The following is a 72,089-nucleotide window of genomic DNA, read 5'->3' as shown; positions in this document are numbered from 1 at the left end:
ACCACACTGATCTCATTGCTGTCTAGGAGCAAAAAAGGGGAACTTCAAGAGATCTCATTTTGATTTTCCTTTCCTATGGGAAGGACACTCAATGTAAGTTTGAGCCCCCGAGGAGCAGGCGTTTGGAAGGCGTTGCTAGATGAAGTTCTCAGTAATGGTGAGTTGGATCATTTTCGTTGGGGCTTTCTTTCTTTTATCTCGCGGGATGACAGGTCACCAAAACTCTGTCCAATAAACAAGCTACCTGTGAGTCGTGTGACTTTTGTGTGCAAGCCCTGGTTCGCTTGCATTTGCACAGTGTGAACTCAAACAAACCAAATACAAAAATGTTACAAAGAAAACTTTTCAACTATGATTCGAACCAAAGGAAACAAACTGTAGGTGCAATCTGACTATATTTAATCTGCATGTCATCATAATATATGTCACAGTGTAATTGTTCCTTCTTTTGGCTTTGACATACTGCTTTGAGCTGTACACAGTTCTGCCAATCTGAGCTCTTCTGAATGTTTTTACCACATTACTCTGTGAGCTGTGACCAACACATTTTTCAAAGGCAGACAGATCATCTGCTCCAAGAGACAGATCACTGGATGCACCAATCACTGTCACTTTGGTGACAACATCACCTGCTAGACCACAACTGTTGTTACTGGTCATTCTGGCAAACAATTTAGCAGCTACATTATCTGGGTTTATGGTTTGAGCAATACTTGGGAGACACTGTATGAGCTTTACAGCATTAACCATTTGCATTGGTATATTCTGGGTCCCATGAATAAGATGAAGTAAATGTCCATTTTTGTCTTCAAAATGAAAGCAAGAGTGAGTCCACAAAGGTCCAAGAGCCCTAACGCTATCTGCTAAATGCACGAGCAAGTGTACATTGGCTGTTAGGTATCGCTCACCATAAAGGCTACCCATCTGGGAACAAAAATTCCACAGAAGTCTCTCAGCATGATCTATTTGTGCAGGCGTTACTGACTCCATCAAAAGAATGAATATTGCCTCACTAAGAAGCAGGAAGTGATTGTAGTACAGACCTCCAAGAATTCCCCAGAACACAACAGGCCCAAAGAAGAACAAAATGGACCGGTACTCAGAAGCTTTAAAGTACATTCAGTGAGAAAAGACAGAGCGAGGATATCGTGTCAAAGAGGGTGGCTGAATTTCATTCATGCGTCTGTCTATTTCACGTACTGACTTGGCCATGCTAAAAGGATGTCTGGAGAATTCAGAGGAAAACCACAGAAACATCAAAAGACGCATGACCCCCAGTAGTACAGAGTGCATGTAATCAATGCTGGTGCCAGAGATCAAATCATAGCTGCCAAGTCTGCCAAGCCAAGTAGGACCTTTTACCCCATGCACATTGCTTTTTGTGTCATAGGCCAACTTGGCATCATCCATGTACCTCTTGTGGGTACGAGGAGGACCTTTTGGATCTGCTTCTTGAAAAGGAGAGGCATGTACGTGCCCCCTTTCCCCAGTTTTTACTGTCTGACCAGGCTGTTCACACTTTAAACACCCAAAGTGCCCATTGAATTGTACAGCATTCAGTACTATTGCTTTAGCTGGTAAATCACAAGTCCCTGCAATGGTCAGGACTTTGCATATAAAAGGCTCAGGGGCTTCAGCATACTGGACAAGAACGCCATCTCTTTCAATTTTGTTGAGAGTGTCACACAGCGGTTTAAGAAATGTTAGCATAGATGGCTTTGAATCCCCAAACCAAAGGACTGCAAATATCATGTTTTCACGTTTTGTACGTTCAGCAAAACTAAGTTCATTTATGATGCAATAAAACGACCAAACAGAGAATTTAGAGGACTTGAAAATAGGTATTCCATCTGTGTTCCACATCAAAGAGATGTTTCTCGAATCACTTAGTGGTCCACTGTGAGTTGTGAAACTCTGGTATATTTCTCTGTCATATATTTCCTCTATGTTGTCGCAACTTTTCTTTTGACGTCTGAACCTGAAATTCAATTTTTCCTCAAAACCTGTCTTAGCAAACAAGGACTTCAACTGTGCTTCAATTGGAACCTCGATGAAATATGAAGCTGACCCCTCTGACAACACACTAGCTTCACAAGCTCGACACTGGGTGTCATTACTCTCGACAGACATAAAGCAATTGTTGCAATGTTTGTGCAAAAGTAAGGAGGATGCAAATTCTTAAGACACTCTGTCTGCAGTTCAGCCGGACAGTGAACGGTAATCAATGTTAGTAAGTCACTTAAAGCCTTTCCCGTAATTCTATGTCTGTTCGCAAATGTCATTATACCATACCATATAAGGAGAAGACTCTCAGCAACTGAAATTGGTGCATTTCTGTAGAGTGGACAATCTCCAATGTTCACTGAGTTTTTGACTCCAGTTCCCTCATCTGCTAAGGCCTGTTTAAGACTGTCATGAAATGGAAGGCCATCATCAAAAGCCCATGCCTCAACAAATTCAGGGAGTTGGTGATCAAGAGTGGAGTCTGTGGGATCTAATTGTTCAAAATCTGAATCTGCATCAAGGTCCCAATGATGAATCTCCCTTGTGCAGTCTTGTGATATTAGAAATGTTTCATTGATGGTAATGAGGTCAGGTCCATTCTGCTCTGAAGGTCCTTCAGTGTAAGGAGAAGTGCTGGTCTCTGGACTGGAAGAGCTGGGGGCATCTTGTTCACTACAGCAGGGATCTGGTCTCTGGTTTGTTGGTCCTGTTTAGAACATAGGGGAAGTCAAAATCTTAAGAAGTTCCAGCAGTTAGCTGTCACAAATATATAGGCTGCATAAACATATGTCCAAAATATATAGGTTTGTCATGCAAATTTCTGGCAGTGTATTAGTGTACTGATTTTTTTTTAATATATATATATATGTTGAGACATGTCACCATATAGTGAGGTGAGACGTTTAACATTTTTAAATAAGACAAGCATTAGGTACCTGCTCTTCAGATGAGTCCTGATGAAAGGTAAGAGAGAAATGACCTATGGGAGTAGCTGCTAAATTCAATATCACATGCTCAAAACCAAGTCCTGGATACACATTAACAATATAGCCAATAGCTAGCAGTCACTGAAACTTAGCTTAAAGCAAAAAACTACTTTGGTTAAACATAGCCTATCATATAGACTTTGACAGCTTATCATATTATAATACCAACCTGTGAACATTTTTAACACTCACCAATACACTTTGTCTTCTACAGTATATCGTTTGCAGGTTTTGTGTTGGCTTTTCACTTTTCTCCTCTAGCGTGGCTTGGGTCTTTGTGTCATATTCCAACTTGAGGCAAAGCAGTACCATTAATCCTATAGATGTTTTAGAAAGGCAAAAGTAGTCTGCATGAATGATTCAGCTTGTGAGTGAGTTGGCAAACTACACCCTATAACAGACAATTACAACATATTACTACTGTGCTATTTACAGTGTCTGAGCCATGATTATGGAAGGGGTCAAATTGGCCTTGACTTCTTTTCTAGGGTGCTAATGCTTTGTCTGTGATTGTTAATTAAAAACACAACAACATAAAAATCAGTATAATTGCATGAAATTATTAAGAAATATCTATCAGAAGCCCTCACTTGGCATCTCTGACTACCTACTTGACAGCAAACAGCAAGTGACAGGACACAATAGACCTGGGCCCCACATTTTTTTTCCACTGGTGGCACCAGTTTCATTAATATAGTAGTGGCACCATTGTTTTGGTCCAGAGACTGCTTCACACAATCCTGAATATGGCCTGCTAATACATATATTTCCCGTTGATATGAATATTGCGTGATTATTCAATGGCTTTTTATTACATTTGACTTAATGGGGCCTTCGAGGATTGGGGAATTTTGGGGATATACCCATGCTGTCGGCCCCGACAGCATCCTAGTTAACATATGATCTTGTCTGCCAGACCACAAACCTGTACTTCTGATGTGATGCTGCAGAGCTTTCAGTGATAGCTGTGTGCCAACCAGTGCTGTCGCTGTGTGTGGGGGCAGCCACAGCCAACATGTTGTGCCAATGCTAATGTCTGAGATGTGCTGGCCTAATAGCAGGGAATAGAAATACTTAATGTAACCGATTATCTCAAATATTTTTTTAGGATCTTGCATCATGAGTAATACCTACACCTTACAATATGCTGCAATCCAATACTACATTACCACAAACTACAGCCTCAATAATTACTATGTAGGCTAGTTGATTCTAAATGTCTCCAACACAAAAATAGGACATTATAACCTCCAGAAAGGTAGTATTTATTGTAGTCTCGGTGTTCAGGTCTTCTAGTTATTTTTTGCCAAAACCCCAGCTGATTACAAGACAAGAGTTACCAGGCTAGGTGCAAAGACAGTGAAATGTTAAATCTCATCAGTCAATAACTCCCTTCCATTCATTTGGCGTTAGAAGTGAAATGTTCATGGTGACAAGAGTCCCCAATAGACACAGTACCTTTCAAGTTTTGCCACGTTACAGGTGCGGTTGCTCATTTAAGGAGATGTCCACAAAGTGAGCCAGAGGAGCTAACCATAGCTAATGCCATACCCGGCGCTATGGGCGGGCCTTAGGGGGCCGGGTCCGCCTACAGAGCTTCTGTGCCCCCTCAGAGAGTTTGCATAATACATTATATAGCTCTCTCTGATGGCGCATCCCTTATGTCAGGGGAAAATGGAGGAGTGCAGAAACTACTTGAGTATAAACTTGGCCGTGATATACCATACGTGCACTGCTTCAATCACCAACTTCATTTAGTTATTATTCATGCCATGTCAGTTGAGTTGAGGAAGTTTTCCATATCTGCAATTTACTCTACAAATTCTTTAGAAAATCCACAATATCAATTCACTACAAAGGCCAAACTTTAAAACGCCTGTTGGATCAGCGGTGGACAGGTCATTTGGTGACAGTAAAGATCATCATTGACAATTATGATGATATTTCAACTGTACGTGCACATCGAAGCCGTGGGTCTCCTTCGCGCAATTACGCAGCTGAGCTTCAAGTTCATAGCTCACCTGATCCAGAGGATTTTATCTCTGTTACAGCCCCCAAATTGCATGCTACAAGCCGAGAATATGGACTTGTATACTGCTGTAACACTCGTTAACAGTGCATCGGAATGCATTGGGCAACTTTGCAATGAGACAGAATTCTCTGCATTATGGAACACATCTGTACCAGCGGCCAATAACGATGCCACGACAACTGGGCCAAGTAAGAGAAAACGTGTTTCCCCTAACTAACCAGAATCTACGGGACTATGTAGTGGAGAAAAGTGTTGGACAAAACAAAACAAATTAAAAATCTGAGCTGGAGAGGTTGTTTTATAGTGTTGTGGATGCAGTGCATGGAGAGCTGTGTGCGCGTTTTGGTGAGCGCAACAGCCATCTCATTGGTGCACTGGCTGCCTTGGACCCGGAGGCCCACAGAGAGACATGGATATAGTTAAAGTAAAACCTCTACTGGAGCTATTGGAGTATATCGTGGGCCGCCAGTTCCTTGTCAATAAAGTGAGTGAAAGTGAACTTCCTATATGATTGGGCAATATTGTTAATCGTAGGCTATTGAAATCACAGTGGAATTGTTGTAGCAAAAGTAGGTTGTCTTATAGAAAATGTGATTTAAAAAAGCAGTGAAAATATTTTTTGATGTCATAATTAGGCCCCCCCATGAAAATGAAATGCCCGTCCACTGATTTGCTTCTGCCGCCGGGTCTGGCTAATGCTAACGCTAAATTAGCAAGATACTACAAGGTACTAGCCCCTAACCTTGATCATAGTAGGTTTGTCCTATCGGCACCAGGTTAACGAGACAAGGTTTGTTTTGGCCGGCTGAGGTACAACCGACTTGCTGCACATGTTTTGCCCCAATTGCTAACTGTTGTCGTTGTGGCCAACAGGCTTCCTTGTATTCACAGGCCCGCAACAAACTCCGTCTCATCAGGACTGGAGCTAAATCGCTACCTGATGCTAATCGGACTGACATACCATAAACTACCATATCCATTTCTCATTCTCAAGTTACGTTAGCGGACACATCTCTCCATACAAGGCAACTGATTTAAGCACCATAGACTGTATTAAAAAATAAACTAGAAAACAGTGCCGCAAACAAGAAAATGGAACAATTTACACAATCTTGATTGATTTTAAATGTCACACAAAAATTACTTTTTGTGGTGCTTTTGGAAAATACTAACTCTGAAATCCTTATTGTAATTATTACAGCCTAGCAAAACTCACAATTAATCAAGCAAAGTTTTTGAAAGATGTACTCTTGAGGGGCAACACTAATTAAAATCCCACCTCAAAGGCTGTTTTAAACAATTAATTTGTTGTAGGCTTTTGTACTTTGCATATGACTGTATACAGCTGTAGCCTACAGTCATGCTGTTCTTACACAAAAAAACTACAGTCTATGCCTTATATAAACACACACAATTGAAATATTCAATTAACAGTGCAAAATACTGATATTAGATTAACAATGGGTAAATTGCCAGTAAAAGGCATCAAACAAAAGATCTTTTTCATGTTTTCCTTTAACACAAACAACAACAAAAACAGTTCAATGGGTTTATTTATTTATTTCTGGTTATTGTGGGATGATGTGCCGGGAAAGCCACTGGACAATCCCGACTTCTTTTTCTGTGAGAAAAAATAACAAAAAACAGAAACAACATTTTACAACCATAGAATAGAAAGTCATTAGTGAATATACAGTACACCACAAAGCACAGAAAACAAGCCAACCAAAAAGGAATCATCCACCAATCAATGCTATAAATACTGAGTGTCATTTTTGGTTTGACATATAAATGTCAATTGTAGTGACAATTTATTTTAAAATAATCCTGAGGCTGGATATTAGCACGTGTCGGCCAACACGTGCTAAAAACTGAATGCAAACTTAGGTAACTGCAAATGTGACAGATAACAGATATTACTGTGTAAGCAAGTTACAGCTTTAAATTTTTTTTACATATATTTATTAGCGAATGTTACAACACTGAATTCCCAAATTGATATTGAATAATGCTGCTCTTTGTATTTTAAACTCCATCTCCATAAGTGACATTGCTTACTGTCCGCTTCGATGCCATTTTCACTTCTGTCTGAATCCAATATCTAAAGCTGCCAAGGTTCTCTGGTTCTCCACTGCTGCAGCTCGTGCGCATGCGTCGTCTAAAACTGCAGGTCTAGAACTGCTGGTCTAAAATTGCGGTTGGTCTCCGCGGCTGCAGCTGGTTGCTTCTACAGAGCAAGAAGCAGAGGGGAGTGGGAGTGGTTATCCACCTTGGAGGTCGGTGTAAGCCAAATCAAAACAGCTCGTAGAAGCACGTTTTCCCAGGAAGGAGGCATACAGCAACAATGCAGAGTCATTCACTTTTCACATTCTCTGGGTTGTTAGGTTGAAGGATGACTAAAGTATATGTGTATGGGCAAGGAAAAACGTGTTTTTCACAATATGGGACCTTTAAAATATGTTTTTTATGAAAGGTCAAGGTTGGGGAATTTTACCAATTAACTAAGACTAAAGCAGGGGCTTTATTAGTAAATTTGTCCTATACGCTGCGGTGAAATCACTTCAGGCTGATTATGCACGTTTGAGACGTACTGAAGAACAATGCTGAATTTCAGGACTATTTATGGGTGGACAGGCTATTGTAGATATCCTCTCTCTGTATATATCAAATATGCAAATTGAGCTTTCAGCTGATTTTAAGTTGCAATTTATTCAAAATGACACAGTAAAATGTGTTCATAATTGACATGGGCACAGAAATGGATGTACAGAATAGGATTCCACTGGATCTCTCTCATTTTCTTAAGAAAGGTCAAATTTGGGAATTTTTTCCAAGTGACAGAGTAATACAAGGGCATTATAAGATAAGATAAGATAGCACTTTATTAATCCCCTTGGGGAAATTCACGTGCCACAGCAGCAACTGGCAGAACAGTACCAAGGAAAACAAGTACAGGAAGATAATAAAAAAGAAGAGGTAATAAGATAAATAAAGTACATACTATAAAACTATAGAGACAGTGCAAATAATGCAAATGAATGCAAATAATACTAATAATAATAATAATAATAAATGTGTATACATATATATACTGTACATATTCACATAGTGGAATTATTAGTATGTTTCTCCTCAAAGCTGCAGTGAAATCACTTCAGATTGATGATGCACGTAGTTTGAGACTTATTGAAGAAGAATCTGCTGGATTTCAGGACTAATTATGGGTGAACGGGCTGTTATAACAGTTCTCTTGTGTATTTCAAATGTGCAAATTGAGCTTTCAGCTGATTTTAAGTTGCAATTTCTTCAAAATGACACTGTAAAATGTGTTCATGTGTCATGTGGGAACAGAAATTGATGTAAAAAACTCTATTAAAACAAAGAAAGAGGTTTTAGTCCAGTCCCGTCAGCTTTAATGTCCTTTTCATCCACCAGCATCCCAATTGGCAGGTGCAGACAGGCAGTTGGCACCCAGCAGTGTGGTCAGGACAAGCACACCCTTTTCAGTCAGCCATTTAGTTCAATGGGGCTCAATCCCCCACGTTAGCTCCAGTCTGATTAGGCCCTTCAGGCGTTTCTAACTTTTCCCCCTAACTCACCCCTGACCTCTTCCCCCTGATCCTTCCGGCCTATCGCCGGTGTTCGGGCAGACGGTTCCTCCGGCTTGTGGGTTCACCTCTATGGTGCGGAGGGCATGCGTGGAGGGCGTCCTCCATGTTCCGCCGTCGCCGACCTGCCAGTAGCGAGATCGAGACGCCCCGTCTGCCCCAGTAGTCCTACCACGGAGCCCGTCGCGGGGTCCCTCACCCTCCCCAGTGCTGGACGCCTCCCCCCCGTATAGCTGCGGCGGGCTTTCCCGGCAAACACGTTGTTTCTCTTACCCTCTACCGAGCCTGCCCCTGGGCTCACCGTGGCCGTTTCTTCGGGGAAAACCCAAGCGACGCGTCGGATCCCCCTATCACTAAAGCCGCTTTTCCACCGCATGGTACCAGCTCAACTCGCCTCGACTCGACTCGCTTTTGGTAGTACCACTTGGTTTTCCAGTGCAGATAGTACCCCCTCAATGTGCCCCCCCCCCAACTGGTCGTCATAGTGATGCCGCATGAAACTGCCGTGACGTCATCTTCAACGCGACACACACAGCCACAATGGAGGATATCGAAGGGATGGTGTTCTTGATTCTTGGTATGTGGCTGTTAGTCACAGCAAGGAGACAGATTTTATTTCAGAAGAGGCTGAAGGCAGCAAGACAAAAGACTGCTGTCTGGTTGCTCAAAGGCGACGCAAGAGGGTAAGCTAACCTGGTAGCTAACGTTAGCATATATGTCCCGTGTCGCGCAAGATGACGATTCTCTCTGACCAATCAGTAGTCTGCAGTGTTTTCACGTCACCTTTTGGTATCGCCTCAGCTTGCTTGGAACCTCGACAGAGGTGCTACCAAAAAAAGTACCAGGTACCAGGTAATATGGTACCTGGTACCTGCCCAATGGAAAACCAAAAAAGGTGAGTAGAGTCGAGTCAAGTTGAGCCGGTACCATGCGGTGGAAAAGCAGCATAAGCCTCGCTCCGCCGCCCCCGGTAGCCATTGGCCCAGGTCCATGGCGGGGCCCAGATGCGTGGTCCATGCGGGTGTCAGAGCGCTCCATCCCGGCGGCCAAAGGGAAGAGGCTACCTGGTTGATCCTGCCAGTAGCATATGCTTGTCTCAAAGATTAAGCCATGCAAGTCTAAGTACACACGGCCGGTACAGTGAAACTGCGAATGGCTCATTAAATCAGTTATGGTTCCTTTGATCGCTCTAACGTTACTTGGATAACTGTGGCAATTCTAGAGCTCCCTCTCCCTCCCTCCATCCACTCACACACAACGTTGCTAGCTAACTTGTGTGTAAATGTTAGGCTACGTTAGCAAGGTGAAAACATTATGTTCTTACATTTAAATTTTGTCCCGGTTGGGGTTCAGAATTCTTACCTGACTCGTCTGGAGTTTCGCTAGCTCGAGCCAATTTCTTGCGCTTGGCCTCGCGATTTGAGAGTGATGGTCGCTTCTTTTTGGGCATTTTAGGACTTTGTCCTGGCTCGCGCTGACATTCATACATTTGATCTTCAGTCATGTAAACCAATAGGAGCAGAGCTGTCCTATGGGACGGACCGTCATTGGTGCTGCTTCGGCAGCAGGGTAAACCAATAGGAGCAGAGCTCCCCTATGGGGGGGCGGACCTCCACGAAATAGAACTACGGTACAGTATAGTCAGTGCCTAGGTTAGAAATCTGCAACATTTTTTTTTTTTTGGTGTGACCAAACTTATGCCAGACCCCTGAACAGTGTTTTGGCAAATTTTGGAGGCGATCAGAGCAGTAGTGTGCCTTGCAACTCCGGACAGACAGACAGACAGACGCGCCGCCAATTATAGTAGTAGGATATTTTAAAATGGTAGGTAGGTTTGGACGGAAAGGATAACCAAAAATAAATCCACTGCACACTAGGAGTTCAAACAAATGAACAATAAACTAAGAAGGTGAAACTGCAACCAATTAACTCAACACAAAAACAAATCCACAGCAACCCAAATAACCAAAAGCAATAATAAAATCCAATCCAAACCCACTGGCGCTGTCCATGTTTAAATAGGATAAAAAAAAAAAGGCTAAAACCCAAGACTGCTATGCTATGGCGCCGCCTCTAGAAGTCTGAGGAACACAATACAAGATGTAGGTACAGATGAACGGGAGAGGTGGAATGCGTCCCCACCCTTCCACTATCCTCCAAGGCACGGTGACCAGACGTCCCGGTTTGTCCGGGATTGTCCCGGTTTGTCCGGGATTGTCCCGGTTTCAAGATGGCTGTCCCGAGTCCCGACAAATATCTGTAAAACACTAAAAGACGGCCAAACATAAGCGGTGGCTACAAGCTAGTAGTAGCACCGTTGCGACCTACTTCAGCGGGGCAAACGCTGGTGACAGTGAGCTTTCGATCCATGGACTGTACAGCTGGTCTAATTAGAAAATTCTATGACGAGCGTTTTACATGCACTATGGTGCGTGCATAAGCGCATACATGTGCGCATGCATGAGCGCATGCATGAACGTGCGGTACACTTAAGGGTCCCGGTTTGGAGGTTTGAAAATGTGGTCACCCTACTCCAAGGCCTCCTCTCCCTCATACACTAGATAACAAGAACTTGCATCGGCTTGTCTGTGGCCTCTATCCCCAGTGTTGTTTTTTAAAGGTCCCGTATCGTGTATAACAGGATTTCCCTTGCCTCTTTGATTATAAAGGAGTTGGATGTGCTATCTAAACATTGTGAAAGTATCAAAACGCACAGTAGCCAACTAAATCCACACAATCCATATTAGAAAATGGAGCCTCTAAACGAGCTGTTTTGACTTCTGTAACTTTGTGGCGTCACAAAGGTTCACTCATCATTTTTGTAAGAAATAATAGACTAAGCATTTTTTCAAAGCGGTTGAGCAGTTGTCATTATTTATTACTGGAGAATTTTCCCTACCTTCGCTGTCTGTACCTGCCATGTCTGTGGTGTCTCATGTTTCACTCTTGAAACGGTTAGCCAAACAGAACAGAGGGTCATTAATATTAATGAGCCTTAAAGACACAGCAACAGAAACAGCATGTTCTTGGCAAGGCCAGTTCAGGCCACAGGTCCCAGGTGGTGTTGTAATTAACAGTGCAAATTGGATCTTGTTTGTAAGCCTCAGGATGTTTTAACAAAATCCCACTTCTACCCGATGTAGAAAGACAGCTGCGGTGTCCAGAGTTGCCATGCCAATTTTTCAGTGCAGTCTGTGGAAGCAGAATTTCACCCTGCCTTGTTGATGATGACGTGTCCCCGCCTATGTTATTTAAAGGTCCTTTCCACTAAATAGATGCACTGCTTCACAAAATGACCTTGGATTGGGTGGTCATCGTTCTGGTTGCAGGGTGTAGTGTAGTGCTGGGAAGAACCCAGGCCTTGAATGTGTCTGAGAGATGTATGCAGGATACCGAGGCCTTCCTCTGGGAGATTAACCAGGACAAGCCAAAGCAATACGCTGTTCTAAGTAAGTGATGAGTAAGCTGAATTTTCAAGGGGCCTTTCCTTATGCTTAGTGATAGAGTAACACTTGTGTAGATTGCACTGTGAATTCAGGTTTGGGGTTTTTAAGTTTGTTATATTGAGGGCTTGGAGCCAAAGGGGCTTAAGTGAGTTATAGTAGATTTTACAGGAGAGCCAAAACAAATTTTGATCAAACTTGGATCACTTGGATCTTTGTGTTATCAGATTGAGTATTACTATAAAAACAATACTGCTACAGTTTAAGTTGAATTATATTTGTTAACGTTTTTAAAAATGGCAAAAGAGTGAAATACGCCTTTTTGGCACAAACATTGTCGCAATACAGCCATGCAGAATATGGGCGTATGTAAGTGAACAATTGTAAAACACATTCATTTTAATACAAATCTAGCAATTACACTTCAATCAACACTGAAATATAAAACAAGATCAGAATGAATATCTTTATCTTGAAGTAATGCTCAGCAACTTTCACCAAGGCCTTTAAAATTGTAGGCTACATGGAGCATATCAAATTGATTGATACATTTTTTCTGTTAAAAACTTTTAATAAACCTTTTTAATAAACCTCTATAGACATTAGAAACTACTTTTGATTCTAAACTACTACTTTTTTTTTCTTTTGCTAGTATAATACATTTTTGTAGGTCCTTCATCACTTGATGTGTCCTGGGACACATTCAAAGACCTGTAAAACTCCTCACACTCATAACACTGAGGGATAACTTCAACTACCAGCAGTCTTACTATCAGAGCTCATCTTGACCAGTTCACACTCCTAACATTATAAAATAACATTTTGAATCTATAGGCCTAAGTATTTCATGGGAATATTAACATATTTACATTCATCTAATATTGACCTAGAATATTAATTAGGATATGAAGGATACTAAAAATTATGTGATCATGCTGCCATGCTAGCATTACTTAAGGTCAGCATGCATTTTGAGTTGACCTAAGTGCTGTTAGAATCCTCTATCCACAATGCCTGTTCAGTGTCAAAAGTGGGGTTTTGCTTGGTGTCAAAAGGGCGTAAGTGCAGTTACGCCCTTTTGGCAGCAAACAAAACCCTACTTTTACTGTTATGGCTTTAATTTTTTTTTTAATTAAAATGTATGGGTCATGATTTCAGTTGTGTCCTTTTGGCACTGAAATCTCACTGAGACCTTTCAATTGATATATAATACTCATATTCGCCCAAAATCGCACTTATGCCCCTTTGGCTCCAAGCCCTTGATATGTTATTTTTGGCTTTAAAGTGTTGTAAACTAAATGATAGAATGTAGCAGCATGTGCAATCTGTGAAATTTTCAAATGGGTTTATGAGGAGGCTCACCAAAATATACTTGTAATTCTTGAATCATTTGAATCATAGAATAAGATATTGCATACTTATTGTGCAATTACAGTCATCATACTACATATTGCAGGTATTTTTATTTAGCTGTTCCTCTTATCCAGAGAGACTTAGATCCCTTAGTTGTTATTTGTGGAGGGTGTTTGAATAATGTTTTTTATTTTGCACTGAGTTGCAGTTATCATTCACTGACCCAAGTCTGATTTGTGTGTGTGTGTGTGTGTCTTTTGTCTATATTCTCAGTGTACGATGCATTTGGGAAGATAGGCAGCAATGTTGATGGGGGTAATGTCAACAGGCCTGGCTCGCTGCAGGAGTGTCAGTCTGCCCGAGGTCCCACCTTCTCTGGACAGTACTGCCGGGTTTCCCTCAAGCAGGTGAAGAAACAGTTAATAAGATAAGATGAAACATTAATGCTCCCTGTGGGGAAATTGGGCCATTGAAGTCCTAAACAAAGCAAAGAAAATGGAATAGAAATAAGAATAGAACAAGAGCAACAGAGATGTTATATAAATATACACAAACAATATCACCAGTAGAATGTATTAACTAGAAATGCATGGATGAAAGTATGAAAAAAGTATTGATTACAGGTTTAAGAGGATGTGAATATATATACTGCCCGTCAAAAGTTTGGGGACATGTAGCTTTTGAAATTGTTTAACAAAAAAGCATGTTTTCTTTGTCGGTTTGCAATAACTTAACCCCATTAAAGACTAACTAGGTTTAGTTTGAGAAAAAAAAATCATACCTGCAAATATTTTTGATGATAACACTTAAAACAATAAAAAAGAACTCCAGCTGAATTGCTGCTCACACTTTCTTCATGTGAACAGTCAGTTTTTTCCAGGCGTTCCTCAGAGACGCTCTGCCTGCCTCTTGCAGGACTTCCCAGAGGTTTGTGAAGCTGGTTGGTAGGCAAAACGTTCTCTTCATACCAAAGAAGACACTTTGATGAACATGAAGCTGAGTGTTGAATAAATATGTCCAAAGTATTAGTAAATAGCTATTTTACATTAACAAAAGCTTTGCAGGCATTTTTTTCCATACTTCTTCATTGAAAAATAACACAGAAAATCAAATAGTACTAGTAAAATTTAGAAAAGGTAAGGTGTCCCCAAACTTTTCACGGGCAGTGTATATACTGTATATATATATACTGTATGTGTATGTATGTATGTATGTGTGTATATATATATGTGTATGTATTTATGTATGTATGTATGTGTGTGTGTGTGTGTGTGTGTATATATATATACACACACACACACGTATATATATATATATATATATACTGTATATGTGTGTGTGTGTGTGTGTATATGTATGTATATATACAGTATATATATATGTAATATATCAAACAAGAGTGATATGAGAATTCTATATATATACTGTATACGTCATGTGCATGGTAGAAAACTATACACCTTCATTTTACAGATGTAGATGTACTGAAAGTGCAGATTTGGATATGTGCATTACTAGCTGCCCACCTTATCAAAAACTCCAGTCGGAGGTACCATATTAACGAAAAAAGTGACAATATGAAGGTGCATGTGTATTCATGTCTGTTCTCAATATGAGGTAGCATATTTACAGAAAGTATCCAGAGACTCAAATGCAGAGAATGTACCAACATGCACTCACTTTATTAGGTTCACCTGAGGTGAATCACCTCCCAGTTTATGCAAACAGCTCAATATAAAAAGGATGCAGACAGGGTTGAGAGGTTCAGTTATATGCAACAACATTAATTCTCATGCATACCTTCCTTCGGTCACACTTTATTTGGATAGTCCAATGTTGATACTCAAACTTTCCATCAAGTGACTACAATTTGTCACAAAAACGTCTAATGAGTGATACTCATCATTTTTTGAAAAGTAATCTATAGATGTTCAATGTCTGTCAGAAAGGCACAAAATATTACACATTATTGTACATTTGCAATGCCCCTGGGACTTACCAGACTTGTACTACTGGGACCTGTGCCCACAGCACTCAATTCACACTCTTAATTTGCAAATCATGCTGCACTTAACTCGTAAGCTTTATTTATCCTCTTTGGTGGTCTTACCAGCTAAAAATACCATGCACATGGGAGAAGTTTGTTGCCTGGGTCCAGACCTTTGAATCCGCCCACTCCACCGAGTTGACTGATTCTGGTCTGGCATCGTGACATGAAACAGCGGTTTCTCAGTTGAAAAATGATCAGACTTGCCAAAAAGGCGCATAAACAGCGTAAATTTGGGAAAATGGAAAAATCAGCTCCGTCAGTCCCTGCCTATGCCAATGCTCAATGCCCATGTGCAGTTTGAGATTGATTGGCCAACCGTTGAGGAGCAAAATGGATGCGGACAGACGGACGGAGTATTCTTCATTCTATAGTAGGATATCAGGCAAAGAAGTTTGCCCCGAGGGCTTTCTCCAAGAAAGGCTTTCTGACAGAAATCCAGCCCCTTTCTTCTGGCAGCCAATGGAATCAAACCAAGCTTCAGCCAATGACATGCTTTCCTCTGCGCCAAACATCCCGCTCCGCTCCACTCCCGACCGGATTCCAGGCTCATTCATTCGTAAGTTGTCTTAATGTTATTAAAGTTGTTTTATTAAATACAAAATCGACGTGGCTAAGAGAAGCCAAGATGTTAAAGTACATTCATTATTTTATGCTAGCTCGCGTGTTAACGTTAGGGCGCTAGCTAGATTCTTATAGTAGATGCTTGGTTAACATAGCAATTTTCTACAGAAAGCTAGCCACGAAGCTAAATGAAAAGCCTGTTTCAAAGACATTTAGCTGTTCTTGCCAAAATTCCTTGTGTGCACAAACATTAGACAAAATATTCTCTTTGAGCCACAACCATAGCTGAAATCATAAATTGTCTCTATGCCAGACAGGCTTTTCTGTTTTACTCTTTTAGTTAATTATCTATTTTTCTGTCAGACTGGTTAGTGCTGTTATCACTGGTCGCTAATAGGATCAATATCTTTCTATCAGACTGGTTAGTGCTGTTATCTGCTGTTATCACTGTTGCTAATAGGGCCAAAGATCTTTCTGTCAGACTGCTTAGTGCTGTTATCATTGGTAGCTAATAGGATCAACTATATTTCTGTCAGACTGGTTAGTGCTTGTTATCCCTGTTAGCTAATAGGATCGACTATCTTTCTGCCTGACTGGTTAGTGCTGTTATCACTGGTATTTAATAGGATCAACTATCTTTTTCAGACTGGTTGGTGTTGCTATCATTGGTAGCTAATGGGATCAACTATCTTTCTGTCAGACTGGTTAGTGCTGTTATCTCTGATAAGTTAGCTAATAGGAACAACTATGTTACAAAAACCACATAAGAGCTTGAGTAGTCACATAGCATAGTGTTTTCAATGTGTGTTGTTCCCAACAATGTGTGTTGTTTCATTGTGAAGTACGTAGCTATTAGTTTAACTAGTTTTAAAGTAGTTTCCCCAACACTGGTTGTTGCACCTGCCCATCAAAGAGCATCTGTTTTCTGCTTACTTGTGCAGTAGTTCAGATCTAAGTAGCACTTATATTTTTCTTTTCTTAGTCACTTCCCAGTTTGCTTTGGAACGTGATACCAATAAAAACTTGTATCTTTTCCAAATTAAACCTTGTTGCTTCCATCTGTTCACTTATTCCTTCCCTTCGTCTTTGGCACCTACACACCAATAATGATGATGAAATCCAGCAATTGGTTTAGCACTTTTCAAGTTACAAAGAGCTATAACAATAGAAAACCAATCAGTTTTGATAGAAGAAATCAATGCTCTCAACCAATGGGCTACAGTACTTGAACTTGAAGTTATTCATTATCCATAAGATAATCAGCAGAACCATGAGGATTGGAAGCTGTTTTTATAACTCAGACCCTTGTGTGCTTCTTCTCATTTAGCCAACCATCTACTCCAAACTGCTTTGGGGAAATTTAGAACCAAGACACCACTGAATTGTTCCTGCAATCTAGAACAATCTGTAAATAAGTACTAGTGTCTTTCACACAGACAAAGCACCACGTTCAAAGGAGTCATTTGTATATTTTTAATTGTAACATCAAGTTCTTAAATTGAATTTTTCCAGCGCTGTCCCACCCTATTTACACATTTTCTACATAAGTATATTTACATGCATTCATCATAAACCTATTTAGTCGCACCATATTTACAGATTTTCTACATTACATACAGTACATGCTTCTATGTGCTTGATTTCTGTTACACGTGGCTCTTGGTATTGGGTTTTAGTATTGGGGAAATCCACTGATACTGATGCCCTTTTTAAGGCTGGTAGTGGCCCTATATCCGATTCTTGTATCTGCATCCCTATTGCATTATGCTTATACTGTTTTACATTGATGAGAATTTTCCAATCAAATTATTTTCTAATTCCACCAAGTGTCTTGACATTGACTCGTCCCGTGACTCATTGTGGGGTATGATGTGTACTGTCCTCTTGACATCTGGATTGGTTTCTTTGCGTGGATAACTTTCCAATGACTGCAGCCAGTGAGACTCCATTTCACTGCAATATAAAAGAAAATAATCAGTCAAATAATCATTTAAAAGCCATAACTATTAAAAGGGAACACTACATGAAAAGGCTTAGGTCTTTAATGTAGTATTGGACAGTACAGTGTGGAATGTCATGGTGAGAGAAAGAAAGCATATGCCATTTGACAAAAGTTGTGAGTTAGATTGGAAACTACAATGGTCTGTCTGGCAGATGGAGTATGTATTTAGCATTTAAACTAAAATATCATGTTTGACATAATAACTATCATTATTAATTAAGTGAAATCTACAATTTGCTATATCAAAAAGACAATGTGTGTTACCCGCCAGTGATAACCAAAATAACCTGACAAAAAGATAGCCTAATTGATATTATTAGCTATCAGTGCAGCTTTAACAGCATAGATAGTTGATCGTATTAGCTACCAGTGATAACAGCGCTAACCAGTCTGACAGAAAGATGATCTTATTAGCTACCAGTGATAACAACACTAACCAGCCTGAAAGAAAGATAGTTGATCCTATTACCAGTGATAACGGCACTACTCAGTCTTACAGAAAGATAGTCGATCCTATTAGCACGGTTTGAATTACGGGGGGGATTGGGGGGGTCTGACCCCCCTAATTAAGACTTGGACCCCCCCCAAAAGAGGTAAAAACAACAGGTCGGGGGGGTCGAAATATTTATATATCCTTCTTACTTGTAATCGTAAATATTACAATATATTTCCCATATTCATGCCTAGAAGAATCTTGTAATACGATTTCAGACACCCCTAAAGTGGACCATACCATTTCTTAACCTTGACGTTAGTTGAACGTCTCGTCTGCCTGCCTCACTCAAACAAGGCTTTAAAGTCTATGCTCGCGTGCGTTGCGCAAGCCAATGGAGACTCCAGGGCTGCCAACTCTCACACATTGACCGTGAGACTCACGCAATTGACACTTCCACACGCTCTCACGCCACAAGTCCATTTTCTCACGCAGTGAAAAACAAATTCATCACTGATAACGTCGCGGCGCGAAAAGAGACACTGACAGCGCACGGACAGACGAGACAGAGCAGCACCGTGCAGCAGAGAGTTATTCAGACCATCGGGGGAAAGCGAGAAGAAATATACACAAATCTATTATATTGTAGGCCTAATTTATTCCCATGCATGATGCTCAGAGTAATCTCAGTCAGCGGCTCTTCTGCGTCTCTCCCTCTCCTCTCACACCACGCAGGCAGGAGTGAGAGTGAGTTGCTATGGTTATGGGACGCTCTGTGTCTGTCGCTCTGAAACTTTCTTGCGATTCCATAATAGAGAGCCTAAGTCCCTCCCCTTCCGCTGTCCCCCATGGGACCTTATTTCGGAAAAAATATGTACGGTAGTCAACGGCGAGAGACAAATAATTGTTTGATCCCGTTTGAATTGTGCCATGACTTACACATATGATGTTTTGTCAATTTAAAAGATAATTTTGCAAGTCAAGAAAGTCGCAGTTTGTTGTAAAACAGTACAGTAACGTTTAGTTTTGTGTGAAACCGCTCAGTGAACTACATCTCTCGTCTCGCACAATATACGTCACCAACACCAACATGGAACGAAACATAGGAAACACACAGGCATCGCGTTAACGTTAGCCCCCACTGTACTAAAACTATCCTAAACCAGTTTAAATCCATTCTTACTGTCTACCTTCCAGGTTGTGTATAATACTCCTGCTATCTGAGAGGGACTTAGCTTCAGCGGCTCTGGGTAGCTTGTGGAGAGAGGAAGTTACGTCACTTGCGCGACTTTTGGGTGTGTAGTCTTTCTAATTACGTATTTTTACAGTCTTATAGTTCAACAGTTTTATGACAAACTGCGACTTTCTTGACTTGCAAAATTATCATTTAAATTGACAAAACATCATATGTGTAATTCATGGCACAATTCAAACGGGATCAAACAATTATTTGTCTCTCGCCGTTGACTACCGTACATATTTTTTCCGAAATAAGGTCCCATGGTGGTCCACCGGAAGGGGAGGGACTTAGGCTCTCTATAGGTTTTTAGGTTAGTATGCCTATGCAAAGTCATGAATGTAAGCACCTCAATGCTGAAATCTAGTAATATAACATAATTTTACATTTTTGGTTAACATTATACAGGGTTGCTGTTTCTTGACTTAATCCAATTCTGGCGGTTTTTAGGCGCGCATAAAAGTTAAAATATTCTCAACTTTTCAGCGCAAGGCGCGGAGTCGCACTGGTCGTCAATGTCACATGTGGGCCAGGCAGCCAATCAAATCAAGCAGAAGGCGGGCTTTCCTTCCTGTTTTGATGCGGTTTGATGTGGTAGGAACGGTGGGACAGAGGAAAACACAGATGAAAAGCTGATATTAACGGTCTTTAACACGGTCGCACACACAGCCCTGCTCCACAGGCGCACCAAGCTGTTTTGCCCAACGCAGTCTGCCGAGGCGTTTTTGACGCGGCTGCGCCTGTAGCGACGCTTCTCGGTGTGATCGCCCCCTAAGACTTCAGTTTACTGAAGCACGCGTCTGCGCTGTACTGGGTTCCCTTTACGCCCTGGAGAAAAAGTTGACCCCCCCAATTGTCATTGTATAATTCGCACTCTGCCTATTAGCTAACTGTTACCAGGGATAACAAGCACTAACCAGTCTGACAGAAAGATAGTTGATCCTAAAGTGATAACAGCATTAACCAGTCTGAAAGAACTTTGATCCTATTAGCTACCAGTGATAACAGCACTAAGCAGTCTGACAGAAAGATCGGTGACCCTATTAGCTACCAGTGATAACAGCAGATAATAGCACTAACCAATCTGACAAAAAGATAGTTGATCCTATTAGCTACCAGTGATAACAGCAGATAATAGCACTAACCAATCTGACAAAAAGATAGTTGATCCTATTAGCTACCAGTGATAACAGCAGATAATAGCACTAACCAATCTGACAAAAAGATAGTTGATCCTATTAGCTACCAGTGATAACAGCAGATAATAGCACTAACCAATCTGACAAAAAGATAGTTGATCCTATTAGCTACCAGTGATAACAGCAGATAATAGCACTAACCAATCTGACAAAAAGATAGTTGATCCTATTAGCTACCAGTGATAACAGCACTAACTAGTCTGACAGAAAAATAGCTAATTAACTAAAAGAGCAAAACAGAAAAGCCTGTCTGGCATAGAGACAATTTATGATTTCAGCTACAGTTGTGGCTCAAAGAGAATATTTAATGTCTAATGTTTGTGCACACAAGGAATTTTGGCAAGAATAGCTAAATGTCTTTGAAACAGGCTTTTCATTTAGCTTAGTAGCTTTCTGTAGAAAATTGCTAAGGCTAATGTTAACCAAGCATCTTCTATAAGAATCTAGTTAGCGCGCTAACGTTAGCGCATGAGCTAGCATAAAATAATGAATGTACATCTTGGCTTCTCTTAGCCACTGTACATCGATTTTGTATTTAATTAAACAGCTAACTTTAATAACATTAAGACAACTTACGAATGAATGAGCCTGCAATCCGGTCGGGAGTGGAGCGGAGCGGGATGTTTGGCGCAGAGGAAAGCATGCCATTGGCTGAGGCTTGGTTTGATTCCATTGGCTGCCAGAAGAAAGGGGCTGGATGTCTGTCAGAAAGCCTTTCTTGGAGAAAGCCCTCGGGGCAAACTCCTCCCATATGCGTTTAACACGAGCATCAGTCGAGACTGTGACTGGACTTAATATCCTGTGGTTGGTCCGTGTTGTTTTGTCACCACAAACTAACCACACCTCAGTCCACTTAGAAGAGCTACCGAAACCCCCTAAAAACGGGGGTCTCGGTCCTCTTCCAAGGTGCTTGTGCCCCAGTAAATGAGGTCTAACGACACCCCTGGTTCAAGCTAACAGCCGGGCCTCAAGTGTGCAAATAACACAACTCATCAAACCTTCAAGCAGATGGGCTACAGGAGAAGACCATACTGGGTGAAAAAAACTACAATATTGGCGCTAGTTCACAGAAGAACATCTAGGGTGCACATTGAAGCACAGGCATGGAGGAGCCGAAGTGGAATCATGATGAATACATTGGATGGATGATTTTGTCTGTATAAGAAATAATGCAAATCAGTAAAATGTAATAGTAAACCGAGAAGTATTTCAACAAATTTGATCATTCAACAAAGGTTATCAGTATCTTTCTATCATTTAATGCATTATCATTTAATTCATCCATAAACTTGGTAGTCTCTTCAATGCTGACTATTCATAGTGATATGATCACAATAACACAATAAATTAAACATTTAACCCAGGGCTTAAAGCAAAAAACAAAATTCTGAGCCTGAAATGTTCCTGACGGGGCATACTGCACCATTGCACCACTGATTTCTCGATTTCTCTACAAAAGTAGTATAATAATTTCTACACACATTTTGTATGCTGAATGAATGAATATTCAACATACAGCATTATTCATCTATAAACCTAGTGCAATAAGGAGAACTATGGATCCCCCCAGGGGTCACCTGGTACAAAACGTGGAAATCAGTGGGCATGGTTTACTTTTACCATGATAAAACGCACCGCTTGGCATACATAGTGAGCTATATAGTCATTAGCACCTAGGCCTATAAGTGAACCATAACCATTGATTGATCACACCAGTAGGTCTAATTTATGATCCGATGTGCGTTCTTCTTATTCCCAAATTGGCGACAATATGAAACCTATTTACCCCCTATAAATCATGGTTGTAGAAAAAGTTAATGCATACATCTATAAATGTTATATGCAACTCTGTGGGCCACTGTGGTGTCCCTCTTTGATGTTATCAATGTACATATTACAAATCCGTGCGCACCGTTTACTAATCCGTGGGCACGGTTTAAGAATCCGTGCGCACCAATTACTAATGCGAGGGCACGGTTTAGGAATTTGTGAGCACGGGTTACCAATCGATTTCCACATCAATTATTTTTTTCTTACCAGGTGACCCTAGAGAACAGCCAAAGCAATGCCACATTTTTATTCTGAATGATGATTGTAAATTGTTAAAGACAGATCACGTTCCGATCTGTCATTGCTGCTGGAGCGGCAGCTGTAACCGTTGCTCCCGGCAATATGGCACACTCCCGGCACACTCAATAAGGTAAATATAAGTGAATATGGTACAGTACATACAAGAGGTATACCTACTGAATAGTGATGAATCAATGGCATGTTTGCAGAGATTTTGAAGCAGCTCAATATCAAACAACAGGGTGTGATCAGAGTCTGCCCATTTACAAGACTCTGCTAAGCGTTCAAGAAAAAGGTATCAGGATTTTTTTCACAAAATTTGGGCAGTAACTGCAAATAGCAGATATGTCAAATAAAGGTAGAGAACGTTCCACATGAGGGTCAGACCTTTCCACATTAAGCTGCTCAACTGCTGTTGACAGAGGGGAGGGTAGGGTGGATGCTCTATGGTTCTCAGTTAGGGATCAACCCATCAGAAATCATCATGTTGATTTTCTTTATCTATGCCATCTTTTCTGTTTGCACAGTAATTATCCAATACTAACCAAATATAATTTTAACCCATCAAAGTACTTCTCAGACCCTGTATGGCTAATCTTTCAGTATACTCGTGGAATGTCCAGGGCATAAATGAATCAAAAAAGCTTGTAAGTTGTTTAGATATACTTAATAGACAGAAAATAGATGTTGCCATGCTTGAAGAAACACATCTGAGAACAAAAGATATTAATAAAATATAAAATGATTATTTTAAAGTAGCTGCCTTTTCTGCAGCCAACAATAGAACAAAAGGGGTGGTTATTTTGCTTCGTCGAAGCTTAAAATTCCAAGTATTGGGAAAAGGAAATGATCAAGAAGGAAGAATAGCTTTTCTGAAAGGTATTATTGATGGGAAAAAAATTGCTTTCATCTCAGTGTATGCCCCAAACACATATGATAAAAAAAAATTTGTTTCCTTGTCACAATTTCTTTTAGAATTGTCTGATTTTCAGATTATACTTGGTGGAGACATTAATACAATTTTAGACCCCTCTAAGGATAAATCAAACAAAATTGGCAGCCTAACATTCTCCACTAAAGCATTTAGAAATCTGTTATCAGATTCTGCACTTGTATCCTTCCTAATCCTTTTCTAGAATAGATTATATACTTCTATCATCATCATTGGTCCATTTGGTTAATAAGACGCAGATAGTTCAACGGAGCATGCGCGATGTGAGGGGTCGGAAGGGCTAAGGGCTCCTGACGGCGTGTCAAACAATGGATTAAAACTCATTAAAAAGTTCCATTTATTAACTTATTTCTCCACGTCCTAAAGTGAGAACAACTATAAGTCGAATAGGTGAAATTTTCTGCCGAAAACGAACTCGGGTAACTGCGCGTAGTCGATGCTTACGAGGCAACAAGCAAAAATGCCAACCTCAGGATCCAGCTACAACGCCAGATTCGACGAAATAGAATCGAAATTGGACAAACTACTGGAACTAAACTCCTCAACTAACACACTGTTGAACTCTGTAGTTCAGAGAGTGGATGCTTTCGATACAAAAATGGAGACCCTGATGGGTGAAATGCACGAACAGGGAGTTAAATTAGACTCTCAGGAAAATCGAGTCTCTGAACTGGAGAAGAAACTACAGCAGGCTTCCTACTATATTGATCAGCTTGAAAACCGACACCATCAAAACAATTTGAGACTCCTGAACGTGCCGGAGAGAGAAGAAAAGGATACGCCAATGATTACCTTTTTGGTTAAAATCTTTGAGGAGAAATGGAGCCTAAAGCTTAAGGAAGATGACTTCGAAAGAGCGCACCGCGTTGGGCCAATTAAGGACAATGCAAAATACCCTCGGGCTATCATATTCAAGCTACATTATTATCAGAAGAAACTGCAGATTCTGAAACTGTCCAGAGGGAGACAAGAGGGGTGTAATTTCAGAGTGGTGACAGACATGTCTGTACAGCTTCGTTCGAGGAGGACTGAGCTTTGGCCGTTAAGAGAACAATTACACCGGCTGGATATCAAGACCTATATACGACACCCGGCTACTCTATGTGTAGAGGACGGAGGGAAAGTGATGAGCTTCAGATCCCTAGAAGAGGCCAAAGGGGAGTTGAAACGAAAATACCCATCCATTAACTGACTGATTTCATAATGGGATTTCAAGGATTGAGGCAAGACAACGGTCGGTAAGAGTATATATCTTATATGAACTGATAAGATTATACTATAGCCTACGGGGCCATGCTAAAGTAAATGGATGGGGTTTATCTGAACTTTGGCCAAAACGTAACTACAAATTCAAGTAAAGAATCAAAGGAACTGATAATGACAATTGACACAGTAATCTGATCTAATGGAATTAAGGGAGATGCATTGAAAAACTACTTTACAATATGAAACATGGAACGATGGACTGATTAACGCACACACAGACTTCAGTAACTTTGTAAGGTGAAATGTTGCCGCTCCTTGGCGTTGTTTCCTTTCTCTTCATTTGCCTCTGTTTGTAAAATAATTTTTTGATGGGAAACAGCTAAGGAGGAGCTGGCTGGATGAATGGGTGGATGGAGATGGGGATGGGGCGGGGGGGCATCTGAGGATTCGTATGGTATTGGAGGATGGTCAATCTGACGGGAATAGACGGGTTGGGGCTTCCTCCTCTTGTCGTCCCGTTCTCTCTCTCTCTCCCTCTCTCCCTTCTCTCTTTCTCTGTCTCTCTCTTGTTCTCCCACTTTCTCATTTTTGCTTTTAGAGAATGTAACCCCACTAAGAAATCTATATTCTTACTAGTTATCCCTTTGTCCATTTATAGGTTTCCCTTTTTTTATTTTTTATTTTTATTTTTATTTTTTGGTTGGATTGAAGTGTGAAATGGATAACTAGAAACAAGGATTTGTTGAATGCTTAATAAATACATTGACTCAGAACATTAGCCTACATTGAAATTGTAGTTTATTTATTTATTTACTTAGTCATTTAGTTTTTAAATTTTTAAAAAAAAAAATATTTTTAAAAATTTTTTTTTTATTTATTTATTTATTTATTTATTTTTTTGTCCTGCTTCTGCTGGAAGAGTGGGCTACTTTTGGCAAAATTAAATCTCTCAAATGTCAAACAAGAATAGTTGAGAAGTAAATAGATTTCCTGTTTTATTGTCTTAAGATAAACAGACGTAACCCCTTTAGAGGGACCTCCGTTTTTTGGGGGGGTTTTTTTCTCTCTCTGTTTTTTATTTTTTATTTATTTATTTATTTTTATTATTTTTATTTATTTATTTATTTATTTATTTATTTATTTTTTTTAATTAATTAATTAATTTATTTATTTTGTATTAATGTCTTGATTGCCCCTATAAGACCAGTAGTAGCAGACCAGTAGTGTCTTAAATTAGTCATGGTAAATTTTCAGTTAATTCTGTAATATGTAGGGCTACAATTTAAGTTTATTCTGTATGAATGAGGAGAATGAGGAGAGACAGATGTGCTTGCACGTATGTATGTGTGTACCTGTAGTTTGGATTGTGTGGGTGTGTGTGTGGGTGTGAACATGTACTTAGACCATTGCTTTGCACGCCAAGATAGAGTAGGGGTTATAGCTCTAATAAAGCATGTTCCTAAAAGATAGATATGGGGGGGGAATATGTTTGGGGTTGTGGTGTTTTGTGTTTGTAATATGTGTCCACATGTTTGTGTATATGTGGGTGTTTTTAAGTTCTAAGGTGTTTCCTTATGAGTTTGTGTTAGGTTCCCTTGTTTCCAGCTGGTGTGATCTTTGCAGCTCTATCTCTAAAGCTATCACTCTTGACTCTGATATAGAATATGGCTTATAAAAATCCTGTACAAACTCTTCCGATTACTTTCCAAGTCGCAACCTGGAATGTGAACGGATTACAGCAAGGCATAAAAAAACATAAAGTTTTATATCATTTGGGGAAACTGTCCTCCGACATTGTTTTTCTACAGGAATTTCACTTTAAAGCAGGGCAAATAGAATACCTTAAGAGGCAATGGGTGGGGGAGGCCTTTGAAGCTGCATTCACTTCTAGGAGTAGAGGTGTGGGAATATTAATTAACAAGAGGATACCATTTAAGTTGGTCTCCCAACACGCAGATACTATGGTAGATTCCTAATAGTTAAATGTGAAATGTTTGGAGAACTTTACACTCTTATTAATGTCTACAATCCTCCCACCTCAGATATGTCTTTTTTAAGTAAAATTCAAACTGTGTTAGACAGTTCACCAACAGGAGTGATCATAATAGGGGGAGACCTGAACAATATATTTAGTTCTTATGATAGTTCAACCAAAAACAGGAAAATTAAACCACCAAAAAAACTCTTGAAATTTCTTTCTGTTAATGAACTGCAGGATATATGGAGAACTCTACATCCTAATACAATAGATTACACATATTTTTCTCACCCTCAAAATAGTTATAGTCGAATAGATTATTTATTTATATCTAAGACAGGCCTGGACAGGGTACTATCGAGTAAAATTAACGACATTATAATATCGGATCATGCCATAGTCACATGCATTATGTCCCCGAAACAAAATACATTGTCTCATAGGATATGGAGAATGAATAGGAAATATTTAATGGATGCTGAATTTTTGAAGCATATTAAAAGACATATTGATTTATTTATCCAAACCAATGTAGATGGGGGGGACCCTCAAGACAGACCAGAAATTGGTATAATTTGGGATGCATTCAAGGCATACATAAGAGGAATAATGTTAGGGTTTGCAGCAAAAAGGGAAGCAGACCTGGATAATGAAATAAATAAACTGAGGGAACACATAAATATCTTACAGAAAAAACATAAGATACAAGTCAATAGTAGAATGTTAACCGAATTACAGGAATTGAAATTAAAACTGGACAGCTTATTACTCAAAAAAGCTAATGACTTCAGACATAACTCCAACAAACTTAATTATATTTCTGCTAATAAATCGGGTAAACATCTAACCTCATTAGTCAAAAAGGTTCTAAAGAGACAACCCATATCTCTAAAAAATAAAACATTAGATTTGGTCTATAGAAATAATCAGATCATTAATGAAGAATTGAAATCGTTTTATGAGAACCTATATACATCAGAAATAAAAGAACATGACCCTCTTCCCTTTCTTAAATCACTTAATTTGAAACGCTTATCAGTGGAGCAAAAAGAAGAACTTAATAAGGACCTTACCTGTACAGAAATTAAATCTGCTATTAATAATTTTCCTTTAAAAAAAGCTCCAGGAATGGATGGCCTCCCAATAGAATTTTATTCACAATTTTGGTCAAGCATAAATCCTCTTTTTATAGAAGTAGTAAACTCTGCTCAAAAAAATCACACGCTCCCACAAACAATGTACCTAGCAACTATTTCTGTAATACCGAAACCAGGCAGAGATTGTGATAGGCCCTCTGATTTCATACCTATTAGTTTAATCAATTGTGATAAAAAAATTATTACTAAAGTCATAAATAACAGACTAGCACAAATCTTACCAAATATTATTCATCATAATCAAACCGGATTTATACAAAACAGAGATTTAAAAACCAATACTAGAACATGTCTATCTTTAATACAGTATGCAAAGAAGTATAAGAAGGATTTAACATTAATGGCGGTTGATGCAGAAAAAGCTTTCGACCTAGTTGAATGGTCTTATCTGTATAAAGTGCTAGAGGTTTATGACTTTCCAGTGAAATTTATTAATATGGTAAAAACAATTTACAAATCACCAAAGGCACAAGTATATACAAATGGAATTCTTTCTGAACCCTTTCCCTTAAGTAGAGGCACAGCTCAAGGATGCCCTTTATCGCCCTCCCTGTTTGCATTAGCAATCGAACCATTGGCTCAAAAAATTAGACAGACAGAAAAAATAAGTGGCATTACAATTGGTAAGAAGGAATACAAACTTAGTTTATTTGCTGATGACTTATTACTCTATTTAAGTAATGTAAACACTTCCATTCCATATGTAATTGAAATTATGACAGAATTTTCGCAGCTATCAGGTTATAAAATGAATGAAGGAAAAACAGAATTAATGGTAATTGACAAAAGTATAAATAATTTGGAAAATTTAAAACAATTTAAAGTGCAAACAAGGAATATTAAATACCTTGGTTGCTATATTAGTGCAGATAAGTTACAGCTGTATAAAGACAATTTTCTCCCATTAATTAAAGACCTTAAGCAAGACATTGAAAAGTGGTCTGATTTGAAGATTAATTTAATAGGTAGAATAAACCTGTTCAAGATGATGTGGCTGCCAAAATTTCTATACATATTTCAGACAATTTCTATTACCCCACCAAAATCTTTTTTTAAAGAAGTGAACTCACTTATTTCTTCGTTTATTTGGTCTAATAAAGCTCACAGATTAAGGAGAAAATTATTGCATTATCCTCGAGAGGAGGGAAGCCTAAACCTTCCTAATTTGGAGCTTTATCATAACGCAGCTCAAATGTTTTATATCGACCATGTAATTAACAATACAAATGAGGAACCGTGGATAGATATTGAAAATCATCAGCTACAGCCTAATAGTTTTCTTCTAGCTCTTTTCTCCAAGCAAAAAATCAAAACAGTAAATTTTGTAATTAATAGTACATTAAATGCTTGGAAAAAAAAAAAAAAACACTAGGTCAAGAAATAGAAATCCCCAAACATATACAAATTTGGAATAACCCATCAATAACTATTCAAAACGCCCAATTACACTGGAAGACGTGGATAAACTGTGGAATTCAGAAATTAGCGGATATTATAAACCATAACTCTGTACTCTCATTTCAGGAACTAAAGAATAAATATAAACTAAAAGACATAGAATTTTTTAAGTATTTGCAATTGAAAAACTGGATAACAGATAACTTTGACCTTAGAAATAGAACTTCAACTGAGATAGGGGAAATTCTAAATAAAAGGGATAAAAAGAGACGATTAGTAGGTGCTGTATATAACATTCTTATCAAAGCTGAGGGCAATGAAGAACTGCTACAGAATATATATAACAAATGGAATAAAGATCTTGGTATGGTAGATGCAAAAAAGAAATGGAAGGAATGTTTACAACTTACATATAAAATTACCACTAATGAAAATTTACGTCTAATACAGTATAAATTAATGACAAGAATATACTATAGTAGAGACAAAATTCATAAGTTTGACCCCAGCTTCTCTGATAGATGTTTAAAATGTGGCACGCAGAGTGACTCCCTCATACATGCCTTTTGGTATTGTGAGAAAATTAGAAAGACTTGGGAGAACATTGAAAAATGGATTTCAAGAACTTGTAATTGTAAAGTAGCATTTTCACCAATGATTTGTCTCTTTCAAAATGTTGGGAAAATAAGATACCCAACTGGATGGCAAATTCTTCTTTCGTCATTAGTTTATAAGAAGCTAATATTGCAAAACTGGAAAAATAAAGAAGCACCTACACTTCAAAAATGGAAAACATTAATGAAATATTACTTGAGTATTGAAAGGACAATGTCGGTGGACAGCAACAAAGAGAAACAATTTCACAAGATATGGAGCTCAATTTATGAAGCTTTGTAGATAGCGGAGCCGCAAAATCACAATCACCCAGCATCCATAAAATTTAAGGAACCCTGTTTTCGTTTTTATTTTGTTTTGTTTTGTTGTGTGTGTGTGTGTGTGTGTGTGTGTGTTCGCGTGGGTGTATGTGTGTGTGTGTGTACGTGTGTGTTTGCGTGTGTGTGTGTATGTGTGATGAGTGTGTATATGTATGTGTGGGTGGGGATGCTATATTACCTGTGATGACAACCATAGGTGACTGTATGATATTTGTGGATGAGCAACTTAAACAGGGCCAAATCATGAAATTTGTCTTCCTTTTTTTATTTTATTTTTTTTATTTTTTTATTTTGAAGAAATTATGATTATGTAACATGTTGAAGATTGAATGTATTGTATTCAGACCCTTACTCACCCAATAAAAAATAATTTAAAAAAAAATAAAAATAAAAAAAAATACGCAGATAGTTCACGTCATTGTCAGACCACCATGCTAATTATTGTAAAATAAGTCTATCCAATTGTTGGAAATTTAATCTCACTCTATTAAATAATGAAGCTTTTCGTGACCAATTGAGATCAACATTTAAAGAATTTATATTTTTTAATAAAAACTCGGTATCCGACATGAGATTCCTGTGGGATGCCATCAAAGGATTTATTAGAAACAACACTATCTCTTTTGCATCTGCTCAGAATAAAACACAAATGAAGCAAATAAAAGAGCTTGAAAATAAACTTTCTCTTTGAACAACAACTTAATTTTACTATAGATAAAGAACAACGACTATCACTGGTTAAATTTGAGTTGAATTTACTACTTAGACAGAGGTCTGAGTTTCTGATTCACAGAGCCAGACGAACAGACTATCTTGATGGAAACAGCTACAAGCTATTTACTTGCCAGCAAACTGTGCAACAATGATAACCTTGCAGATATTGTATCTATTCAATCTGAAGATGAGTGTTCCTACATGACCCACTTCTGATTAATTTACAATTCAAATCATTTTATAAACAATTGTATTGTCCAGAAGTATAACCCACCAACAATAACCTGATAGCCTTCTTTGATGGTTTAGAATTACCTCAACTTTCCATTCAAGATGTAAGATTTTTAGATGCCCCAATAAACCTCGACGAATTACATATAGTACTTAAAGAAATGAATAGAGGCAAATCCCCAGGATATGATGGCATCCCACTGGAATTTTATTTTACATTTTGGCAGGAACTAGGACCTTCACTATTAGATATGATACAAACAGCTGTACAAAGAGGTAGTTTTAACAGAAGTGTAAACACAGCAATCATATCCTTGTTACCAAAAAAAGGAAAAGACCCCACCTTATGTTCCAGCCACAGACCATTATCTCTTATTAATAGTGATATTAAATTATATGCAAAGGTTTTAGCAAAACGTTTAGAAACCATTTTACCTAAGTTAGTTCATTTTGATCAAGCAGGCTTTGTCAAAAATAGATTTTCTTCTGATAACCTGAGACGGCTACTGCATGTCATATATGTAGCTTCAGATATAACAACTCCTTGTGCCATCCTGTCAGTTGACACTGAAAAAGCCTTTGATCGACTTGAGTGGAAATATTTATGGTTTACGTTGTCACGTATGGGTTTTGGTGGAGCATTTATGAAAACGTTACAGACACTGTACAGCAATCCATCAGCTATGGTATTGTCTGGAAACCAATGCTCCCCCTTTTTTCATATCAAACGCAGGACACGACAGTGTTGCCCCGCCTCCCCACTGCTCTTTGCCCTAGTACTCGAGCCTTTGGTTCAAAAAATCTGCCAATCTAGGGATATAGGACAAATAGCAGTGAAAGGCACCTTTCATCAGATCTCATTGTATGTGGATGATATTTTATTGTATTTAGACAATGTCCCACAATCTCTACCAAATGTTCTAAGTATATTCAGGGAGTTTAGCATGATGTCTAGTTACAAAATAAACTTGAATAAATCATCCATACTTCCACTCAACAGATCAATGGTTGAAATGAATCTGGTGTCTGAAATACCAATTGTATCTCACTTTAAGTATCTCGGTATTAGCATATATCCCTCTCTGGATAAAATTAGTACAAAGAATTATAAACTTACGTAAATCTATAAAAGAAGACCTTAATCAATGGTTCAATTTTAATTTATCTTTGTCAGGTCGAATCTCAATCATTAAAATAAACATCTTACCAAGGGTCAATTTCTTAACAAGAATGCTCCCAATACCCACACCACCAGGCTACTGGGAGAAAATTCAATCCTTGGTGTCTGATTTTATCTGGAGAGGGGAACGTCCGAGGATAAGGAACACCATACTTCATCAACCCAAAAATGCTGGTGGTATACCCGACTTTAATTTGTACTTTCTGGCCCAAATGATCCGCCCATTACAGAACTGGTTGATAAAAGATAGGCAACCTCCCTGGATAAAGATAGAGGAGAATATGGTCTCCCCATATAAATTGAGCAATGTTTTATTTTCTGCACTCTCTCCAAAGTATTGCACCTCCCATTTTGGTCCACTTGTTGCCCATTCAATACTTTCTTGGCAGCAAATTGAAAAATTGTGCCACTGGGATGTACAATGGCATATTCAGACACCAATTTTCAGAAAGAAAAGGAAGAAAACCCATTACCTTTCTCAATGTTCTGAACATGGAATTAACACTCTATCAGATGTCATGAACACAGAGGGTCTAAGATCCTTCCAGGATTTAAAAGACACATACAACCTGCCTGGCTCTTCCTTTTTTTTTATTTACAACTTTGAACGGCTATGAAAACATATGGAGTTCCCTGGGGCCAAGTGCTACCTACTCAACCACTATAAATTAATCATGGAACAAAACAAGTCCATAGGTTTAGTTTCTATTGTGTATAAATTTCTCCAAGAAGCCGTACACACATCAATGGGCATTATGATTGTGTGGAATACTGATCTCAAAGATTATCAATGTCACACAAATTGGAAAAGAGTCCGGGATAATATCCCAGTATCTTCTCGCAATTTTAACCACCAGCTTATCCATTTTAAACTCATACATAGATTCTATTTGACACCACGCAAACGCTGCCAACTCCAACTTATATCTACCCCAATTTCTACATTATGTAATGAAAAAGCAACTGGAACGTATATGCATATGATGTGGGAATGTCCAGTTGTTAATATTTTTTGGTCCCAAGTAGCCATCTCTCTCTCTAAAATACTTGAGGTTTATATACCCTGTGTTCCAAATGTGCTACTGCTAAATGATGATTCCTTACTAAAGCTCACCATGGTTCAGAAAAGAGTTTGGCTATCGGGGACCACATCAGCTAAAAGAATGGTAATTATGAGATGGAAGCCCCCTCACGCACTCCATATTAACCAATGGCTTTTGGGTTTCCTAGACATCCTCTCATTAGAGCTCTCAAAGCAAGCAAATGGTACCAAAGAAACCACATCTGATATGCTCTCAAACACTATACACAAGGTCAAACTGTGTTGTAATCCTGCAGATCCAACTGGCCTCATGGGAATAGTATATACATATGTTTGTTTCTGTGTATGTATGCATGTATGTATTTGTACCCATGCAGATTGATTTAGGCGCCGCTGCTGGTGGGATGGAGTGGGTGTGAGAGTTCTACATTTGTAATTTCAATGTGCATTGAGGCTGGGTTGTGAAGGTGGCTTGGGTTGGGAATAGTTTGAAGATGAGAATTCTCTGCATTACTGTGCTGTTTATTGAGTGAACAAAAAACTTTAACATGTCTGTGTTTTTCCTTGGTGGTTGTGAACTACTGTGAACCATTTGGGGACAGTGGGTTAGGGGAAGGGTGGATGGTGGTCAGGGTGGGATTGAGGGTGGGAAAGGTTTGGGACTTCAGTGTAGAAGCAGAGGAGTACCCCCCTTTTTTTTTTTGATGGTTTTTTATTTCCTTCTTTATCTCTGTCATAGCCTACTGCTGAAGGAATTCACAGAAGGAAGAGAGCAGATCAGTTTATTTATTTTTCAATTTTATTTTACTTATTTCTTATAATATTACTGTGATCTTTATTGTTATCGTTCTAGATGTGAATGCTTACCCACAGCTTACCCACAGTTGCCTGAGCTGGAACATTTTATTGGGGAAAGTAATAATACAAGGGGCACATTTTATTCCATATCTGCACTTTTAGTGTTCATATTTTAAGCTTTGTTGGCATTTATGTTCAGGTGATGAAGGTATGTTTGAAATAATTATGTTTTTACCAGGACATGGTCAACTACTTTGTGGGCATTTGTGTTCCTGACTCCTGTGGGGAGGAGGATGTGCAACTGCTGGTGGCGCATGGTCAGTGGATTTCAATGTCTTCTTTCATTGGATCTAACTGATCCATTGCAATATCATCTATTTAGACTAATATTTTTCCTTATACCTTTGACTTGTTTCATTATTTCCCAGAGAGATTCCAGCTGGGTCAGACATCCCTCATTCCTCCTTTTCCTCCCAGCCTGGTCCCTCAGTCCAGTCAAGTGATTATCATGATCCGCTGTTTGTCCAACACCGCCACCGCAGACGCCTCAGCTATCATTTGCCTGTGAGTATATGATTGGGTTTCAATAGTCTCACCTTATTTCTTTACCTCCTTCTGTCCTATGTCCGTGTACATGTCACTGTAGACTGGAGTGGAGAAGTGCCTCTTTTCAAGTGCAGGACTCCACTTCAGGAAAAAACATCGGCCAATCTTCACCTACCCAAGACACCTCTTTTCCCTCAGGTTTGTGTGTTGTGTAATGGTGGCAGTTCCTCTTGCGGCTACCCTGTTTACGGCCATAACAAGGTGGAAGCGCCACAGAGAGGTCAGTCCAAGAGCAGAGTCTTCTTCTTTGAACACTGGCCCAAATCTTGATGGGACGTTGATGGCCAATGACCCCTCTAGTGAAGGGAATAACAGTTACGCTGTCCAACAGAATGAGATGGGCCAAAGCAACTCAGAAGAAGACAATAGTAAGTACCTTTTGTGCAGTGTGCTCTTTGTCTGTGTGTGTGCGTGCATGGGTGGGTGCATTTCATCTAATTTTATTTAACCTTTATTTAATACTCAGAAAACTCACTGGGAGACAGGGTTCCTCTTTTCCAAGAGTGCTGAGTTTACAAACATGGAGAAGAGAAAGACACAAACAATATTTACAATCATTAATCAAAACATTCCCTAATAATCAATTAAAATATTAACCAAACAATTAAATTATTATTGCAACCACAGCATCAAGCTTAAGGAAATGCTGTAATTCATCCAGGTATATACAGCACAAATTCTACAAGCAGTCTCTCCCATGTCAGTGCTAACGAGGGGCGTAACTAGGCTTGTAGAACATCAGGGGCTTAGCCTAGAGATACCCCCAGATACACATTGTGTATCTGTTTGGGGGTACACAAACATACACAATAGGCCAGGGACCCCCAAACACAAGCGCATTAGGCCATGGACCCCCAAACAGAAGCACATTTGGCTATGGACATCCAAACAGAAGCACATTTGGCTATGGACCTCCAAACACATGCATATTAGGCCATGGACCCCCAAACATATGCATATTAGGCCATGGACCCCCAAACTGATGCACATTCAGCCACAGACCTCCAAACAGATGCACATTAGGCCATGGACCTCTATAAACAGATGCACATTAGGCCATGGACCCCCAAATGGATACACACTCAGCCACAGACCTCATCAAATATGATCAGATATGACTTAAAATGACTTGGGTAATATTATGAAATATCCTGACAGCAGAAATCACTTGTGTTAGGACATAAAACATGGTTACTGGTCATATCTGTACAATATACTGACATCGGACATGACTAGTGAATCTTCTGCAGATATACCAGCTGTCCATTTCTGAGTATAGATATTTTCCGAATATGAGATGTTTTTATTGCATACCATGATGATATCTGTATTCCAGATTCCAGATGTATCAGGGATGACATGAACTCCAGATTCTAGCAGTATAAAAGTGGTCCCATACCGGAGTTGGATATGTTCCGAACATGAAATCTGTGACTGTCATGATCGGAGAGTATCCACTATGTATTTTGTCATATTTGGATCTTATCTTGGAATATTCGGGCAATAATATATCTGGATATCTCTATGGTCAAAAAATGACCATAAAATTACTCCATACAGCTTGTGCAGTATAATCCAAGTCTTCTGAAGCCAAACGATTGCACTGTGAGTGGAAAAGACCTATATTTACACCATTATTTAGCGCAAATCCTCACTACACAGGTTGTTTTTCGAAAACTTTCATGCTTCCACGCACCCAGATCTCGCATGCTCACACTCTGCTCGATGAGAACGCACAACGTCCCACCCTTCCATGTTTATACTGCTACGCATAAGCCTATGTCACACAAACTGAGAGTTTTGCTCAAAGTGCCTCACTGGCATGAGGGTGAGTAGATAATAACAGAATTTCCATTTTTGGGTAAATTATTCCTTTAACGGTACTTGTGTTAGTACATGTTTTGCTATGTGATTTTATGCATCTTTATGTGTTGTCATCTAGTCTGATGGTAACACAAACATATATTATGGTCATTCAAAGAGAAAGGTGGAATACAAGCTAAAGGTCAGAGAATAAGACTTCAAATACCATTTTTCACTATTATTGAGTTGGATCACTGTTTACCTCAAATACAACTTTGTATTATGTAAGGCATATTACAAATGAGCTGACATGCTAGACAACATTGTTACACATCTAAAATGTTTAAATTAATTAAAACTGCAGCCCATAACACTTTCCATACCTTTAGTAACATACTCCTCATCATACCTGTTTTGCTTCACCCATTTCATCAGTGCTGTGGTCTACTTGCACCACAGTAAACTCAGAGTGACTACAGACAAGTCAAGCACTGAGCGCACGAGCAGAGTGACCCTAAGTGTTTAGTTATCCCTTTGTTGTGCAGAGCCAAAGTGTAATCAAATCCACATGTAGGTGAATCCAACCTTTTCCAAAACCACTGCATTAGAAAAAACAAACCAAAACAAAGTTGACAAATTCAAAGTGTCCGTGGCTATATCTAAAAGATTTGGGGCTATAGCCCAATACCCCGGGCCTAGTCCCACCCTCGATGCTAACCATAGGAACTTAAAGCACCAACCAGTCCTGAAAGCAGATCTGATAAACTCCAACTCTCCAGTTAATAAGCGACCTACAATGTGATCATAATTTTTGGAGAAGAGCTTCACAAGTACATACAAACTATTGCTGATTTCTTCTCACATAGAGAGGGCCAGCCCACTTTGTGATATGAAATACAGTCATGAATATCACAGGTACCTCCAGTTATAAATGTAAATATATTTAGCAAATGATAGACAACATCTAGGGGCTTAAGAGTGGGGGTCACTGCATGTCTACAGCTTACATCACCACAGTCTTAAACGGACAGAAAGGTATTTTCCACAATCCTATTTCTACAAAACATGGGGAAACAAACTATGTTTCTATAAAAACAGCTGAGCTTCACTTAATAATTAATTGGTCAATGTATCAATGTGGGTCTTTCAAGTAAATTTGCCATTGATCTGTATACCTAAATATTTATATGCTCAGTATGAGCACCATTTATAGTGCTGATTTTTAACTTGCTGTAATATTTCTGGTTTGGACAATAGAGCATTCAGGCGTTTGAGGGTGATGAGAGCTTTCTGTAGAGCAATGAAGGTGAGCTACAGGTATTTGATAGTCATATAGAATCAGCATAACAGTAGAGAATTGTATCGTCAGCATAGAGATGTACACTGAGTGGACAAAGCATTAGGGTGACTTGCTCTTTGTAGGCTGAGCAGGTGAATCCAGCTGAAAGCTGTGGTTCCTTATTGATTTCACTGATTAAATCCACATCAGTCATGAAGGGGAAATGGAGATGAAGGTGAGGAAATGGATTAGAAAGGGTTTTTAGTTCTTTTGGCAATCAAAAATTGGTTGTGCACAATGGGATGCAACTCAACAGTATGAAGGAGTTCCTAATATTTTGTATACATGACCAGTGTACCAGTATTTATGGACAAGACAATGTTATTAATGAATATATAGTTAACAATACAGGACCTAATACTGAGCATTGGGGAACTCCCTTAGTTATATTCAGAATTACTGATTGTACATTACCCAACACTACACATTGAGATCTGTTTTTATATATTTACCTCTGCCAAGGAGGTTATGTTTTCGGTGCCGTTTGTTTGTTTGTTTGTCTGTTAGCAGGATTACGGAAAAACTACTGGCCCGATTTTCATGAAACTTCATGGAAGGGTGTAGCATGGGCCAAGGTAGAACCCATTAAATTTTGGAGCGGATCCGGATCCGACTCACGAACAAGCAATAATAGCACAAACCTTGGCGGAGGTCTGCGCTCTCCGAGTGCCCTTCTAGTTTGTATATGCTTAAACACTTCTCGTGACGCTCTCAGCCTCCCAGATTTCATATGCAAATTAGATGCAAATATAGATTAATCCCCTCAATTAATCCTGCACCCTCTGGAGGAATAAATACATTGAATTTTGAGCGCGTTCTGGTGAACCCTCAAGAGGAAATATACGTTACGATGACTTGTGGTGAGAGCTAGTGATACTAGTGTCTGGGTTTTAAATCAATATGCGTGCTGGTTTATTAAGCAAAGTGAAAGAATATACTCACAACTCAAAAGATTTTCCTTCTAGTTGTATCAAAGTATACCAAATTTAATAATTATGGTATATAAAGGTTAAAAATAAAAAAAATTGTAAAATGGTTCAAATGAATAAAATGCAAAAAATATAAAAATGAAAATGGGTGTAGGTCATGATAATCCAAAAGTAAAGTTTAAAAATGTTTAAGTGTCCAATAGTCCAAGTTTTATCAAAGTTTTCCATGAGTTTCCAATCCTTCTTCTCGCCAGAGGCTAAGGCCCGGATCTACTAAAGGTTTGCGCCAGTGCAAATCACACTGCGGGTGCTAAAACCTTGTTTTCTGATCTAAGACAGCGCACAGGGCATTTGCGCCTGAAATCATGGGTTGATCTGGGTGCGCCGTTTTTTGCGGTTTGGTCTAATTGCATATGCATTTGTGGGTGTTCCAAGGCTGAGGCGCAAAATAAAGGGAGGGATTTATGGAAATTGGCAGTGGACGTGATTTATCAAGAGGCAGTGGCCATTATCATCTGTTGATTGTGCACAGAATCACAGGCGCCGATTTATGTTTCTGCCGGTGGGTGCTCAAAACAGTTGAATGCCCCACCCCCACGCCCAAGATAAACCTTCTGCAATAACCATAGCCTACATGACTTGTTGCTATACGGATTTGGAAAAAGTAGTCAAACGCACGCATTTCAGCACCATAGCAAATTAACAGCGACCGACACACACGCACACACACACCCACCCACACACACACACACACATTGGAGATCAAAAGTTTAACTAACGATACACACCATGAAACGCACGGAAAATAATAATCAATGCCACTGAAATTATTTAGTAAAAAGGCTCACATGAACATAAATCATAGGTCAAGTGCACAATCCAACACAATCCGACACCACTGTGTCTGTGAGACACCGCTGCTATAGTACACCCATAAAAAATGCAACATAACAGTATAGGCTACAAGGGGCCTATTAACAAGCCAAACAAGTTATAATATCGTTACACACGCAAAGAAAGCATACAAGCGCACGTAGTAAAATACAGTCAATTAATTAACCATCAACACATAGGCCCACACAGCTACTAAATATTAAAAATTGGATTTGTTTTTCACTCACCATTGACGTTATTTCTTTACGAGGAAAGTGTTACTCCTTGCAGCCGTGCGCCTGATGAATTCATCTGCGATTACATCCAGGTTCCTATTTCGTGACACATTCTTGTGACAGTTCAATACAGCAACATGGTTCAGTCTTGCTTGCCCCATTGTGGACCGCAGATAAGTTTTAATATGCCGCAGGCCTGAAAATGACCTTTCTGAACTGCAGGATGTTACAGGGACAGTCAGTGCGAGTTTCAGTAGTTTGGTGATCTCTGGCAACATGGTTCTCAAGTGCTCTCCCTGATCGCCTTTCAGGAAGTCCACTACATCTTGAAAAGTAGCTAGGCAAACTCCTCGTCGTTTTGCTACGTCCATGCACATATCATATATTTTTTAATAAGAAATTTGTCCATTTTGTTGGGCTAGGTCATCAGCCTTGCTCTACACACGTCAGATTAACCGCAAATGTGTAGTACACATTCGCGTTAATCTGACACCGCTTTCAATTGGACAGTGCGCACTGCATCTAACGTTAGCCAATCACATTAAAGCTATAACTTTTGGATCAACTTGTTTTGCAACGTGGGCTATGCCGCGCAGCGGGTGGAGTTTGCTATCAAATCAATGTAAATTTGGCCCCGGCCGCTGGCGCATATAGGTAGGCCTATCAAGTGCATTTTCCCAGTGGGTGCTCGGCCTTCTCCGTGGGTGCTCGGGCCCGGAAGCACCCACGGAATCGGCGCCTATGCACAGAATTTAAGACCTAGGAAAAGCATGTCTTATAATTTTGTGCACAGGATTGCAGGACTGCTCCACCAAGACTGTCTCTGGAACCGGCTCCAAGATCAAAGTGACACAGTCATCTCCACAGCATAACATGCAGTCATTAGATTGCATCCCTATTATAATTCCAATTAAGTTTAAACGAGTATGCTGATTTAAAAATGTACAATTTAAGCCTCATTGGCAGAGTAGCAGAGTGCGCACTCAATATTCAGACTATCACCTAAATATACAAAAAGGAAAAGTCGCAGGCTCTTCTCTGGATTTGCTGCTTATGAGCCAGTGTCTCAGCGACATTGCCTTGATGACAACAATGAAGCTAAAACGTGTGCGTAATAACTGTCACGACAGTGGAGAGGTGTGTGCGCGGCTTCTCCAGCCATATGTAGCCATACCTTCACCAGGTATCCATCCCTCCCACACTGGCACCTGCGTCTCAGTCAGGCTCTCCTGCACTTGCTCCTCCTAGGGAATCAAGGCTCCTCTTTGGCTTTTTTTGTGGTAAGCATTTTGGTTCACCTCCTCATATCATACCAGCGCTCTTTACCTCTGGTAAATCACGCTTTTGGTGCCCAACTGCATTCACTTTATTTGTTATATTGTTCCAGAGTGACTTTTTACATGCTGGTAAAACATCTCTTCTTTGCAGCTCTTTGGGGTTTTATCTGCCACCAACACTTCACTTCCACTAGGGAGAAATTTGCGCTTGTTTTGCCCATCATTACGTTGGGGCGAAGAAGGGTCTCGGAACATCAGTTTTTACATGACTCAATTGCCAACTTTTGCAGGTGTACAACATAAAACGATACTACTCACACCTGTTTGTACTTCGGCCAAACACCTGTTTGTACTTCAGCCAAACACCTTGACCACATCATATTTTCAGGACACGTGCAGTGTGTCAGAATCCCCTACTATCACGTTGGCCAACGACTGCCCTTCTGTATCATATTACAGGGTTTCTGTGTCAGTCTACTACTGTACTACATCATTCCTTTCCTTAAAGCTCATAACATAATACTACTACCTTTGACCATAATTCATACACATTAGGATTAATCACATTTCACACTTGTTGGATCTGATTACAATGATTATTAAACATGATTACAATAATCTACATAAAGAGCAGCACAATGTTGATTACTATCCAAAGCAGTCATAATGTTTACAACCAGGGAAGTAGCAGAGATGGTACTATGTTCAGACCTAAATCCAGATTGGTGAATGCTTAAAGGAGAATGCTGAGCACGGAAGGCCTAAAGCTGTATATTTACCAAGTATTCTAGTATTTTAAGTTTAAGTTTGTGGATGACACAACAGTGGTGGGCCTCATTTCCTCTCATGACGAAACAGCCTACTGGTTCAGCAGTATCACGGCCCAGGAGGAAAAGCAGTTGGAGAGAATTGTACACAGCTTCCAAAATCATTGGAACTAAGCTGCCGTCTCTCTAAATACATGTGACCCACATGCAGAGGGTTGGACTGGAAATCCTGGGGGTTTCCGTCACTTCAGACCTGCACCTCTAGGTTCAGAAGAAGCACCTATGCAACTGTTGTCCATATTCTGAATGACTTAAAGCACTTTAGCTAAGCTTTAGTCTCTCTCCAATGCAGTCACCACTTTTTTCAGGCTACTGAATTGTACTGGATTTTAACAAAAATTTTGTCCATGAATTGTAATTTTAATTTAGCCTTTTTAAAAATAATTGTATCTGATTTTTGCTCTCTTACTTATTATCCCTTACTTTTTGTGTGTCTTGTTTGTCGTTTGCTGGCTTGTTTAGTCTGTTTTGTAGTGTCATCTTGTGTTATGGATGTATGTTTTTATGAGCGCACTACAGCAAATTCCAAGCAACTGTCTAGTTTATGTGGCAATAAAGTAAGTAAGTAAGTATTTTGGCTAAGCAGGACAATTTAGAGACTGGGCAATAAATATTAAGATCACTAGAATCTCCCCCTCTATAAAATGGGAGGACATGAGCAGCTTTCAAGACTTTGAGCATTAATTGTGAAACAATATTTAGATTGAAAATATATGCTATGTGCTTTGTTTTCAAAAGGGCAGTGGGTTTAACAAAAAAATTGACCCAATCTATCCATCCCGGGTGACTTCCAGATGATATAAAAGAAAAAAGGGTAAAGTGGGGAGCAATATTTTTTCCATGAAAAGTAGTAGTCAATTCACTTAGGCCTTTGTTTATCAGGAAGGTTATCCTTATATTCCATTTCAAAGAGATTGCTGGCAGCAATAAAATGGCTATTAAAGGCAGAGTTTATTGCCTGTTAACCAGTTATTAAACAATCGCTTGAGTTTACATGAGCAGGAAGAGAGGTAATAACGCCTTTGCTTTGAGTGGAATTTACCTTCTTCCAAAACTTTGCCCGGTTAGCACAAGAACTAGCGATTAAATTAATATAATATTCTGATTTTGCTTTCCTCACATTTGCAAGTGTGCACGTGTACTCACACTTGTCTTTCCAAGTTTATACTAAATACTCAAAATCTGAACTTGCACTCAAGGAATACTGTCTCATTGTCTCAACTGTAGAGAGCACCAGACCCACACCACTGTGTTTTCTTCGAAGCTGTGGTTACCAGTGCCTCCAGGCATTCTCTCTACAGACCACCAGCCAGGGTGTCCTTAGCACCTCCTCAAGCATCACAGGAGCCAGCTACTCATCCCTGAATGGCATCCGCGCCCTCAGCCTGCTCTGGATCATCAGTGGTCACAGCGCATTTACGACCATATTATTCAACCTGGGTGTGAGAACTATGCTTGCCTTACAACTCACACTCAGTAGCACACTCACCTTACTCATTCAGTCTGTCAGTCAGTCATTCATTCATTCATTCACTCATTTATTCTTTCACTCATTCTGCAATATTTATATTGTAGATAATTTCAATATATGGAAGAAGACAGTTGAAGCCAACCCTCTGCATCTGTTTACCGATAGTGGACCTGTTTTTGTGTCTGTAGACACCTTCCTACTCCTGGGGTGAGACTGAAAAGACACCAAGTTTAAACTTTGTTTGGTTGATTTACAGTAATGTGAGTTTTTATGGTGAGTTTTTAGTTGTCAATATTTCCAATTCTTGCGCAGTTTCTTGAACAAGTTGTGTGTTATAGGGGTCTGCTTAGTGCCAGGTCTCTGCTGAGCTCCATCCGCAGAAATGAGGACAAAATGAGTCTCAGATTGGTGGCCAGCTTCCTCTTCAAAAGGTTGAAAAGGTACATTGATCAGTTCATCAAATCAAGCTATTAATCAATGCATAATTGTAAATATCTATCTATCTATCTATCTATCTAATGAACTATCACAGTCAGGCTACTCCACACAATAGCACTAAGTCATCTGTCTAATTTCTACAATTCCTGGAAACCATGAAACCAACCATCAAACCACAGTCTTCACTCTAGCTATTTACTCTGTTCCCAGTGGCATGTGTGCAATTAAATGGTTTCAGGACAAACTGGTTTCCCACTCCTTTTGGAGTGAAATGTAGATGGACAGCATGTATTCTATGTTTTCATCATTGTACCTTTGTTTGATCACTTTGTTTCAGTTACAGTGTCTTGTAAGCCTATGTGGGCTGGGCACCAGTATGGTGTATGACACTATAATAAAATTAAATCAATCAATCAATCAATCAGTCAATCAATCAGTGTCAGTGATGATGACCCAATATAAAGTGTGTTTTATGTAAATGTAAATTGTAAAAATGTAAATGCTCTCTTTAGCTGTCTGTCTCTTTCTTTCCCTTCAGGGTCCAGCCACTGCATCTGTTCATTGTGTGTCTAGTCATGAGCGTGTTCTCTGTGGCTCGGCAGGGAGCCTACGGGTTCACATTTGAGGACGAGGTGGAGGACTGTAAGACGTTCTGGTGGGCCAACGTGCTATTGATTAACAATCTCTATGTTGCCCACAAAATGGTGAGTTGAGGAAGTAATTCTGCTCTACACAGCTCCTGTTCTATTTTGGTATATGAAAGTCTTTTTGTCATCCCTCTTCTCCTTTGTTCTCATTGTTTCATATCTTTCCTTTCCTCTGATGTCCTCTTTATGTCTCTCCTCTTCTTGAGGTAAAATATCAACAACAAATACACTGTGCAGCCTAACTACCTTTGAACTGACCTATTTCTTCATATTTATTTGCCTATTTTTCCCCAGTGTGTTCCTTGGGCATGGTACCTGTCTCTAGACTTCCAGTGTTATCTCACCACTCCTCTGCTGGTCTATCTTTTCAGACGGTATGCCAACAGTTCTATTATATCAATTCTAGTGTTATTCTTTAATTACTGTACATCACACTTTTGTCTTGGCCAAGTGACATTGTAGAATATGGCCACCAGTCATTACACACCACATCTGCTCTACCAACGATTATGTACAACAATTATGTAATGTCTTATCCCTACAATTTTCTCTTTCTATCAGGAACAGAGTGTTGTTGGCAGCAGTGGCAGCAAGCCTATTGCTAATAACCAGCGTGGTCTCTGCTGTTTTAACTGCCCTCCTACAGATTCCTGTCCATCAGTCGACTTTACTGTAAGACTCAATGATTGTGATCTTGTACCAATGCCCAAAGATGGACCATGGTACCTTACAGTTTTGTTTTCCATCATTATGCAATGTGTTTAGAGTGGGTGAACATTTTATTGCTTTGTGTTTTCACCATCTCTGCGATACATTCATTGCAGTATTATTGAAATACAATGTAATTCTTTCCGTTTTCAGATTTGTTTTTTTACGATTGAACCATTTCACAATCTTGGCTTTACATATGATTTATTTTGACGGAAATATTGCTCCATAGTATTGCTATAACAGAGTATCTTACCTTAAAGCAATATTCCACTTAGTTTTAACATGGGGGTTATTCGGCTTTTGACTGCCATGAAAACCAGAATATAATCTACTCACCAAGATCAGATGCAGCAGGGACGAGTTTGTAGCATTCTGATTTTTACTTCCCATTCATTTGAATGAAGCCACAAAAATAGCCTGAAAACTTGCATTTAACAAGTTTGTGAACAGATTCAACAACAGATCCCCTGAATTGTTTATAAATATTTTTTTCTCCCCCTACTATTTTTTTCCCCCCCATGTCCCCTTAGGGGCTCTGTACAATATCCCTCTACAAAGGCGTATTTCTTTTAAGAGAGTATTTTACATGTCTTTACATTTTACATCTGGCCATTTGCCCCACCACCCCCCCCCCCCCCCCCCCCCCCCCGCCAACAACCACCGCCATATATACATTTTATTTTTTAATTACAATATTTTTTTATGTTCCCGGTGTGGGGTAGTAAGACCGGTGTCATCCAGATTTTTTGATACATTGTTAGTTGGCTTAACAACAGCAGACCACAGGCTCACCACCAAGAGCAAAAAAAAGAATAAATTAATTAAACTAAAAAATCCATCAAAAAATCCAACTGTCCCGAACCAGTCCTGAATGACAATTCTGAGCATCCCAAATCATGTTTTTTTTTTACGGCCCCGGGATGTCGGGACATCCTTAGTTTCGTGCCCTGTACTGTACTGTGTTGGAGGACGATTCTCCTCGGCAGCCAACATCAGCGGAAGCACAGGCAGTGGGCCAGGCTGTGATGTGCACAACATGATCTCACACAAATACGTGAAATGAACACGAACTCTGAAATGCCAATTTACGTGCTGTGGACACGTATTATGGGAAAATAACGTTTCTCCACCACAAACTTAATTACGTTCCCCCACAACGCATTTAAATATGTTCCTCCGCCACAAATTGAATTGCGTTCCAAAGGTTGGTTAACGGTTAAGTTTAGGCAAGTAAAACAAGTTTGGTTAAGGTTAGGGTTATGGTTATGGTTTGGGTTATGGTTAGGCAACTAAAACAACTTGGTTAAGGTTAGGGAAAGGGCTTGGTCATGGTTAAATAAGAAAAACGTTTGTTAAAAATGGGACTTACGGTTGAAATGTCTTTTGTAAACACTGGGAATTGGGTATGTATGGGCAATTTAGGGTCTTCAATCACCTGATGCATGTTTTTGGACTGTGGGAAGAAACCCACGCAAACACAGGGACATGCAAACACCACACAAAAAGGACCGAAGCGGGGATTCAAACCCACAACCTTCTTGCTGTGAGGTGACAATACTAACCACTGAGCCACCGGGTCAACCAAACAATAAGGAAATCACATAACTACTTTTTCTGTGTGCATAGAATGCTGTGGGGTAAAAATTTGGTACTGGCAGCATGATCTAGTTTTGTGGATGGTCAGGTCAGATTGTAAACAGTTGCACATGGAGCCGGGTAGAGTTTGGGAGAAGACTATCCACTGAGTGGAAATGGTACAGTGCTGATGCTTTCCAGGCTGTGAAAATACCATATAGTTTTCACAGAAGATATTTTGACATACCCTGTTTTGACTGCTTATTAGCAACAAGAGGCTAGCAACAGGAGCTTGCCATGTCAACTGACAGCTGACTTGGGAGCCAATTATTTGTGGGTCCAAGTATTACAGCTATGTAATGACAAATTATAGGTATATAGAATATATATGAACTTGTCCTTTCGCTTGCGTTTAGCTGTAGTATGTCCATCCATAACTAAGCTAGGCGAGCAAGCTAAGGCTATACCGGTAATTTGATCCTAGCGGTCACTTACACTTACTTGCTACCTGCCACTGAAAACAGATCATCTACACCTAGTTCATTGATTGGCCAATTCAAAACCATCCTCTCCCCTCACCACAGACCAAAATTCTTTATTCAATTGCAAATAATTATTATGCACTAGTGAACAAAATTAGAAAAGGAGGGCTGGTTGGGTGTCTCTAGTACTTTCCACTGGTGCTCTTTGGTGACTGGAGTCTTGGAGTCTTCAATGTAACTTGGTTATAATAAGACTATGAGTCTAACAGCCCATAACATAGAATTTTGTGGAAGCGTCCCTGCCAGGAATCAAACACGGGTCTCCCAGTTGGTAGTCAGCAATCTCCCTGCGGCACACTTTCACCCATGTGACCAAAAGTTGTGAACAGTGACCAACATGGCGATCCATAGAGCCCCTGCTCTCATGGGGCTAAAAAGGATGCCTTGCATATTGCAGCTACCTCCTTTTTTCATTAATTATTGTATACTTGTATCATTGGCATATATCTATTCAAAGTTTTTGGCTTATATCTATTCAAAGTTTTGTTTTCTTTTTTTGCCATTTTGTCAGTCCTCTTTTTCTTGTGGGCCCCTGGGCACGTGCCCATTGGGCCCGTGTGTTAATCCAGCCTCGCTAATGCCCCACACAGTTTAGGACTGGAGACAGAAAACATCCCAATTTTTTTCTTTAAAATGTATAGATGGTTATATTTACTTTTTATGCATTTGTTTGTTTTGCAGAGATACAATACGCTTTGCAAATTATTACCTATATTACTATGATAAACCCTACTCAAGATATGGGCCTTACTTGATAGGGATCCTGATGGGAATATATATGACAACAAAGAAAGATCAGTTTATAAAACATCAGGTGAGAACTTCTGATTTCTATCACAGACATTTCTTCCAGTATTACTACATACAGCTTATTCTTTTATTAGAACCTTTAGCACATTATATGCATGACAGGGCCCACAAGTATATCCATAATACCTGAGCGTTTTGGTCGATTGTGATATTGTTAGCTCAGGACCAAACAATCAATATCTGGACAACCACTAAACTGCCATCCCTCTCATTTGCTTCTCCTGCTTGACTGTTGCTACAGTGGCAAGCAGCACTAGGTTGGTTCTCCTGTATGTTAGGCTTGGCTTTGGTGGTTGGATTGGCCTACGTCCTACGAGAGGTCCCACCCCATCCATCTGTCCCCCATGCCCTCTATCAGGGACTGCACAGATCCCTCTGGGCCCTGGCTGTAGCCTGGATCATACTGGCCTGTGAGGAGGGCTATGGAGGTGAGTCTAGAGTAGGGATGTTCCCAAATCTGAATACAGTATTATTCAGATGTTTTAGTATGTGGCGGGGTGGAGGTAGGAGCAAAAGGAAATAGCTCACCCGACAACGCCACCTAGGGAATTTTACCCCAGGAATTATCTTGGAGGAACCTTAGCTGATACCTTGGTCATACACAGGCTACACAAGTTTGATAACTGAAGGAAGACAGACGTGATTCTAAAAGAAATGCAAATTTATTGAATATTTGGTGACTGGAAGGGTCTGTAGAGAGGATGGGTTAGAAATTCAAAGAAGATGAATCGAACCTATATGAAGGGTAGTAGCAAAATGTTTATTACAATAATTTAATTAGTATTAACAATGTAATTCTTTTAGTAAAAACACTTTGCCTGGTTCCAGACTCCTGAATAGCGTCCTGCCCACTCTTCAGATTTGGTCAAGTGATTCAGAGAGTCTGGTGCTGCTCTATTCAATGGTTTTCTCGATTTCAAAAGCAATCGGGCCAATCAGTGCCTTTGTGGGCGGGACTAAAGTTTGAACCGTTCGTGCAACGTTTTTTCATTGGCGTTTCGGCAGAATAACATTTGTTGAAATCATTCCTTAACCAACATATTGTCTTTGCAAAGATGATATTTTTGTCAAAAACGACCAACATTCTTGTTAAAGTTAGTAAATACGCCCAGCATCAGTGTAACTGAAAATAACGTCAGAGTGGCCGGATACGTCACTCACTAGTGATTGGTTCTGAGAAAATTAACACCTCCCCACACAGAAAACGGCTAACATGGAGGCGATCTCAGACTGAATAATGGACTGGTAACGAAATGGCCATTTAACAGTCTGAATATCAGGCTAAAAAACACTTCCAGTACTAAAACAATTATAAAATTAAAGACGGGTAAGTGGGCTGAGGCCAGCAATAGAGAGGCAGACTAACCTAGGGCGTATTCCAGGAGTGCAATTACTTACCCACCACTCGCGTACTCACTGCAAACGGGTGTACAAAACAGTGTCCCAGTGCTCTTACTACTACAAACGGTGAAGGGAATCGCATCAGGGTGCCTAGCCTCCCCAACAAGCCAGCACTCTGCTCCACTAAAGGGAAATAACCGAAAATATTAATCAATGAAAATAAAACATAAGGGTTATTCATACCAAAACCAGTTGGTTCACTCTAAAAGTACCATACGCAATTACACAATTAACTAGCAAAGAGGTAAAACAGGCAAGGCAAAACAGCAGCTGATAAAGACCTACAATAAAAGAGTAACAGGTCTTCAGCACTGTAATAACCAAGATTACCTCAGGTATTTCCCTATTTACCACTAACTGAACTGAGTATCCAGTACCTTGACATAATGAGCTTCAGCTAAGCAGACTCCAGGGGTATTCATCCAGGTCACCCAAAGGCAGACAGGAAACTAAAACAGATGACATTATTAAATTCCAAATACCAGTTTACATATGCTTAGTACATGTCCATATTTACAAAACATACCTTAAAGGAATAGTTCACCCAACAATGAAAATTCAGTCATTATCTACTCACCCCAATGCCAGTAGAAAATCGGGTAACGTTTGTTAGTCCATACAACAGTCCCAGAGCTTGCCAGCTGAAGTACGTTGCAGCGTTCTCCAAGACAACTGAAGTTGCTAGGGACCTGTCTGGGGTTTAATTAGTCTTTCCGGTTAAAGGCTAATTACCCCACCCAAATTTGTTGTGAAGGCTGACATCTAATGGTAAATGTAGGGTACTGCACTGGCAATCTGCTTTTGGCTGGTCTTTGTGCCAGGTGATGTCACCACCTGTTGTACTCTATAGAAGGTGACATCACCTGACACAAAGACCAGCCAAAAGCAGATTGCCAGTGCAGTACCCTACTTTTCACTAGGGCTGAACAATTAATCAAAATTTTATCGAAATCGCAATATGGCCTACTGCAATTTTCAAATCGCAGGAGGCGCAATATTTGTTAAAATATCTTTGTTTGGTACAGATCCCCGCAAAAATCACACCATAATCATTTTAATACGTTTTTCAATGAAAATGAGAATAATGATGTAAAAAATATCATTCCCTCTAATATCGCAAATCATATCGCAATTGCAATATCAGTCAAAATAATCGCGATTAGATATTTTTTCAAAATCGTTCAGCCCTACGTTTCACCATTAGGTGTCAGGCTTCACCACAGATTTGGGTGAGGTTTAGTTACTCTTTAAATACAAATGGCAGATTCTCCGCACACCTCTGGTCTACAGACGTGTGAATCACACACTTTCATGTATGCAAAAAACAATACCTTTCATTTTGTTCTACATGTCTGTCTTTCTGTTTCTGTCTGTCTCTCCCCCTCTCTCTCTCTCTCACCAGGCTTTATCAAGCGCCTGTTGTCTCTAGGGCTCTGGGTTCCGATTTCCAACATTAGTTTTGCCTGCTATCTGGTACACCCTGTGTTAATGACTCACTACAATGGCAAACAGGAGACCCCAATGCACTACACTGACATCAACTTTGTGAGCATTCATACACTGCACATTTAAATCATTTAGATTTTACCATGATTTTTATGTTTTCCATATGCCTTCTCAACATGATATATGCCTCCTCTCTTTATCTCTAGATGTACCTGTTCAGCAGCAACTTGGCGGTCACACTGGTGGCGGGCTATATTTTGACTGTGCTGGTGGAGAAACCCTTTGTCTTCCTAAAAGGAAGCAGTGGATAGAGACAAGTCAGCACACATTGAAGAACCTGACCAGTTATTAATACCCTTATACGTTACAGAATAATGCATTACTGTAATCACATTACTTTTTCCTGTAATGGACATTACTGTTACAATTTCAGTAATCACATTACAGTTAATGATCTAACAGATTTTTATTAGGTTATTACTTGCATTACGTTCTTTTGTGTTTTGTTTTTTTTAAAGATTTATTTTTGGCATTTTATGCTTTATTGACAGAGAGATAGGAAGGTATGGGAGAGAGAGGGGAGAACATGCAGCAAATGACCGCAGGCTGGATTTGAACCCGGGTCGCTCTTTTGTGTTTTTAACCTCTTTATTGGTGTAACGTCTATCGAAAGGTTCCCATTGTCTTATCTTGCCCTCAAGTCATGTCCGAAATAATAATTATGAGCAGAGCACACATGAACGAGCCAACAAAGTGGTAAATACCACTTAATGCTAAATAAATGTAATGCTGTAGGATCTAGCTTTATTAAAAACCTTAAAAGAAAAATTTTGTGTCCATCAGTATTTAGACTACTTATACTGGTAATGTGGGTTTAGGTCTACAATATTTATTGGCCCAATGAATGCAAGTAAGCCTAGCACAATCAGTTTAGGGTGTAACACAAAAGTACTGTAACAAGAGTCGTGTAACTAGTTATTTTTCTCGGGGGGTAATAAAGACCTTCATATTGCTATTGTGTGTCTTGTGCTTTGTTTTGCTTCCTTGTATTTGTGTTTAGGTTTAGACCGATATGGGTTTTTTAAGAATCGAAAATATCGATTCCGATATTTTTTACCTGAAGCTGCTAATAGACGATATTTTGCGCCAATATTCAATATTTTTAAATTTGAAAATTACTATGCAAAAAAATAATCAAGAAAACTATTACTAGAGTAAATCCCTTTTTAATGAAATGATAATATTGCAAATGTAAAATAAAAGTGCCATAAGAGATACTGTGGGACTGTGCCTATTTCATGCTTAATCGCCATTGGCAATTTAAGCATGAAATAAGCACAAAATTATCCGGTAATAATAGGACTGTGATAAAGTGCAACCGTTGATTCACAGTCGGAGAAAGCAAACTGTATGTTGTGAGTGAATGGGAGCACACAAGATGCAGTCTTGGGGACGCATGAATGCATTTAACTTTAGTAGTGTTTTGTTAGGTAGTTAATTGGCTCATATAGTTAGCACTCAAGCTAATGCATGGTTTAGGGCAGGGCTTCTCAAACTCCGGACCAAGATCCGGATCCAGACCGAACTACAAATTAATCCAGACAGGACCTTGTGTCACATTAGACATAGGTTAATGTAACGTTAGTTAATGTAGGAATATATTTTCTTGTGTCCAACGCGTTGTGTGATTGAACGTGCATATATTTACTTGTGTGCGTGAGCGCATGTGTGACACGCATTGCAGAGCCAAGTTAACCATCCTTGATTTTCACTTTCACGGAGCTGCTTGTTTGTGTGTCTGTGTGTGCCGTACACCCGTTGTCAGTTTCTGTGGTAATGTCATTGCTATGACAACGAATTGTCATTGTCAGTCAGAGGTCCGGGACCTGGATTTTCCATGATGAACATTGTGAAAAACTCCTACCGCAGCAGTTTGGCCAATGAACACTTGGGTCAGTGCCTCCGCCTGGCAATCACACCTTTTGTGCCCAGGTTCAAGGCATTGGTTACAGGCAAACAGTGCCATTTCTCTCACTGATTCCAGCCACCATACTGTACTATTGAATGTGTGTACTTTAAGTTATGTTTAAGTTATGTTATGGACAAGTTATGCACGTTGATTTATGTCGGTGCGTTTTACTGGCATTGTTCCGGACCATTGAACTTGTGTAAAATTCATAGGTGGACCTTTAATAAAAAAGTTTGAGTACCCCTGGTTTAGGGACTGCAGTCAAGTGAGCAGTCTCTTGTAAAACCATGATCTTGCCAGCCGCTCTTTTATTTTGTTGCACGTCTTTACCATACATACCCTGCCTTGAGTCGAAATAACTTTATTGGTCAAATATGGGGGAGCTATGCAGTCACTCATGATAAAAGCTGATAAACTTTTTTTAAAAAGGAATAATTAGCGTCATAGAAAACCGACGATGAGACTTCAACAGCTATTGACAGTGTAGGCATCGGACCCATCGGTGAAGCTGGGAGGCGGAGGGGGTTTGGAGAGAGGGCAGAGCAGACTGCTGTGGACTGGTTTCACTCTGGACACGTGGAATGAAGGATGAATCCTTTTCATGGGTTGTGGAAGCTGGAGGCATACAGCAGTGGGACTGATGACCTTGGAGATAGGGAATGGACCGACAAGTCCAGCGGGATTCTACCCTCAAGGGTAGATCACGGATGGAGAGCCAGACTCGCTGCCCCAAGCGGTAGTGAGGAGCAGGGGTCCGACGACGATCCACTTCGTACTTGTTCCTGGCAGCGGTGTGGAGCACAGCCGAGCGGGCCCTCCTCCAGGTCATGTGGCAGCATTGCACAAATGCCTGGGCTGATGATACGTTGACCTCCTCTTCCTGAGCTGGAAACAAAGGGAGGCTGATACCCAAGGCAGCACTGGAATGGAGACATCCTGGTGGAGGAAACAGGCAGAGAGTTGTGCGTACTCCACCCAGGCGAGGTGCCGACTCCAGGCGGAGGGGTTCTGTGTGACAAGGCAGCGCAGGGCGGTTCCAGGTCCTGCTTTTGCCCACTCGGTCTGACCATTGGACTGAGGATGAAAACCAGACGAGAGACTAACAGAAGCACTGAGTAACTTACAGAATGCTTTCCAAAACTGAGATGTGAAGTGAGGTCCTCTATCTGACACTGTCACTTGGTAACCCATGTAGCTTGAACACATGATCAATCAGTAGCTGAGTGGTCTCTTTAGCAGAAGGGAGTTTCGGTAATGGGATGAAGTGTATTGATTTAGAAAAGACACCGGTGACGAAATCAAGGGCAATATGGGACCAGGGTCTTCTGGGAGTTGGCAGTGGTTGTAACAAGCCAGCCGATGGATGGTTAGAGGACTTGTTCTGGGAACAGGTAGTACAGGCGGCGACGAAGCTCCGGACATCCTCCTTCATGGTGGGCCACCAGAATCGCTGACGAAGGAAGGTGAGAGTACGGCGAGCCCCAGGGTGATAGGTCAGCCGAGAAGAGTGCCCCCATTGACCACAGTGTCAATGTCCCACAAAGCAGCAGCAATGAGACATTGGGCTGGCAGGATGTTACTGGGTTCAGGGGTGGATGCTGAGGTGAAGAACTGGCAGGAGAGGGCATCTGCAATGCTATTCTTCTACCCCGGACAGTAGGACACAGTGAAGTTGAATCTGGAGAAAAAAAGGGCACACCGAGCTTGACGGGAGTTGAGGCGCTTAGCGTTACGGATGTACTCCAGGTGTCACAGGGCTACCCCGTGACCTATAGAGTGAGATGCCTACACCACATACACACCTGCATTAACATTCATTTCTATCTAACATCTAGCCGGCACATAGAGATGTCTGTTTGTTGTTACCATGTACTGTTAAAAGTAGCATCACTCTAATGGTTTCAAACACCACAGCATACTGTCGAGAGGCCTACCGGCGTTTGCAGTGGTAGTTAACACATTCACGTACATACTTGCATTCCTCCATTTAGATCGGGAGACAGCCAAACCGGAAGTGGGCGAATCCACACTCTTTTCTGGAGGGGTTGCCGGGGGAATATACCAAGTGTGTTAGAGTAGGAGGGGTGTTTGTAGGTAATTTTGGGGAATAGGTTTATTAAAGCTACCCCGTAGATAAAATCTATATTTTCTTTATGTTGTTATACTTTTACCTTGAAATAATATTGATTCATGCCTTTTGCCCGAGGATATGATATTGCAGTTTATGCCAAGCTGGTTTTTCTATTATTTATTTTGGAAAATGTTCTGGTTTTTGTGAATGTACGGTTGAAGCCTGTTGAGGTGGGTTGCAGAGGATTTGTAGGCAGATCAATGTTAGCACTTCATGGTGAATTAGGCATCCATGGACAGAGTTTAAAGCAGGCAGTTAAGACTATGTCAGAAGCAGCCATGGGTGCCAGTGAGTGGCTGTGGATGAGGAGGAAACATGCTAACTGGGGCACAAAGTAGCCTAGGTAGATAGCTTACCTGAGCTAGCCCTGTGCTAGCATTAGCTTGGTAGCATGCTTGAGTTAGTTTTGTGTTAGCAATAGCTTGGTAGCATGCTTGTGTAGGCCTTGTGTTAGCATTGGCTTGGTAGAATGCCTGTGTCAGTCTTGTGTTAGCACTAGCTTTGTAGCATGCTTGTGTAGGCCTATGTGTTAGCACTAGCTTGGTAGCATTTTTGGGTTAGCCAGGTGCTAGCATCAGATTGCTAGCATGTTTGGGTCAGCCTTGTGTTAGCATTAGCTTGGCAGCATGAGTGAACATTGAGTCAGAACTTGTTTGGTAATATGACTTAGAGCCCGCATTTATGGGGGCTAAGTGTCTAGTAGAATATTGAGGTAGCCTTGTGCTAGAATTTGTTTGCAGATTAAGTTGGTAGCAACCATACCTAAAGCCCACACAAATGGGGCTGATTAATCGTGTGACTTATATAAACATTGAGGGTGGCTGGACAGCTGAGCGGGCCCTGGCATTCAATGAGAAGCTGCCAGACAAGCCAGCAGGGCCAGTCAGACTTAGCTTTGCCTAAGCAGATACAATGTGGATATGCGGACTGCTGAGTTGGTCGGGTATCTGCTCTCTGCTTGGGCAGGTGTAGGATGTAAACTTGTCACACGTATGTGTGACTTGGTAGGGTTTAGATGTAGCGTGTAACTTCATGTTCTGACTAGAAAGGGACATTGATGGTAGTGTGTGATGTAGTGTTGATAACCAGGTGCAAGTGTAGCGGACTTGGGTCTGCTGAGTCTGGGCAAAGAGGGGGGTGTTTCTGGGACACTGGAATACACTGTTGAGCCTTCTTGAGGTGTCGTGGGCCTAATTCAACGAAACATTGGTGAAGAAGGGTACCCACTTGATAACCCCAATGATTTGCCTACACTCATTCACCCTGAAACTAGAGTAGGTAGCTGGTAAATGTTGCTGCCTGTCTTATGGTGCTGTAGATTTATGACGGTGTAGCCTGATGTTTTCTATGGTACTCATTGGCATGGTAGTATATCATTCTGTTAAACTCTGAATTGGGCCTTTATATGAATGCTCACCTTGGATTATGTTACAAGGGATATTAACATCCTATCCTGTGTATTGATAAATGCTTACCTTTTTTTCCTTTTCTGCCATTTTTGTAAATACATTTTCTGCCATGGATCCATCCCTTTTTTTTGTAAAATAAACACCTGGTGTCTGTAACGCTGCCCCCAGAAGTTTATCTTCCATTTTTCCCTTTGCCATCCTAACACCAGGGCTGCGGTCGAATAGTCTTTTTTGCTTAGGAAGGTTCCTAACTGAGTGAAATGACCCAGAAGTATCTAAGTAGCAGCCATGATAAGAGCTGTTCGAATTCTCTAAATGCTATGGAAAGGTGCTTCAATGCTTCCTTACTTATCTCCTTTAGCATAGGATACACTGGACCATCCTTTACGAAAGGAAAGGAGATAATGCCGTCCCACAATTCCTTGCGGCAGCAACATTCGGCGCCGTTCACGAAAACCAACAATCAACATGACCGACAAGGGACGCAGATCATCATGCAAGTTACCGTTGCTTATTAAGCATTTTCCATCTTATGCCATAACTTGCTAATATGCTTATATGTTTTGAACTTTCAACAATATGTTAAACCCATAGGCGAACATGAGCGTTACGCTGCTGTTGTAAAATGATCAAAGTGAAGTTAACATTGTAGTGTAATGCTCAGTTTGCATTAGTTATTTCTTCATTCTGAGCATTGTTGTATTGCCAGCCTTTAGGAATATCACTAATTAATTTTACTTCAGTCACAGATGCTGAAACCCTTGCCCTAATAAATAACTTCAAAGCACAATCAAGTCATTCAAGGTGTTTACTGAGTTGTGTGGTGGTTCTTAAGCTATTATATGCATAAAAGAAGATGTTTATTCTGAAAAATACATATAAATACAAAAGTGAGTCGGCTGGTACATACAGTTGCCTCTACTGGTAATCGCCAACTGATTAACCAATTATGTACAAAACACTGGAATTCATAATACAAAATAATTATCAAAATAATCAACATCAATAGAAAATTATAATTAAGCTACATTAGATTCATATAATAGTTCTTAACACTAACCTATCTATTCCAAGCATAAAGTATTCAAAAATTATCATTCAGTAATGTACTACCCTTTCTAAAAATAATAAGTCATGTATTTCTGCACTTTCATTCATCAAACTGATTAACCTATATTTACAACTGGCATCTGCCTTGGTGCACCGTTGCCATGGTGACTGTAAACGCTACTACTACAGCTGATGTTACCGTTAGCCATCGCAAGTCAAAACACACCCACATTCCGGCTCCCCTTCAAGGTAAAAGCATCTGACAACATAACATACACACTCCCAAACAAAGAACACATGTATGTGAGTTAACACAACCTAACATGTACTGCAAATATCATTTAAATGGTTAATATGACCGTTATAGTGTTCGTTCGCGGTAGCGAACTAACGTTAGTTATTAACAGTAGATTACCCCAAAAATACACAACGGACAACCACGAACAGAAACAATAGCTCCGCTAGCTCACACAAATTACAGTGGACGCATTTAAGTGCTCGGTGACACCTGACTCACCTGAAAAATACATATAAATACAAAAGTGAGTCGGCTGGCACGGCTGGTACATACAGTTGCCTCTACTGGTAATCGCCAACTGAAGGACCAGCGTGAACTCACTATTAACGGTACCTGCCTGCGTTCTAAATTCTAAAACTAACTGCTTTCCCAAGTAAATTTAAGTAAATAATTGGTGGTGTCTGCTGAAGCAGAGATAAATATAAATCAGAGGATTTCAACATGCCACACTCTCCCCCACATTTTAAAATGTCTCCTGACATTTCAACACCATTACACTTGTCTGTATTCCATATCACTGGTGGTTACATTGTTTAACACTCAAATAAAATAATCAATCACTCAAAAAAAATGTTTGTTTAACCATACAGCAGCAAACAGGTCTCAATATTTCGGCCAACAATTTCAAACACTGTTTTTTTTTTCTATAGGTATCAAGGTATTCAGGCAGGCATATAACATTTGTCAGAGTTTATTCATCATAAACTACACTAAAGTTATTAAAGTCCAACAATTACCATGGCCTCCAAAGCAGTTGGGGCATAAAGGAAATGTCCACCATTCTAATATCTCTGTCACTGGGTACACCTAGAGTGGTGTAAGTCAGCTTCGTGGGCTGGCGTCTGTCCCTTCGTGGGTACAGGTGGGGTGAGGGTGACAGAATTTCTTCAGCTTCGGGCACAGACAGGCATTGTCTGACCTGTACAGCCCTCTTGTGCCCCTCCAACCCCACACTGTTGCCACCAGATATGTGGTGTGGTGTTAAGGGAAGTTGTAGCTGTTCATGGGCAGGTGTCTGAGGGGTGGTGTGGTGTGAGGGGCCAGGAGCAGGTAAGTATGGGGCAATGTAGTGTGGGGATCCGGGAGAAGGTGAGTATGGGTGTGGGGTGAAAAGGGTGTCGTAGCAGCTCACTGGGACAGGGGCAGGTGAATCTGGGACAGGGGGCTGGTGTGAGGGACCAGGAACAGGTGAGTATGGGGCAATGTGGTGTGGGGTTCCAGAAGAAGGTGAGTATGGGTGTGGGGTGGGAAGGGTGTTGTAGCAGCTCACTGGAACAGGGGCAGGTGAATCTGGAACTGGCGGCTCTGGAGCACAGAAGGAGGACTGGTTGATCTGGGACTCAAAGGGAACTGCCTCAGGATCCAGTGCAAAGTCCTTTCCACTGTGTGTGACCACTGTACGACTCCGCAAAGGGTATCTCAGTTCGCATTCACTGTCTGAGTCACTGTTCTGTTCTGTCTGCCTTGTTTCCAGAGGGGGGTTTGTGTTGGGGTGCTGCTTTCTTGACCTGTTCTTTTGCTTCCTCTCTTTACCAGGGTGCATGCTCGGGCCCACAGACTCCACTGGTAGGTGATCACAGGGCAGGAGTAAATTGCGATGGAGCACTCGTTTTTCTCCTCTCCCATTCTCTGCTGTCACCTCATACACAGGGCTATCTGGGGCCTTCCGCTGCAGGACCACATGCACTCTATCTTCCCAGTATGACCTGATTTTTCCTGGTCCACCTCGCTCGGACAGGTTCCGCACCAACACTCTGTCTCCCGGGTTCAAATCATGGCCATGCACTTTGCGGTCATACTGTACTTTTCCTCTGGCAGCCTTGTGATTTGCAGTTTTATTAGCAATGGAGTATGCTTCCCTCATCCTGTTCTGCCACTTGGCTACATAGTCCTCATGCTTCTCATGTCCTCTGCTGACATGGGTGTTAAAGATGAGGTCGATGGGAAGTCTGGGGGATCTTCCAAAGAGCAGGTAGTAGGGGGAGAAGCCAGTTACCTCAGATCGGGTGCAATTGTATGCGTGGACCACCTTGGGCACAGAGGTTTTCCAGTCCAGCTTCTCCTCATTGGTCAGGGTTCTCAGCATACTAAGCAGAGTTCTGTTAAATCTCTCTACCTGGCCATTCCCCTGTGGATGGTAAGGGCTTGTGTGAGACCCATGAACACCACTGAGTTCTTTCAGCCTCCCCAAGAGCTGGTTGTCAAATTCCTTCCCCATGTCATGGTGGAGCTTACTAGGGAAACCAAATCGGAGGAAGAAGTCATTGAAGAGTTTTTCAGCAACAGTCTTAGCTGCCTTGTTCTTGGTGGGGTAAGCCTGTGCAAACCGGGTGAAATGGTCCATGACAACTAGAATATACTCATACCCCTGTTTGCAGGTCTCCAGATGGAGGAAGTCAATGTATACTAATTCAAATGGGTAGGTTGTCTTGATGTTTTCAAGTGGGGCTCTGGTTTGCTTGTGTGGTCTTTTCTTTTTGAGGCGCTCACACTTTGCTGTGACAAACTGTTCCATGTCAACATGCATCCTTGGCCAGAAGAATCTGTCTCGGATGAGGCCAAGTGTTCTCTCCACACCCAAGTGTCCCATTTTCTGATGTAGCTCTTGAAACACAAAGGGGTGGAACTCTCGGGGCAGAACCAGCTGATGTCTGTCTGCTGTTCTCCTGTACAGCACTCCCTCACTGTCAACATACAGCTTAGGCCACTGTCTTAGCAGAGTACATACATCTGGCTCTTCACTGTTCAGGTCCTTCCTTGAGGGCCGTTGGCCGCAGGAGATGTACCGTAGAGCTTGACCGATGACAGGGTCTTTCTTCTGTGCCTGTTGGAGCTGCTCAGGCATGAGTGGGGGACCTAGGGTGTCCATGGGGGCATCCTGGACAAGGCTGACACCTCGGATGCACAAGGTAGGCATCTCCCTGCCCACAGTAACCCCTGTCATTGCTGCATTTATGACGGCTGGATGGACCTCCTCGGTGCACTGGCTCATGTATCTATCGATGTCAAGGGGCATGCGTGACAAGCCGTCTGCATCAGCATTGGACTTCCCTGGCCGGTACTTGATGGTGAAATTGAAGTCTGCAAGCTCTGCAACCCAACGGTGACCTGTGGCATTAAGTTTGGCAGTGGTGAGGACATAGGTGAGGGGGTTGTTGTCCGTATATACAACAAAGGATGGTGCATGGTACAGATAGTCCCTGAACCGCTCACAGATGGCCCACTTCATTGCCAGGAACTCTAACTTGCCAGAGTGCAGATGGTAGTTTTTCTCAGCTGGTGTCAGAGTCCTTGAGCCATATGCAATGACAGCCATCTTTCCGCTTTGTCTTTGGTAGAGTACAGCTCCTAGTCCATCCTGTGAAGCGTCACAGTGGAGGACGAAGGGCTGTGTCATGTCCGGGTAGCCAAGGATGGGGGGAGAGGACAGGCGGTCAATCAGCTGGTTAAGGATGGCCTGGTGATTCTCTGTCTAAGTGATTGGCGTGCGAGAGGACTTCTGACCACTGCTCTTCATCGCTGTCTTCCTCCGTCCTTTGGTTGGAACCAATGCTTGTGGTGCTGCTGTTTTGTCCGTGGCTGGTAGGTCAGAGAGGAGGGCATACAGAGGCTTGGCTACCTTGGAGAAGTCCTTGATGTATGGACGGTAGTATGAGATGAAGCCCAACATCTTCCTCAAGTCTCCAACTGTGGCTGGTCTCCTCTCTTTCAAGGCCTGAACAGGGGCTGTATCTTTGGGGTCCATTGTGTAGCCCTCACCACTGACCATCTTTCCCAGGAACCGCACCTTTCTCTTGAACAGCTCACATTTGCGGGGAGTGAGTTTAACACCATGCAGCTGGTACCGCTGCAACACTGTCCGCACATGCTCAAGGTGGTCAAAGAAGCTGGAGCTGTGGACCAGGTTATCATCGAGGTAGGGCTGACAGATGGTGTCCCGTAGACCTGACAGACATTCCTCCATGCTCCTCTGGAACTCAGCAGGAGCAGAGCTAAGGCCAAATGGAATCCTGATCCACTGATAGAGGCCCCAAGGTGTGATGAAGGCTGTCAGATGGCGACTTTCTGGATCCAGGAAACCTTGGTGGTAGGCCTTCCCCTGGTCAAGGACCGAGAACCAGGAACTGCCACTCAGTGAGTCCAGCATGTCTTGGATACGGGGGATGGGATGACGGTCAGGCACACTTTTACTGTTGAGCTCCCTGTAATCACAACAAAGTCTCAAGCTTCCATCCTTCTTACGGACACACACCACTGGGGAGGAATAAGGAGACCTGGATGGAGTGATCCAGCCTTTGTTGAGGAGGTCCTGTAGATACTCCTTCACCTCAGCATGTAGTGGTTTGGGGATGGAGATGTAGGTCTTCTGCACTGGTGTAGGGTCTTTCAGACAGATGTGCATATTAAGCGACGGGATGCAGCCAATGTCGTCTTCATTGCATGCAAATGCCTCACACTCCTTAAACAGAATTTCCCTCGCAGCCTCTCTCTGGCTCTCGTTCAGGTGCTCAAGGTCGACAGGGGGGTGCCACTTGGGTCTTTGGTGTGTGTCTGGTCTGTGTTGCTCACTTCTCATTGAGCTTGTGTTTACTGTGAAGCATGTGGCATGATGCTTGGCAGTGGAGGCAGTGACCTGAGTGCTGGAACTGTCTGTGGAGAAGGTGGCAGGGTATATGGTTTTTACTGTCTCAAGATAGCCAATGATGGTGTGCTGGTTGAGAGAGATGGGGTGGTTGGTGGTGTTGGCAATGGGGATTGTGATAGTACCTCTCCTCCCAGGATCTGTCCTTACCAGCCCTTCAGTCACCTCCAGACCCTCTGGAAGGGGATGCAGGTCACTGGGGGTGAAAAGAACTTCCTGACCTTTGAACCGGGCTCCGAGATGGGCAGGCACTCTGATGGTCGTCACTTCATTGGCTTGAAGAGTGTTCCTTTTCTGGCCTATCCTAACGACTCCAACATTCTCATTTCGGTCTGGGGTCTGGATGAGCTTGATTACCATCTTCACTATCCTGGCTGTAACAGAGAAGGTGGTACTCACTGTCTGGATGGCCTCAGGGTCAACTCTCTGTCCTGGGTTTTGGGCCTTCACCACCTCCTCTATGACATTGTAGCCAATAATGGGTCTCTCTGCCATGCCTGGGTCGCTGGACACAAGGATGGGGACAGCAAGAGCTTCAGTTTCCCTCTCATGGTTACAGAGCTTGAATTCCACTGCGACCCAGCCAATGAATGGGATCTCTGTCTGGTTGGCGGCTAACCCAGTCAAAGGTTCAGGTCCCAAAAGCTCTTCAGTGGACCTCAAAATGGTGTGAGGAAGATGTTCAGCCCTCCAGGCATCATTGATGACAGTAGCTTGGGCTCCACTATCCCACAGGGCTTCCACTGGGATGTTGTTAATCTTGCATTTCACCAAGCACTGCTTCCCTATGAGGTTCACCAGCTTCTTCCTATGCGATGCTGGGAACTAGCTGGAGCAATGGAGACTTTTCCAGTGGGCTGTTGTTGGTTTTTCTCTTCCTGCATATGGCCCTCTCCTCCATTGTGCATTTGTTGTGGAATGAACAGGCGGTGGGACGCATAGTCTGGAGCTACTGATGGTCCCCCCTCAGCAGCCTGTTCCCATTTCCCATCTGTCTTGGTTTTCTGCACCCCCGGGAGACATGGCCAAACTCACCACACCGAAAGCAGTGGTTGCAGTCCTCTCCTCGTCGTGCCTCCTGACATGCTGGACAGCCTCTGGGCCTCTGCCTGGCTGGTTGTCTGCTTCTGGCCAATGGCTGATAGGACTGGTAGTTGGAGGGCTGATTAACAGGGGGCTGGTAGACAGGCTCGACTGTCACTTGATGCCTGGTGTTAGCCTCCATGGCAGCAATGAACATCTGCCTCATCTCCTGCATGTCTGCTCTGAGCTCCTCTATCACCCAGTGGGTGTCACTAGTTTGAGACTTCCCGCCCTTTGAGGGTTGTGGTTGCAGCTCTCTTGCCTTAACTGTCACTGGGGTGGAGTCCTTGGCTTCAGGTGGAGCTTGAGCAGCATGGGTGGTCTCAGCCTGGACCTCACAGACTCTAGCTCCCTTTACAGCTACTGACCTCTTCAGTTTCTGCTGTCTCTCTCCTTCCAAACTGGCAGCCTCACTGAGTTTCTCTATGAGGGTCTCATCACTCACATGCATGTCCGTCAGGTAGGGCCTCATTTGGAATTTGATGGCGTCGCTAAGAAGTCCTGTTTCAATGGCACGGAGGAATTTACGCTGCACCAGGTCTGGGCTGTAGTACTCCTCGGCCTCGTCTTCGCTCAGTTTCCACAGCAGCCTTTCCTTCAACTCTATGGCCCTGAACAGAAAAGTTTGTGGGGACTCACGGAGTTCCTGTGACGCACTGGTGAGCTTGTGGTACAGGTCGGTCGTGTTCTCCTCTTTATAATGCCCCTTCAAGATGGTCTTTAGTGTGGAGAGGGTTAAGCCACTCTTAATCTCAAGCATGTCTCTGAGGTGGAGGCCAGGGCTGACTGCTCGGACAACTGCCTCTACTATTTCTACTTCTGAGTGTCCTTTTCGCAGCCCTACCTCAATTTGGTGGACCAGACTAGTGTAGGAAAGCTTGTCTTTTTGTCCTACTTCTCCTATTTGTCCATTTATCCTGAATTCCCTCCTCAGTGTGACTTCAGGCAGGGGTGCAGGGTGTGGTGTGCTGCACCTTACCTCTGCTGGGTGGTAGTTGAGAGAAGACAGCCTTTCAGACAGGGTGTTGATCCTTTCACTGAGGGCTCTGTGGGTCTCATCCTGGTGGGGCTCAACTTTGGGAGATTGGTCGTGGAGACTGCCTGTGTGACTCTGGTCAGGGGGAATGCTAGTAGCCCCTCTCAACTCTCTCATCCTGTGTACATATGAGAGCAGGTTCTCCAGGTACTGACATATCTGCTCCTCGTCACTCTCCTTTTCCTCCATCTTCTCCAGTTCCCTCTCTATAGCCTTTATAAGGACCCTCTTTGTTTTACCCCTCTCGGCAGGAACAGAACAGTTGATGTGGTCACACACATCCTGAAGTTGGAATAGCTCTAACTGCCAAAGCTCAGTGCAGATCTCATCCAATAAACTCTCCATACTTTCTTATGATGCTACTCTTACTGCAACTGCTGATGACGATGATGGTAGTGATGACTCTAGGTTCGTCTCTGATGAAGTGGTTTGTCTGGTGGAAATGAAGAACTCACTCCTGGCTGGCTCGCCAAAAATATGTTGCACTCATGAATCGTGGACTGGATTCAGTGGCATATTTTAAAAGAAGATGTTTATTCTGAAAAATACATATAAATACAAAAGTGAGTCGGCTGGCACGGCTGGTACATACAGTTGCCTCTACTGGTAATCGGCAACTGATTAATCAATTATGTACAAAACACTGGAATTCATAATACAAAATAATTATCAAAATAATCAACATCAATAGAAAATTATAATTAAGCTACATTAGATTCATATAATAGTTCTTAATAACACTAACCTATCTATTCCAAGCATAAAGTATTCAAAAATTATCATTCAGTAATGTACTACCCTTTCTACAAATAATAAGTCATGTATTTCTGCACTTTCATTCATCAAACTGATTAACCTATATTTACAACTGGCATCTGCCATCGCCGTTGCCATGGCGACTGTAAACGCTACTACTACAGCTGATGTTACCGTTAGCCATCGCAAGTCAAAACACACCCACATTCCGGCTCCCCTTCAAGGTAAAAGCATCTGACAACATAACATACACACTCCCAAACAAAGAACACATGTATGTGAGTTAACACAACCTAACATGTACTGCAAATATCATTTAAATGGTTAATATGACCGTTATAGTGTTCGTTCGCGATAGCGAACTAACGTTAGTTATTAACAGTAGATTACCCCAAAAATACACAACGGACAACCACGAACAGAAACAATAGCTCCGCTAGCTCACACAAATTACAGTGGACGCATTTAAGTGCTCGGTGACACCTGACTCACCTGAAAAATACATATAAATACAAAAGTGAGTCGGCTGGCACGGCTGGTACATACAGTTGCCTCTACTGGTAATCGCCAACTGAAGGACCAGCGTGAACTCACTATTAACGGTACCTGCCTGCGTTCTAAATTCTAAAACTAACTGCTTTCCCAAGTAAATTTAAGTAAATAATTGGTGGTGTCTGCTGAAGCAGAGATAAATATAAATCAGAGGATTTCAACATGCCACACATAGGCTTATAATCAGATCTAAATCAGCATATTAACCATAACACAGAAGTCGAACACTTTTAAGAAAAAGGGATATGAGACGTTTTTAGCCGGATGATGTTTTTAATTCAACATGTTTGAAACTTAAGAATGATGATATGTACAGTAGTAGATTTGTAGGCCTAACATGTTATGTCTATCTTGCATGAATTTAGCAATTATTTTCATACAGTCGTACTAATTGGGATTCATGTTGATAAATATGAGTGGACAGGAGGGTGAGCGTGAGCAACCATTCTCAAAGTGACAACCATTTCGTTTCACTTTTGTGACTGGTAGCCTATATTCCTTTTTTATTTCAATTCCAACCTTGGTGATGAAGCAATATTTTTCACTGGGTTGTCCACGTTTATATAGCCTGCATGAAACAACACGGTAAGAATGCACAGGGCGAAGTAGGCTATCTAAGATGCGCTTTTAGTAGTCCATCTTCGGAACATTGTAGTTTCACCACGGCAGACCCACGTCAATAACATCCGCCGTTGCATAATTACGTAACCTAGTGTAAGTGCAGTTGGATTCTCTTAGCACCGCGGTTGTCTTTTCCTAAGCCCTTATGAATTCTTCACATCTTTCCTTGATGTCATGACGTTTTCCAATGAGGTCAAGGAATAGGAGTTAGGACGTATTTTTTTGACTATTCGACCGCAGCCCAGGTTTTTGTGATCTGTCCACACCAAGATTGGTTGCTCTGCCCCCTCAAGCCAGTGTCTCATTCTTCCAGCGCCAGCTTCACCACCAGGAGTTACCGATTGCCAATGTCATAGTTGCATTCTGCAGGGGAGAGACGATGTGAATAGTAAGCACAGGGATGCAACTTGTTGTCTTTGGGGAACCGCTGAGAGAGTACCGCTCCCACGCCCACATCAGATGCATTGACCTCCACGACGAACTGGAGAGAGGGATCAGGTAGGACCAGGATGGGTGCAGTAGTGAACCGTTGTTTCAGGCTCTGGAAAGCTTTGTCTGCCGCAGGGGGGCTTTGTCTGCCGCAGGGGATACTGACCAGGGTTGGTGGAAAAGGCTGGTTCCCTGCGGGGATCACGGGGACGAACGGAGCCCCTCTCTCTGCAGCACTGGCTTAACCTGCTGTCAATGTGGGCGGAGAGGTCGATGAGGGAGTCGTTGGGTGCATTCCATTTGGCCAAAATATGGCCTCGCGGCCTCGTCTCCTCGCTGACTCGGCATTCACAAATGAGCCGCCATCATTAAGGACATTCTAATTGGTTAAAAGACACATGAAGGATCCTTCATGTCTCCTCGGGTGCATTGTCTTGTGTCTCCTCCTCCGTCCTCGCGACCTCTTCTCCTTGCTGACCCGGCATCCAAAAATGAGCCGCCATCATTAAGGATGTTCCAATTGGTTAAAAGACGCATGAAGGATCCTTCATGTCTCCTCGCCTCCGTCTTCCAATAAGGCATGGTCAGAGGATACTCAGGTATCTCCTCGATGTGGAAATAATGAGTGAAGTCAATTAACCATTGGCACGTGCAGATATAAGCCTACCTCCATACCATCAGAAAACGTGCCGACATTGGCTGAAAAAAAATCCACAGGTATAAGTAGCCCCAACTTGTTTTATATTCAAACAGAAATAGCATCGGTTTTAAATGTTAGACGAACATTTGTTAATTAAGGGTTATGTTAAATGTTCATATACTGACAGATCTGTTTTAGTTGTAGGATGTCAAACTTTTCCCAAATAGGCATCAGTAAATTAGTTTAAGGCTTCTGAATGTGATCATAGGGACAGACGCGGAGACGCACCAGCTGATCCTCCAGCGTATAGAGAGGGTGAGTTGGGGGCTACAATTTGTCATTGTTCCTTTTTTTTTTTTATCCTATTTATTTATTTGTATTGCTTGTTCTGCAGTAGGCTATTATATCTGATTGCCATTGACCTGGGGGGGGCAAGTAACGTGAATCTTATATGGAGTTATTTTATAGGATTTATTATTAATATGAATGACATTCCATGATCTAATAGGCCTGAATGAAATCCGTTCATTAGGACATAGACGCAGCCTATAAATGCACACATGCGACTCTTTTACCATGCGCGTCTCTTTCTAATAGAACCTCAAGTCACCAGTGCCGGACACTGGGACTGAGGATGGGGAGCAAACGGCTGCGGCCTGGCCCTGGTTCTCCCTCATGCATGAGGCTACCCGTGGGAGGCCATCGGCGGTGCCTCCCGCTTTAATAGACTCGTGTGGAGGACCGGCAGCCAGAGTCAGCTGCTGTGCGCTCCCCATCCAGGCCCGATCCCAGTCCCCCTGGTGAGCAACTGAGGCCATCAGATGCTGCCGCCCACTCCCATGTGCGACCTCTGCGGCTTCCTCAGGTCCCCCGGCAGCCAAGAGGCGAAGAGGAGAGGGAGCGCTGCTGGGGTTTCTCCGGGAAGAGGTGGCCGAGGACACACGGGCTGAGCAGCAGACGGAGCGATTTTTAACTATATTAGAGAGAATGGCAGACAAGATGTGACGTTTTTGTATTTTTTTCTGCCATTTAGGTGTAGCCTGCAGTTTTCATTCTCACCATATTCATAACCTTGGTCACAGTGCGTAATGACTGTTGCAGGACATATTTTCATCATAAAGGCCGCTTGTCTTTTGCTGGAATTACTTCTGTGTCTTCTCTGGGTCACCAGTTGGTTTGCTGTGTTTGTTTGCTGTGTCTCTCATTCTGTATTCATCATTCTTGTGAATTGTGTTTGTGTTGTCATGGAATTTCTCTTCGGGAGGATAAATTCTTCCTAAACCTCATTAACAGCATTTCATTGTTTAAATCGCACATTATGCTCTTACAGCTAGGTCTATGTTTATTTGGGAATTTATTTATTTATTTATTTAGGAATAAAAAGAAAGCACTTTGGTTCATTTCCAGTGAGGTGTCAAATACAGCATGATCATAGTATAATCCAGGTCACATAAAGGATAAAAGTTGGACAAGACACAGACACACATCAGCTCAAGACATTTCTTTAATAGCCCAATAATAATCTCATTTGCACCTTTCTTATCAGTGCTACAAAGTGCTTCACAAAATGAAAATGTAGCATAACAGAATAAAAACAGCTCCTCATTCCCCTAATGAGGGAATGAGGTGCAGCTGGGAAGGGCAGAGACAGGTGATGCAGGAGGCGTCAGGCGGGAAGGTGAGTAGGCAGACATGAACAACTGGAGCATGGACTTGGACCTGGAAGACACACAACATAAAACATGGAACAGAGACAAGAGGGAACGGGGAGTGGAAAACAAGACCAAGACAAACAACACAGAGCAACAGAGAGAAAGAAAGAGAGAGAGAAAGAACTCAGAGATAAGAGATGAGCTGGCTGGATTCCTGACACAGAACTAACATGGTCATGGTTGGTCAAGCGTGTACTGGACCATTAATTGAGGTTGCGAGAAGACACGCCACAAGATATTGGATTTTTGTCAGCAGTAGCACGTCCTAACCGCATTAAGCGCCAATGCAACAAATGTCATCACTTGTAAATGCAGCTAATCGCTGGCATTTATGGGCACTGCGCTATACCATTTACCCATCTCATGAAGAACAAATCGCAGTGAAAAGGGCAACCAGCCGTCACTTGCACTCATGAGTTAAACTTCTATTGTATGTGAAACAATTTCTATAGCTTACAAATGAAATCATTTACCTCTAGTTTGCGGTCATCCAGGCGGTCCGTTGTGCCAAAGTTGCGTGACAACAAACTGAGCTTCTCAGCCAGTTTCTGAGCCGACAGGCAGTGGTTGATGGAGACAGTTTTTGAATAGCCACTAGAGGGCAGAATTATATAAAATGGCCAGGCCAGGAGGTGAATAGAGTAACTCTTTCATATAATGGAGCTAGAGAATAACTTATTTCATATCAGAGAGGAAAGAAATGGACACGCCGATATCCAATATTCAAAAAAAGGCAGATATTGGCGTGATATATCGGGCAACCGATAAATCGGTCGAACCCTATTTGTGTTACATCATTCTGCTCTATGATTGATTGTTGATTAGGCTCTTTCTCTGTACTTTTGAGACATACTTGTGATGAAGGGCTATAAATAAATTAACTTGAACATTCATTTTAAGAAAAGTTACAGGTCCCAAGGGGTTGGGATCCCACAAACAGATGCTATACAAAACTTAAAGATTAGGATGTTGGACACCTTAGCTTCACTATCTTAAAGAGTGGTTGGGTACTGACCTGTTTTTACAGGAAAAACAGGGGAAATGAAGACAGGAGAGGTAAAAGCTGCTGTTCTGTCCTTGCGCCGTCAAGGACAGAACCTACAGCTCCTCCTGTAAACTAGAATTGCATAGTTTCAAAAATATTGGCAACCAGATGTAAAACACAACAATTACAACAGATAAAAACTACATTAATGCATACCACAAAAATGTGACAATACATTTAGTGTGTGACACAAAAGTAACAAGTAATTTATTACATTTTTCCAGTAATGACCCCAACACTGATAATTGTCCCTATTTGCTTGTGCACTCACACTTCTTTAAATCTGTAGCCTACTAGTAGTAGCCTGATAGTGAATGAATGCTCACATCTGGGACAGTTGAAATATCTGACCCAGATATAGCACTCATTCAGACTGGGCCAGAACATATGGAAACTAGGAAAAGTACATTTCTTGTAAAATGTGCTAGCTAAAAGCAGCTAGATGTTTCTTAGTGAAATAATCACTTGGTTATCACTACACAGAAGAATACAATTTTAAAAAATACAGCAGCCTAACTTTGAAACTTTGAACTTAAAAATAGTAGGATTTTGTCAATGGAATAATCCTCTACTTTAAAGAGCATGAATACTAACAAGCACAGATCCTGTACAGACCCACCTGGACAGGACAGGCTTAATTTGGGAGACACGGACGATGGGATGGATTCTGAGAGAAGCAGGGAGTTTCAGGCTGACAGCAGACCTGGTTAATCACAGTCTCAATCTCAAAAGGTCCAATAAAACGAGGTGCCAACTTTGTAGAGTCCACTTTAAGGGGAAGGTCTTTAGAATGGAGCCATACCTTTTGGCCTGGAGAGTAACTCAGGGCAGGAGCTCAGCGGTGGTCGGCTTGGGTCTTGGCACGGTTGGAAGCGCAGCGTGAGCCTTTTTCCATGTCCTGCGACAGCGGCACATGTGGGACTGGACAGATGGGACGGTGACCTCATCCTCCTGGGCTGGGAACAGAGGGGGTTGATATCCAAGAGAGCATTCAAAGGGCAACATACCTGACGAGGCATTGGAGAGGGTGTTGTGGGCGTACTCGACCCATGGTAACTGGGAGCTCCAGGAGGACGGGTTCGCAGAAGTGATACAATGATTGGCCCGCTCGGTCTGGGGATGGTAACCGGAGGAGAGACTGACAGTGGTACCCAAAGCTGAACAGAAAGCTTTCCATACTTGGGAGGTGAACTGGGGCCCCCTATCGGACACGATG

General features: G+C 41.3%; 1 protein-coding gene across 1 annotated transcript; it reads left to right on the top strand.

Moving 5' to 3' along the window:
* Positions 1-12,012: 12,012 nt before the first annotated feature.
* LOC139910857 (O-acyltransferase like protein-like) lies at positions 12,013-51,811 on the top strand. The gene is made up of 15 exons (XM_071898298.1): positions 12,013-12,079; positions 13,700-13,833; positions 34,808-34,886; positions 34,998-35,133; positions 35,314-35,395; positions 43,737-43,899; positions 44,035-44,137; positions 44,269-44,370; positions 44,907-45,072; positions 45,310-45,389; positions 45,577-45,675; positions 48,525-48,657; positions 48,895-49,081; positions 51,457-51,599; positions 51,707-51,811. Exons 1-15 carry the CDS (start codon positions 12,013-12,015, stop codon positions 51,809-51,811), a joined length of 1,779 nt encoding a protein of 592 aa, XP_071754399.1.
* Positions 51,812-72,089: the final 20,278 nt, after the last annotated feature.

The sequence above is a fragment of the Centroberyx gerrardi genome, chromosome 2 (assembly GCF_048128805.1).
Source record: "Centroberyx gerrardi isolate f3 chromosome 2, fCenGer3.hap1.cur.20231027, whole genome shotgun sequence".
Classification (NCBI taxonomy): domain Eukaryota; kingdom Metazoa; phylum Chordata; class Actinopteri; order Beryciformes; family Berycidae; genus Centroberyx; species Centroberyx gerrardi.
The sequence above is the reverse complement of the archived record's forward strand: the minus strand, read 5'-3'. Positions and strand labels throughout refer to the sequence as shown.

Coding starts and splice junctions, on each gene's coding strand:
- LOC139910857 (XM_071898298.1), top strand. CDS start 12,013: ATGCAGGATACCGAGGCCTTCCTCTGGGAGATTAACCAGGACAAGCCA. Junction 34,887..34,997: donor GCAACTGCTGGTGGCGCATG/GTCAGTGGATTT, acceptor ATTATTTCCCAG/AGAGATTCCAGCTGGGTCAG. Junction 45,073..45,309: donor TCTATGTTGCCCACAAAATG/GTGAGTTGAGGA, acceptor ATTTTTCCCCAG/TGTGTTCCTTGGGCATGGTA.